Source organism: Lolium perenne, chromosome 1 (assembly GCF_019359855.2).
Source record: "Lolium perenne isolate Kyuss_39 chromosome 1, Kyuss_2.0, whole genome shotgun sequence".
Lineage (NCBI taxonomy): Eukaryota > Viridiplantae > Streptophyta > Magnoliopsida > Poales > Poaceae > Lolium > Lolium perenne.
This window is the reverse complement of record NC_067244.2, coordinates 116,117,058-116,189,146: the sequence shown is the minus strand read 5'-3', so window position 1 is coordinate 116,189,146 and position 72,089 is coordinate 116,117,058. Positions and strand designations below refer to the sequence as shown.

Genomic DNA, 72,089 nt, shown 5'->3' with positions numbered 1-72,089 from the left:
CTATGTACTATAAAATTTCTTTTCTTGAATTATTTTTGGCTCCTCATATTTGGTCACTTGCCTTTTTGTTTCGATCTCATGCCACGTTTGAAACGTTGAGGAACCTGCTGGCTCATGGGACCCGCATGTCATCCTCTATGTGCTATAAAAGTTTATTTTCTTTTATTTTTTTCACCCTCTGATTTTTGGCTATTTCCTTTTTCTTTTGATCCCCTGCCGCCTTGGAAACGTTGGGTAAGCTGCTGAATCATGGGACCCGCATGTCATCCTCTATGTACAATCAACTTTCTTTTTCTTTTGATCTCAAGCTGCATTTGAAACGTTGAGACCGCTGCTGCTAATTGGGACCCGCATGTCATCCTCTATGTAAAATAAAGTTTCTTTTCTTGGATTATTTTTGGCTCCACATATTTGGTCACTTGCCTTTTTCTTTCGTTCTCATGCCGCCTTTGAAACGTTGAGGAAGCTGCTGGCTCATGGGTCCCGCATGTCATTCTCTATGAACAATAAAAGTTTCCTTTCTTGGAGTTATTTTTTACCCCTAATTTATGGCCACTTTCTTTTTCTTTTGATCCCCTGCCGCCTTTGAAACGTTGAAGACTTTGCTGGCTCATGGGACCCACATGTCAGCCTCTATGAACAATAAACATCTCCTTTCTTGGAGTTATTTTTACCCCTAATTTCTAGCTATTTACCTTTTTTTCTTTCGATCCCAGTCGCCTTCGAAACGTAGAGGACGCTGCTGGCTCATGGGTCCCAGATGTCAGCCTCTATGAACATTAAACCTTTCCTTTGTTGGATTTACTTTTCACCCTCTGATTTTTGGCTATTTCCTTTTTTCTTTTGATGCACTGCCGCCTTGGAAACGTTGAGTAAGCTGCTGACACATGGGGCCCGCATGTCATCCTCTTTGTACAATCAACTTGCAAGATCTTGGAGCGAAAGAGCTTGTATTAGTGGGACCCATATGTCATCCTCTATGTACAATAAAAGTTTCTTTTCTTGGATTATTTTTTGCTCCTGATATTTGGTCACTTTCCTTTTTCTTTCGATCTCATGCCCCGTCTCTGAAACGTTGAGGAAGCTGCTGGCTCATGGGTCCTGCATGTCATCCTCTATAAACAATAAAAGTTTCCTTTGTTGGAGTTATTTTTACCCCTAATTTCTGGCTACTTCCTTTTTTATTTTGATCCCCTGTCGCCTTTGAACGTTGAGGACCCTGCTGGCTAATGGGTCCCACATGTCAGCCTCTATGAACGATAAAGCTTTCTTTTCTTGGAGTTATTTTGACCCCTAATTTCTGGCTATTTTGCCTTTTTTTGGATCCTGTGCCGCCTTGGAAACGTTGAGGATTATGCTGCCACATGGGCCTCGCATGTCATCCTCTCAGAACGATAAATGTTTCTTTTCTTCGATTTTTTTACCAACTGATTTTTGATTTATTTTTTCTTTCGATCCCCTGCCGCCTTTAAAACTTTGACGACGATGCTGGCTCATGGGTCCCGATGTCAGCCTCCCCGTACAAGAAACATGTGATATCTTGATTATTTTGCAGACAATAAACAGTGTATTTTGCTCTGAGCTATTGCAAACGGAAAAAATAAATCTTTATTTTTAAATAAACAAACTTATATGTTGAATCTCCTTGTTTTTTGTTTTTGCGAAGCATAGGACTTTCCTGTTTTGGAGTGGGCTGAAATTGTACGAGTCCAAAGGCGTCCAGCAGGATAGTTCGAAGGCCCAGACAGCCATATCGAGCCCAATTGAAATCTTTCTTTTCTTGGATTTTTTGACCCCCTGATTTCTGGCTACTTCCTTTTTTTTGGTCCTGTGCCACCTTGGAAACGTTGAGAACGCTGCTGCTAAATGGGACCCGCATGTCATCCTCTATGTACAATAATTTCTTTTCTTGGATTATTTTTGGCTCCTGATATTTGTCACCTTTTTCTTTCCATCTCATGCCGACTTCGAAACGCTGAGACCGCTGCTGCAAAATGGGACCCGCATGTCATCCTCTATGTACAATAAAAATTACTTTTCTTGGATTATTATTTTGGCTCCTGATATTTGGTCACTTGCCTTTTTCTTTCGATCTCATGCCACGTTTGAAACGTTGAGGAACCTGCTGGCTCATGGGACCCGCATGTCATCCTCTATGTACTATAAAAGTTTCTTTTCTTGGATTTTTTTCACCCTCTGATTTTTGGCTATTTCCTTTTTTCTTTTGATCTCAAGCCGCCTTGGAAACGTTGAGTAAGCTGCGGACTCATAGGACCCACATGTCATACTCTATGTACAGTCAACTTTCTTTTCTTGGAGTTCTTTTTGACCCCCTAATTTCTGGCTACTTTCTTTTTCTTTTGATCTCAAGCCGCATTTGAAACGTTGGGACCGCTGCTGCAAAATGGGACCCGCATGTCATCCTCTATGTACTATAAAAGTTTATTTTTGACGATTTCCTTTTTTTCTTTTGATCCCCTGCTGCCTTGGAAAAGTTGAGTAAGCTGCTGACTCATGGGACCCGCATGTCATCCTCTATGTACAATCAACTTTCTTATTTTGGAGTTTATTTTTGACCCCCTAATTTCTGGCTACTTGCTTTTTCTTTTGATCCCCTGCCGCCTTTGAAACGTTGAGGATGCTACTGCCTCATGGTCACGCATGTCAGCCTCTTAGAATGATAAATGTTTCTTTCATGGATTTTTTTGACCCCATGATTTCTGCCTACTTCCTTTTTCTTTTGGTCCTATGCCTCCTTGGCTACGTCGATACTGCTGCTGCATAATGGGACCCGCATGTCATCCTCTATGCACAATAAAAGTTTCTTTCGTGGATTATTTTTGGCTCCTGATATTTTTCACTTGCCTTTTTCTTTCGATCTCATGCCAACTTTGAAACGTTGAGAACGCTGCTGCAAAATGGGACCCGCATGTCATCCTCTATTTACAATAAACGTTTTTTCTTGGATTATTTTTGGGACCTGATATTTGGCACTTGCCTTTTTCTTTCGGTATCATGCCGTCTCTGAAACGTTGAGGAAGCTGCTGGCTCGTGGGTCCCGCAAGTCATCCTCTATGTAGAATAAAAGTTTCCTTTCTTGGAATTATTTTACCCCTGATTTCTAGCTACTTCCTTTTTCTTTTGATCCCGTGCCGCCTTGGAAACATTGAGACCGCTGCTGCAAAATGGGACCCGCATGTCATCCTCTATGTACAATAAAGTTTCTTTTCTTGGATTATTTTGGGCTACTGATGTTTTGGCACTTGCCTTTTTCTTTCCATCTCATGCCGCCTTTGAAACGTTGAGACCGCTGCTGCAAAATGGGACCCATATGTCATCCTCCATGTACAATAAAAGTTTCTTTTCTTGGATTATTTTTTGTTCCTGATATTTGGTCACTTTCCTTTTTCTTTCGATCTCATGCCTCCTCTGTAACGTTGAGTAAGTAACTGGCTCATGGGACCCGCATGTCATCCTCTATGTGCAATAAAGTTTCTTTTCTTGGATTTTTTTACCCCCTGATTTTTGGTCACTTGCCTTTTTCTTTCGATCCTATGCCGCCTTTGAAATTGAGGAGGCTGCTGGCTCATGGGTCCCACTTGTCAGCCTCTATGAACAATAAACCTTTCCTTTGTTGGATTTATTTTTTACCCCTAATTTCTCGCTATTTGCCTTTTTCTTTTGATCCCCTGCGGCCTTTGAAACGATGAGGACGACGCTGGCAGGTCGGTCCCACATGTCATCTTCTATGAAGAATAAAAGTTTCCTTTGTTGGATTTACTTTTGACCCCTAATTTCTGGCTATTTGCCTTTTTTTTTGATCCTCTGCCGACTTTGAAATGATGAGGATGCTGCTGGCAGATCTGTCCCACATGTTAGCCTCTCTGAACTATAAATGTTTCCTTTCTATGATTTATTTTTTACCCCTATTTTCGGGATACTTGCTCTTTTTTTTGGATATCCTACCGCATTTGAAATTTTGAGGACGCTGCTGGCTCATGGGTCCCACATGGCATCCTCTTTGGACGATAAACCTTCATTTCTTGTTAATGACAGGTTTATCTGTATTATTTTTGCAGACTAATACAAGCTCTTTCGCTCCAAGATCTTGCAAGTTAAAAGAATAAATCATGGAATTATTAGGATATGTTTTAAATTTCAAATCCACTTTATGAATTTTTGAAAATACCGTGATCCATGTGGGTATGGAGCAATCAAGGATTTTCATATTGGCCATGAGCAGTATCAAAAATTGCAACCCAGTAATTCAAAATAAATACAAACAACTTTTATGTAGAATCTCCTTGTTTTTGTTTTTTGCTAATCATAGGATCTGTGGTTCTTTAGAAAAGGGCCAACATTGCATGAGCAGAAAAGCCCATTTGTAGTTATTGGGCTTCGACAGCCGGAGAAAGTAGGCCAATAGCAAATACCTTGTAGATGGCCGTTGGAACCCAAAAGTATTTGTTGCCTAGACTTAGATGCCAAACTCAGCCTTATTGACATGAACCTTGCTATGCACACGACAATTTCAGTCCGATCCGTGTATGAAACACAAGATCCAACCCTTCGTGTGAGGAAGCAGGTGGCAACACACCTCCAGATGCTCAATCGTACATACACATATCATATAGGAGTTGTCGTATGTACATCAGTTCCGTATTGACATGTTTTTTCTTCGGTTCACATGTGGGGTCCGCACAGTCACCTAGGATGCACATCTACTTCCTTGCTCGTAGTTGATGCATGTTTAGTGGACTGCAGCAAGAATCACTGCCCCCAGGGATGTACTTTACCCTTTAGCGGCGAAAAAATAGGAATTGTCCTCTCATGAGTATGATCAACAAGAGGTGGCTATATTATAAAGGACGTACACACATTGTAATTATAGTGCTGAAATAAAGTCAATCCTAAAACAGCCATGCATGGGTTATAATATGAAGTCAACACGAAATACAAAAGCGGGGCAGTGTTCAAATAAACTGATTCAAACTAGTACATAGTAAAAACAGTGTACTACTTCTCAACACTTCAAGCATAATAAAAAAGTGTGTCCGTGTTTTTTTAAAGGTAACACCAAACGGGCAATGTTTAAAGCAGGCTTAAACCACATAGCCGCTTGTCGCACATTATCCCAACCATCTCTGGGAAGGCTGATAACTCCCGCAGTCTCAGCTTCATCTGGCTGGAGGTTGCATCGCAAAATTTGAGGGTATTGATTATGATGAAACTTCCGGTATGTTGTGTAGACGCAGTTTTTCCTCATGAATGGAACCAATGTGCCATCAGGAGCTTTGGATTCACGCTTCTTCAGGTTGGCAATGATCGGGTAATTGAGTCCGAGGAACAGAGAGTGGTCGCCGAGGCTGTTAACCTGCCTCCAAAGAAAGTCCCCTGCACGTGCAGTAGATAAGGGATCCTCCTCAAAGACGTAGGTGGCAACAGGAGGATACAGCCGTAGCTGAAGCCCATTAGCAGCATAGGGAATGTCAAGAGGTACTTCAGCATTGGCAATCCCAATGTTGTTTACTGTAAGGATGATCATCAATCGCTTGCCATCAGCAGATGGAGCGAGGAACCACACGTACTGCTGATCATCCACCACCGGTGGCGGGATTACAAACGGGAGCATCATATTTTCTTTAATATTAGAAATGGGGACGAATAGGGTGTTACTGGCAACCATATTCAAACAGCAGCATTGTTCATCGTTCATGCTCACAGTATAAATACGACTATGTAAGCTAAGGACATTGGTCATTCATGTGTTCAAATCGAGTGTCCAATATATCAGTTATACTGCATCCATCCCACGAAACTAGTCTTAACTTCGCCAAAATTAGACACTAGTTAGTGTATACACAGTTATATACTACCTCTGTCCCACCGAAAGTGTCTGAGATTTGTCCAAATTCAGATGTATCTAGACAGTGAAAGCATATAGATACATTCAAATTTTGACAAATATATATCATCTTAAGTTTAAGTCCTGTGTTGTAGTTAATTCCCTTTGTCTTAAGTGATCTATTAGAGAGCTTCCCTGTGACCACCCGAAGGGTAAGAAATGTTTAACTGTATAAGTGGATTTCCTAGACCTTTCCATCAGTTCGGAATTTTGGTTGCGTTGGCTAGTCCATGAAGCTTGACATGGTGTCAGAGCTAGGGTCTCTAGTTCGAGTCCTGGCTTTCGCAATTTATCCTAAAATTGTTGTTTCCCCCTCGGAGTCCACGTATATGCCTCTTGAGCTATACCTCTGAGTCTTTCCACGTGTTGACTTGTCTCCCATCATACGTGAGGGGGGTGTTGAATTGCATAAGTGGATTGCCGCCCTTGCGATCAATTCGGACTTTTGGTTGTGTTGGTAGCGCATGAAGCTTGACAAGAAAGAAATGCTCTTTGTAGCTAACCCCAAGTCTGGTAACAATTGCAAAATAGGTATCAGATGCAGCTATCCATTCAGTAGAAGAATTTGCATTTTAGAGTTGAAGGTTCATAATCTCTTCTCTACTATTGATAGTAAAGGGTACACATGGTATTTGTTTACCTCATTTTCGTGTTCTAAAAAAGGTACGCTATATGGTTGTGCTAAGTTAAACTGATTAAGTCTGTTCAAGTTTGTCAAAAATTATAATACCAACATCTAAAACATCAATATAGGTTCATATATTACAAAAGATATTTAGATTTTCTTTTCTCGAACACATGCCTAGTCGTGCATCATTATATATTAGAGCATACAGGGTTGTAGCAAGGCTACGAAAAACTGAGAAAGCAAAAAAGAAAGAACTATACAAGGGACTACATGCAGCTAACTTTGTTAGGCCTGCAGGTGCTAAATCTTATATATATATGAGGTTGTAGATATTAGTCGTAAACTTACTCAAACTTAAATAACATTGAATTAGGAAAAAGATAACCTGAGTTATTTTGAATGAGGGGACGTCACAATCACTAATCAAAGATAATTGTGGGAAACTGAAATCTATTCAAGAAAATGGGAGAAATAATGTATCAAAAACAAAATTAATTATACCATTTTGCAGATTGTTCACCGATATAAATAAAGAACTGTTTGATCTGCATGTAGGTACATCCAATCAAGGCTTTTTCCCCGATCTCTAGAAAATATAAGCTACGCATGTAATTACAAACGATTTTCTTCTATTTTTATGTTTCTATGTTAACATTTGAGATACTTGTTAATTACATCTATATTCCGCAGTTGCATAGAGTTACTAATTCAGGAATGCATTCACATACGGAGTATACTATGTTTGCTGATGACTGACTAGTACTAATTCATTGCAAGCAACGGTTCATTCATATTTAGATAAAGGATGTGATCGTTAAGTCATATACTTATGAAAGTCCTTATGCATCTCTCTCGATGCGTATGGCGGGTCTCTCGTCCTCCTTTTGGAGGCAAAATCAATTAGTTATATATGAAACAATGGGTGTAAAAGGTTATCAAAAAGGGTGCCTTCATAGTGCTACGTTATCTTTTGAGATACTGGTTAATTACATCCATATTCTGCAGTGGCGTAGAGTTACTAATTCAGGAATGCAATCACATACTGAGCATACTATGTTTATTGGTGACTAATTCGTACTAATTCATTGCAAGCAACGGTTCATTCATATTCAACAAAAGGGGTGTGATCATTAAATCATTTATGAAAGGTAAAATATAAACAAGGTAGTTCATGAATAACTTCATTGATTAAGGAAGTGTATCATGCAATGCAACATAAGGACAGAAAAAATACCATTTGCGGTGTCCCAGAAGTACGTGGAGCCGTCAGTTTCGTCCACCGCAAAAACGTGACCACCGAGTTCAATGGCATCACAGTACTTTGGATAATTAGATGCAGGTGTAATAAGGGCCTCCAGCGTTCTCCAGTCGCCACCCCCTTCAAGGTAGAAAATCCTTTTGTCGAACAAGGCGATGAGCTTGTAATCTGCGTACCTCCCACCTTTTGTGGGCACTTGGCAGATTACAATCTTCAACAAATTAGTATTTACTGGACCCCAGGAAACATCGTATGCAACAACAGATGGATATGAAACACTAGTATGACAAATCTTCGAAGCAGGTAGGGATGGAAGGGGGATATGTCGCTCGGTGTAGATGTTCACGAGGCACCACCCATGACGATCGGCGACGGCGATCCAGTCGCTGTTCGCGCCAAGCCATTTTCTGTCGTGCATGAACGACAGGGCGACAGAACGATGAGGATGGTCGAGGGGCACCAGGTCGTACACGGTATCATGCAGACGAGATGCTGTCGCCCAATCCCAGTGTTCATCGAACCAATAAGCAGGCGGAGGCATCAGCAGGCAGGGTTCATCCCAATGGTGCATCTTACCTTCATCCTTGCTGATCCGGTCGTAGAGCTCCCTGGAACATGCGGCAAGTCGGACGGTGTAGGTAACGTCCAGATGCGCAGCGATGAGGTAGATGTTGTCGCCGGCGAGAGCCTCCCAGTGGCCTTCCCCGCCGCCCCGGCAAAGCCTAGAATAATTCATCACGTGAAGATGGATTTAGGTGGATGGCGGATGCTACCGCGCTTGGGGATTTCAGAGGAGAGGGCGAGCGCTATGGAAGGAACGATGCGGCGTGGTGGGGATCGAGATCCTGCGCGTGCGCGTGATTCTGGGAGGGTGAAGAAGAAGATGATAGACATGCAAGGGGCAAAAACTAGGTACTAGTACTCTAGGCTGCTGCTGCGACTGGGCGCCGATTTGACTGTTGGTATACTAGCACGCCTCCCATCTATAAATTTGCGACGACGTTTGGTGCAGTGATGTCTCCTCACATCAGGTTGACCAGAGAGGGGTTTTCTTTTACAGTTTCCATTTCGATATATTTTTCGCCAATAATCGTAGTTCTCTACATGCCAGAGACACGTACCTTAACACGTGGGCATCATGCAACCGCGCTGCACCAAAATGAAATGAGAGATGTTTTAGAGCAGAACTTCATTTTCAATGCCTTTCCTAGCTTGGTTTAGAAACCGGACGGAGCTTTAGTGACTTGATGCTTCCAAGTCTCATTGTGACTAGGTGCCACCATCTACCATCCATTCGAGATCGAACGTTCCAAACTATCTCTTATTTTGAAGCTAAAAAAAATATTCAGAAACTTTTGAAAAAAATCCAGTAATATGTAGATGCCTTGTTTTCAAATCTATGAATATTTCATCCCATTCGGACGACTAGCTTGTGATTAAATAGCTTCTTACGTATTCGAGCACTAGTTTAAACTAAATATATATTTGCTCACAAACCTATGATTCAAATCGAATGAAACTCCACCAAAATATAAATCGAAATATGCATGATTTACTGCAATGTTGAGCGGATAATTCAATCCCACGAAAAGACAATATGCTCCAAGACCAGTAATATCTTCCCTAGCTTATCTGAACATAACTGACAGTGTCCTTAGAGAACATCTTGCAGCCTCAGTAAAGCCTCAGGTATGAACAAGAAGCATATTGCCATCTACAGATCACGCTAAGAACCACAACCCATGATCATCCTCATAGCCTATATCATCAAGGTTGCCCTCCAAAATGCTTATGTTTTTGGAAAGTTTTCTTGACGTTAGGGAAGATTCTTAAGGGCTTAGCTTCGCTACAATAGCAACAAATGGAAAAATTTCGCCACTAAAAAGAGTATCCCGCCATTTTAATATACACTTATTAGTAGTTGATCAATTGTGCATTGCAAAACACAAAGTTCGGATCAAATGTGGAACATACCAACAGAAAGTTAACTAGCAGTTTTACGAGCACATGGTGATATTAAGGTGATGAAGCAATATAAACATCAAAAGAAGAGGCAGAACAAGATCTCCTACTCAGGGAAACTCTTGCTGGACGCCGAGATATAGGTCGCTAGCTGTGCACGGAGATCCTCCTTCTCCTTGATAATAGCCTTAAGGACGGCGGTTTGTCCGCGCATTAGCACCCTCGAGATCTGCCTCTTGAGCTTTAATTTCAACCTTTGTTCCATGAGATACTTGATGAGGTTGCTTACAGTATCCATTGATACGTCCAATTTGCATCACTATTTTATATCATAACTTGCTGTTATTCATTGATAAATTTCACATTTGAACATAATACTTATGTTATTTCATCTATTTTGCATGTTTCATGATTATTGGAGGATCGAGCACCGGAGCCAGGATTCTGCTGGAAAAAGCGCCGTCAGAGTGCAATATTTCGGAAGATCAACAGTTGACGGAAATTATATCAAAAATCCTATTTTTCCAGATGACGAAGTGAGCCAGAAGGGGGAGTTGAGGGGACCCGAGGTGGGCCCACCCCATAGGCCGGCGCGGCCCAAGGCCTGGCCGCGCCGCCCTATGAGGAGGGGGCCCACAGCCCCCTCTTGCCTCTTTTTCTTCGCGTATGCCTTCGTCCCGAAAACCTAAGCTCCAGAGGGTACCTCGCGAAGAGTTACAGCCGCCTCTGCGGGGCGGAGAACACCAGAGAGAAAAGAGCTCTCCGGCGGGCTGAGATCCGCCGGGGAAATTCCCTCCCGGAGGGGGAAATCGACGCCATCATCACCGCCATCAAGTTGGACATTGATGACCCACAAGTATAGGGGGTGTATCGTAGTATCTTCGATAAGTAAGAATGTCGATCCCAACGAGGAGCAGAAGGTGTTGACAAGCAGTTTCGATGAAGGATTCACTGTAAATGCTCACAAACAAGTATTCAGGGGGTTTTGATGTAACAGGTGAATAAAGTACGAGTAAGTAAAGTGCGAGAGTAACAATTGCAGCGAGTGGCCCAATCCTTTTTAGCACAAAGGACAAGCCAGGTTGTTTACTTATAATGACCAAACGTTCTCGAGGACACACGGGATTTTAGTCTAGTGCTTTCGCTACATATGGCTAATTAATCTTCATTGTTTTGATAAGTGTTGTGTGGGTGAACCTATGCTAATGAACCGCCCTTCCTAGGACTAATACATACTTGTGATTATACCCCTTGCAAGCATCCGCAACTACAAGAAAGTAATTAAGAATAAATCTAACCACAGCCTTAAACTCTGAGATCCTGCTATCCCTCCTGCATCGATATACCAACGGGGGTTTAGGTTTCTGTCACTCCGGCAACCCCGCATTTGGCAAACGAGTATAAGATGCATTCCCCTAGGCCCATAAAGGTGAAGTGTCATGTAGTCGATGTTCACATGACACCACTAGAAGAATAACACCACAACTTAAATATCATAACATTGAATATTACTCAACCATAATTCACTACTAACATTTAGACTTCACCCATGTCCTCAAGAACTAAACGAACTACTCACGAGACATCATATGGAACATGATCAGAGGTGATATGATGATGAATAACAATCTGAACATAAACCTTGGTCCAACGGTTTCACTCAATAGCATCAACAACAAGTAGAAATCGATACCGGGAGAGTTTCCCCTATCAAACAATCAAGATCAAACCCAAATTGCTACGGCGGTGACGATGTCCAGCGGTGGAGACGGCGGTGATGATGGTGGAGATGATGATGATGGTGATGGAGATGATGTCCAGCTCGATGACGGTGACGATGGCGTCGATTTCCCCCTCCCGGAGGGAATTTCCCCGGCGGATCTCAGCCCGCCGGAGAGCTCTTTTCTCTCTGGTGTTCTCCGCCCCGCAGAGGCGGCTGTAACTCTTCGCGAGGTACCCTCTGTGGCTTAGGTCTTCGGGACGAAGGATTTCGCGAAGAAAAGGAGGCGAGAGGGGCTGTGGGGCCCCCTCCTCACCAGGTGGCGCCGGCCTGTGGTCTGGGCCCACCTTGGGTCCACTTGGCTCCCCCTTCTGGCTTCCTTCGTCATCTGGAAAAATAGGATTTTTGGTATAATTTCCTTCCACAGTTGATCTTCCGAAATATTGCGTTCTGACGGTGCTTTTTCCAGCAGAATCCTGGCTCCGGTGCTTGATCCTCCAATAATGATGAAACATGCAAAATAGATGAAATAACATAAGTATTGTGTCCAAACATGAAATATATCAATGAATAACAGCAAATTATGATACAAAATAGTGATGCAAATTGGACGTATCAACTCCCCCCAAGCTTAGGCTTCGCTTGTCCCCAAGTGAAACTGAACTCAGTAAATAGGACCACATGTTTATGGAGTGAAGAGTCGATAAATAAAATACGGACAAGAAGCATCATATTCATTCACACAAGACATTCTAGTAAACAACTTCCTCATATAACTCAACTTGAAACAAGTATAAGGTAATCACAAATAAAGGTGCATAAGAAATCATAGTTCGTGATGGCAAACTTCGTTCTTGGTCAGAGAACAATTAACAGGTTATACTTATCTATTGAGCAATGCTCTCATGTTAAAGTTTATATTGCACAACTTGCATACTCAATCATAATAGTCTCCTCATGATCATTGATAACTTGCAAAGCTATATTCATTCAGATAAAACTTGTACTAAACAAGGAAGAATAAAAGACATGATGAAGCAAATCACAATATAATGGTGTGATCACAACAACTCAAATGCTTGCTTGAGATGGAAGGAAATAGGTTTACTGACTCAACATAAAGTAAAAGACAGGCCCTTCGCAGAGGGAAGCAGGGATTAAATCATGTGCTAGAGCTTTTTCAGTTTTGAAACCATATAAAGAGAATAAAAGTAATATTTTGAGAGGTGTTTGTTGTTGTCAACGACTGGTAGCGGGTACTCTAACCCCCTTGCCAGACAAACCTTCAAAGAGCGGCTCCCATTTTATTTTCATTTTGCGTGGCACCCCTTCCAACCTTTCTTTCACAAACCATGGCTAACCGAATCCTCGGGTGCCTGCCAACAATCTCATACCATGAAGGAGTGCCTTTTTATTTTAGTTTTATTATGATGACACTCCCCCCAACCTTTGCTTACACAAGCCATGGCTAACCGAATCCTTCGGGTGCCGTCCATCAATCACATACCATGGAGGAGTGTCTATTTAAGTTAATTAGTTTGGGACTAGGAATCCCATTGCTAGCTCTTTTTGCAAAATTATTGGATAAGTGGATGAAGCCACTAGTCCATTGGTGAAAGTTGCCCAACATGATTGAAAGATAAAACACCACATACTTCCTCATGAGCTATAAAACATTGACACAAATAAGAGATAGTAAATTTTGAATTGTTTAAAGGTAGCACATGAAGTATTTACTTGGAATGGCAGAAAATACCATGTAGTAGGTAGATATGGTGGACACAAATGGCATAGGTTTGGGTTAAGGTTTGGATGCACGAGAAGTATTCCCTCTCAGTACAGGTCTTTGGCTAGTAAGGTTAATTAGCAAGCATAAGAGTTGAAGGAAACAAACAAATATACATGTGATAGAAACAATCATGCATCTTCCTTGTAAGCACAAACAATTTTAACTTCAGAATAATAAGCTATTAGCTAACAAGAAATAAAGACAATGAAACAACTACATGTATTCTCTTTTCTACTTAAACCTTAAAGTGTTGTTGCTATTGACCAATGCTAAGTTTGCCAAAACCAAATAGATTTATTCTATGCTCCCAAAGTGATACCAATACTAAGATCAAGATCAATCATATAGTAGAGATTGCAAACTAAAATAAGATGTGCAATATGTAAATGATAAGACTTCTCATTAATATTCCATAACGATAACTCACACCAAGGGATACATAGATAACCAACTAAAGGAGAGATACTTCCAAACTGCAACCCATCTTATATGATAACTTCCCTACTCATGATATGACACTACTTGATAGTAAAAAGTAAAAGGTATGATGATGTGATACCGCGGCACCCCCCCAAGCTTGGAACAAACCAAGGGGATGCCAATACCGATGATGAATTACTCCTTCGGCGATGGTGGTGATGAACTCCCGTCATCAAACTTCCAAGGAAGAGGCTCTCCATCAAGAAACGACATCTTGGTCTCAGGGATCCTGAAACTAGCAGCACGGCTTATGTATTTAAACCTGTTTTCATACTCACAGTTCTGATTCTGAACGTCATAGAGTTGTGCTTGGAGCTTGTTGGTGGTGTCGTGAAGTGAGAGGATGTCGCCCCAAAGCTTTGCAGTTTCCTTCTCGTGTTCAGCAATGAGTTCAGACACAATCTTGTGGAAGATATCCACCTCACGCTCAGCCATCTTCTTGTATTTGAAGACCTCTTGTTCTAGCTTCTCCATCCTGTCTTCCAAGCTTCCTTCTCCTTTAGGACCCTGGACATCCTTGATCTGCAGTTCTCCCTCAACGAGCAGCAACTCCTTGGGGTGCATCCTCAGCTCCTCCATGTACAAGTTGCCAACATCCTTGCAGGAGCTGTCCTTCGGAGTTTCCGACGAAGACATGATGGCTCTAGATCCGAAACAAATCCTGGCAGAAACAGCTCGAAACAAAACACGCCGAGAAAATGATATACGGACCTCCAGGGGTCCGGGGGATTATATAGCAAAAAATTTCACGACAAAAGGAAAGTACCAGATCGAACCAGAGTCGGAAAGGGGCGACGAGGTGGCCAACTCATAGGGCGGCGCGGCCTGGCTGGGGCCCGCGCCGGCCTATGAGGGCACGCCCTCGTGCGTCTCCTCCACTCCGTTTCGATCTCGTAATTTTTCATATTTTCCAAAAACAGCGAAAATATTGTTCGGAAAGTAAATTGCGAACTTTTCATTACCAGTACTGTTACCTATTCAAAGTCGAGTTCTGGCGGATTGTTAATTTGCTCTTTGATGAAAGCCTCCGGTGTTTCCACTCGAATAATATCAACATCAACATTATAGGAATCACCTGAGATATAATGCTTGAGTCTTTGTCCATTCACCACTTGTGTAGTATTGCCTTGGAGAGAGCTAATTTTGATTGCTCCTGAACGATACACCTCCTCAACGACATATGGTCCTTCCCATTTCGAGAGTAATTTCCCTGCAAAGAATCTGAGACGAGACCGATACAATAGGACTTTATCCCCAATATTAAATTCTCTTTTGATAATCCTTCTATCATGCCATTTCTTAACTTTCTCTTTAAAGAGTTTAGTATTTTCATAAGCTTCACTTCTCCATTCATCTAGAGAACTCAATTGCAACAACCTCTTATTACCGGCAAGTTTAGGATCTTTATTTAATTCTCTAATAGCCCAATAAGCTTTGTGCTCTAGTTCTAAAGGTAAATGACAAGCTTTTCCATAAACCATTTTATAAGGTGACATTCCCATGGGATTTTTATAAGCAGTTCTATAAGCCCAAAGTGCATCCTTCAGTTTACTAGCCCAATTCTTTCTAGTTTTATTAACAGTCTTTTGCAAGATAGATTTAATCTCTCTATTTGATAATTCTACTTGCCCACTAGTTTGAGGATGATAAGCGGAAGCAATTATATGATTAATACCATATCTAGCAACAGTTTTTCTAAAACCACCATGAATAAAATGAGAACCTCCATCAGTTATAATATATCTAGGAACTCCAAATCTAGGAAAAATAATATCTAAAAGCATTCCTAAGGAGGTCTCACCATCAGCACTTTTTGTAGGTATGGCTTCCACCCATTTAGTAACATAATCAACAGCAACAAGTATATGAGTGTTACCTTCTGAAGAGGGAAAAGGTCCCATGAAGTCAAATCCCCAACAATCAAACGGTTCAATAACAAGAGTATAATTCATAGGCATTTCATTGCGTCTAGAGATATTACCAACCCTTTGGCATTCATCACAAGATAAAATAAACTTTCTCGCATCCTTGAAGAGAGTTGGCCAATAAAAACCTGATTGTAGAACCTTTTGCGCGGTTCTTTCTCCGGCGTGATGTCCTCCATAAGCACTACCATGACATTTACTCAATATCTCTTGTTGTTCATATTCGGGAACGCATCTTCGCAGAATACCATCCACTCCTTCTATATATAAATGTGGGTCATCCCAAAAATAATGTCTCAAGTCATAAAAGAATTTCCTCCTTTGCTGAGCTGAAAAGGTTGGAGGCAAATACTTGGAAACAATAAAGTTAGCATAATCAGCATACCAAGGACTGTCTCGTGAGCTCACCTTTATTGCAGCCAATTGTTCATTTGGAAAACTATCATTAACAGGAACAGGATCATAAGCAATATTTTCCAATCTAGACAAATTATCAGCAACAGGATTATCAACACCTTTCCTATCTACAATATGTAAATCAAATTCTTGCAACAGAAGTACCCATCTAATAATCCTTGGCTTAGCATCTTTCTTTTGCATAAGGTATCTGATTGCAGCATGATCAGTATGAATAGTAACTTTTGAATCAACAATATAAGATCTAAACTTATCACAAGCAAAGACTACAGCTAACAATTCTTTTTCAGTAGTAGCATAATTTCTTTGAGCATCATCAAGAGTTTTACTAGCATAATGAATAACATTCAATTTTTTGTTTACTCGCTGTCCAAGAACAGCGCCTACAGCAAAATCACTAGCATCACACATAATTTCAAATATTAAGTTCCAATCAGGGGGTTCAACTATAGGAGCAGTTGTTAAGGCTTTCTTTAGAGTTTCAAAAGCTTCCTTACAATCATCATCAAAAACAAAAGGTACATCTTTTTGAGGAAGATTAGTAAGAGGCTTTGAAATCTTGGAGAATCTTTAATAAACCTCCTATAAAACCCATCATGACCAAGAACACTACGAATACCTTTAACATCCATAGGATAGGGCATCTTCTCAATTGCTTCAACTTTAGCTCTATCAACTTCAATACCTCTCTCGGAAATTTTATGTCCCAATACAATTCCTTCATTAACCATAAAGTGGCATTTCTCCCAATTAAGAACAAGGTTAGTTTCTTCACATCTCTGCAAAACTTTATCAAGGTTCCGCAAGCAATTATCAAAAGAATTCCCATAGACAGAAAAATCATCCATGAATACCTCTACAATACTCTCGCAAAAACTGTGAAAAATAGCAGACATGCATCTTTGAAAAGTAGCAGGAGCATTACATAAACCAAAAGGCATACGTCTATAAGCATAAGTTCCATAAGGACAAGTGAAAGTGGTTTTCTCTTGATCCTTAGTTTTAACAGCAATTTGTGAAAATCCAGAATAACCATCAAGAAAGCAAAAATGAGTATTTTTAGATAACCTTTCTAACATTTGATCAATAAAAGGCAAAGGGTAATGATCTTTCTTAGTAACCTTATTAACTTTTCGATAATCAATGCACATTCTATACCCTACAACTACTTTTTGAGGTATGAGCTCATTATTATCATTAGGCACAACAGTCATTCCTCCTTTCTTAGGAACACAATGCACAGGACTAACCCATCTACTATCAGCAATAGGATATATAATACCAGCTTCAAGAAGTCGTAATACCTCATTTCTTACCACATCCTTCATCTTAGGAATTAGACGACGCTGAGGTTCAACAACAGGCTTCGCATCATCTTCCATATTAATGGCATGTTGGCAAATAGAGGGAGAAATCCCCTTCAAGTCATCAAGAGTGTAGCCAATAGCGCCTCGGTGTTTCTTCAATATTTCCAATAACCTTTCTTCTTCAAACTCTGTAAGCTTAGAACTAATAATAACAGGATATATTTTCTTATCATCAATATGAGCATATTTAAGATTATCAGGCAAAGGTTTTAAATCAAAGACAGGATCTTCCTTTGGTGGCGGTGTTGTACCCAGATCTTCCACCGGTAAATCGTGCTTAAGAATAGTTTGGCGAAGAAAAATTTCCTCAAGCTCATCTCTTTCTTTCCTAAAAACTTCACTCTCGCTATTCTCCAAATGTTGCTGCAAAGGATTATTAGGAACAAGAACAATAGATGCACACTGTTCCATTTTAAAATCATTATTAGGCAAATCAGCTTTATAAGGAGTTTTGGTAAATTTAGAGAAGTTAAACTCATAAGATTCACCAGCAAATTTAGTCAAAATTTTCTCTTTCTTGCAATCTATAATAGCTCCACAAGTATTTAGAAAAGGTCTACCAAAAATGATAGGACAATATTCACTAGCAGCAGAACCAAGTATCAAAAAGTCAGCAGGATATTTAATCTTACCACATAGAACTTCCTCATCTCGAACAATACCAATTGGAGAAATAGTTTCTCTATTAGCCAGCTGAATGACCACATCAATATCTTCAAGTTCACAAGAATCAATTTCGTGCATAATCTCCGTGTAAAGCTCATAAGGAATAGCACTAACACTTGCACCAATATCACATAAACCATAATAACAATGATCACCAATTCTAACAGATAGCATAGGAACACTAGCTTGTTTGGGTTTATTAGGATGTGAAACAATATTAGAAGCATCTTCACAGAAAATAATATGACCTTCCTCCAAATTTCCAGTCACAAGATCTTTAACTATTGCAACAGCAGGTTCAACTTTTATTTGTTCTTCAGGTTCTATAGGTTTCTTTTCACTTTTATGAACCGCACTATTAATAACAGAGTACTCCTTCATTTTAGCAGGGAAAGGAGTTTTTTCAATATAAGCTTCAGGAATAACATGATCAACAGTTTCAACTACAACACATTTATTAATAGATGAATCAATTTTATCTTTATACGGTTCATGATACTTATCAAAATTCTTCTTAGGCAATTCATAATGAGAGGCAAAAGCTTTATAAAGATTTGCAGCAACTTGAGAATCAAGACCATAAGTAGCACTCATATTACGAAATTTATCAGTATCCATAAAAGCTTCAATGCATTTATAATCATAATTTATACCTGATTCTCTATCTTTGTCGATCTCCCATCCTTCAGTATTTTCCTGGATCCGATTGAGAAGGTCCCTTTTAAACTCTTCCTTATTGCGCGTGAATGATCCAGAACAAGAAGTATCCAGCAAGGTCTTGTCTTCAAAAGAAAGTCTTGCATAGAAATTATCAATAATAACATTACCAGGAAGCTCATGAATGGGGCATTTGAGCATTAAAGACTTCAATCTCCCCCAAGCTTGGGCAATACTCTCTCCATCATGAGGCCAAAAATTATATATGCGATTCCGATCCTTGTGAATTTCACTTGGAGGATAGAACTTAGAATAAAACCGGGGCACAATATCATTCCATTCAAGAGAATCCCCATTATCCAGTAATTTATACCAATGCGCCGCTTTACCAGACAGCGATATAGAGAATAGTTTCTTCCTCACTTCATCCATAGCAATACCTGCACACTTCATCGAAACTGCTTGTCAACACCTTGTTACATCAAAACCCCCTGAATACAGTGAATCCTTCATCGAAACTGCTTGTCAACACCTTCTGCTCCTCGTTGGGATCGACATTCTTACTTATCGAAGATACTACGATACACCCCCTATACTTGTGGGTCATCAAGACTATTTTCTGGCGCCGTTGCCGGGGAGTGAAGCGCTATTGGTAAGTGGAATTGGTAAGGGAAACTTCTACTGTTTGTGCTGATTTTATTTCTGCCTGCTGCCATAATTCATTATGGAGAGATCATCTCTTGAGTTTTTTTATTTGGAAAATCTGCTACTACTGCAAAGGTAGTGGATGAGGCGCCAGGTGAGAAAGAAATACCATACAAAATACCTATGAAAATTATTGAACGTGTAGTGGATAACCGTTATACAGGTGATGGAACTGTCCACCCTGGAGATCATTTACTGTTCTTACATGAATTATGCGGTTTATTCAAGTGTGCAGGTATTGCTATGGATGAAGTGAGGAAGAAACTATTCTCTATATCGATGTCTGGTAAAGCGGCGCATTGGTATAAATTACTGGATAATGGGGATTCTCTTGAATGGAATGATATTGTGCCCCGGTTTTATTCTAAGTTCTATCCTCCAAGTGAAATTCACAAGGATCGGAACCGCATATATAATTTTTGGCCTCATGATGGAGAGAGTATTGCCCAAGCGTGGGGGAGATTGAAGTCTTTAATGCTCAAATGCCCCATTCATGAGCTTCCTGGTAATGTTATTATTGATAATTTCTATGCAAGACTTTCTTTTGAAGACAAGACCTTGCTGGATACTTCTTGTTCTGGATCATTCACGCGCAACAAGGAAGAGTTTAAAAGGGACCTTCTCAATCGGATCCAGGAAAATACTGAAGGATGGGAGATCGACAAAGATAGAGAATCAGGTATAAATTATGATTATAAATGCATTGAAGCTTTTATGGATACTGATAAATTTCATAATATGAGTGCTACTTATGGTCTTGATTCTCAAGTTGCTGCAAATCTTTATAAAGCTTTTGCCTCTCATTATGAATTGCCTAAGAAGAATTTTGATAAGTATCATGAACCGTATAAAGATAAAATTGATTCATCTATTAATAAATGTGTTGTAGTTGAAACTGTTGATCATGTTATTCCTGAAGCTTATATTGAAAAAACTCCTTTCCTCGCTAAAATGAAGGAGTACTGTTATTAATAGTGCGGTTCATAAAAGTGAAAAGAAACCTATAGAACCTGAAGAACAAATAAAAGTTGAACCTCTTTGTTGCAATAGTTAAAGATCTTGTGACTGAAAATGTGGATGATGGTCATATTATTTTCTGTGAAGATGCTTCTAATATTGTTTCACATCCTAATAAGTCCAAGCAAGCTAGTGTTCCTATGCTATCTGTTAGAATTGGTGATCATTGTTATTATGGTTTATGCGATATTGGTGCAAGTATTAGTGCTATTCCTTATGAGCTTTACACGGAGATTATGCAGGAAATTGGTTCTTGTGAACTTGAAGATATTGATGTGGTTATTCGGCTGGCTAATAGAGAAACTATCTCTCCAATTGGTATTGTTCGAGATATGGAAGTTCTATGCGGTAAGATTAAATATCCTGCTGACTTTTTGGTACTTGGTTCTGCTGCTAGTAAATATTGTCCTATCATTTTTGGTAGACCTTTTCTAAATACTTGTGGAGCTATTATAGATTGCAAGAAAGAGAAAATTTTGACTAAATTTGCTGGTGAATCTTATGAGTTTAACTTTTCTAAATTTACCAAAACTCCTTATAAAGCTGATTTGCCTAATAATGATTTTAAAATTGAACAGTGTGCATCTATTGTTCTTGCTCCTAATAATCCTTTGCAGCAACATTTGGAGAATAGTGAGAGTGAAGTTTTTAGGGAAGAAAGAGATGAGCTTGATGAAATTTTCCTTCGTCAACCTATTCTTAAGCATGATTTACCTATGGGAAGATCTGGGTACAACACCACCACCAAAGGAAGATCCTGTCTTTGATTTAAAACCATTGCCTGATAATCTTAAATATGCTCATATTGATGATAAGAAAATATATCATGTTATTATTAGTTCTAAGCTTTCAGAGTTTGAAGAAGAAAGGTTATTGGAAATATTGAAGAAACACCGAGGTGCTATTGGCTACACTCTTGATGACTTGAAGGGGATTTCTCCTACTATTTGCCAACACGCCATTAATATGGGAGATGATGCGAAGCCTGTTGTTGAACCTCAGTGTCGTCTAATTCCTAAGATGAAGGATGTGGTAAGAAATGAGGTATTAAGACTTCTTGAAGCTGGTATTATATATCCTATTGCTGATAGTAGATGGGTTAGTCCTGTGCATTGTGTTCCTAAGAAAGGAGGAATGACTATTGTGCCTAATGATAATGATGAGCTCATACCTCAAAGAGTGGTTGTAGGGTATATAATGTGCATTGATTATCGAAAAGTTAATAAGGTTACTAAAAAAGATCATTACCCTTTGCCTTTTATTGATCAAATGTTAGAAAGGTTATCTAAGAATACTCACTTTTGTTTTCTTGATGGTTATTCTGGATTTTCACAAATTGCTGTTAAAACTAAGGATCAAGAGAAAACCACTTTCACTTGTCCCTATGGAACTTATGCTTATAGACGTATGCCTTTTGGTTTATGTAATGCTCCTGCTACTTTTCAAAGATGCATGTCTGCTATTTTTCATGGCTTTAAGTAGAGTATTGTAGAGGTATTCATGGATGATTTTTCTGTCTATGGGAATTCTTTTGATAATTTCTTGCGGAACCTTGATAAAGTTTTGCAGAGATGTGAAGAAACTAACCTTGTTCTTAATTGGGAGAAATGCCACTTTATGGTTAATGAAGGAATTGTATTGGGACATAAAATTTCCGAGAGAGGTATTGAAGTTGATAGAGCTAAAGTTGAAGCGATTGAGAAGATGCCCTATCCTAGGGATGTTAAAGGTATTCGTAGTGTTCTTGGTCATGCTGGGTTTTATAGGAGGTTTATTAAAGATTTCTCCAAGATTTCAAAGCCTCTTACTAATCTTCTTCAAAAAGATGTACCTTTTGTTTTTGATGATGATTGTAAGGAAGCTTTTGAAACTCTAAAGAAAGCCTTAACAACTGCTCCTATAGTTGAACCTCCTGATTGGAACTTACCATTTGAAATTATGTGTGATGCTAGTGATTTTGCTGTAGGCGCTGTTCTTGGACAGCGAGTAGATAAAAAATTGAATGTTATTCATTATGCTAGTAAAACCCTTGATGCTGCTCAAAGAAATTATGCTACTACTGAAAAAGAATTGTTAGTTGTAGTATTTGCTTGTGATAAGTTTAGATCTTATATTGTTGATTCAAAAGTTACTATACATACTGATCATGCTGCAATCAGATACCTTATGCAAAAGAAAGATGCTAAGCCAAGGCTTATTAGATGGGTACTTCTGTTGCAAGAATTTGATTTACGTATTGTAGATAGGAAAGGTGCTGATAATCCTGTTGCTGATAATTTGTCTAGATTGGAAAATATTGCTTATGATCCTATTCCGGTTAATGATAGTTTTCCAAACGAACAATTGGCTGTAATAAAGGTGAGCTCGTGAGACAGTCCTTGGTATGCTGATTATGCTAACTTTATTGTTTCCAAGTACTTGCCTCCAACCTTTTCAGCACAGCAAAGGAGGAAATTCTTTTATGACTTGAGGCATTATTTCTGGGATGACCCACACTTATATAAAGAAGGAGTGGATGGTATTCTGCGAAGATGTGTTCCCGAATATGAACAACAGGAGATATTGAGTAAGTGTCATGGTAGTGCTTATGGAGGACATCACGCCAGAGATAGAACCGCGCAAAAGGTTCTACAATCAGGTTTTTATTGGCCGACCCTCTTCAAAGATGCAAGGAAGTTTATCTTATCTTGTGATGAATGTCAAAGGGTTGGTAATATCTCTAGACGCAATGAAATGCCTATGAATTATACTCTTGTTATTGAACCGTTCGATTGTTGGGGATTTGACTTCATGGGACCTTTTCCCTCTTCAGAAGGTAACACTCATATACTTGTTGCTGTTGATTATGTTACTAAATGGGTGGAAGCCATACCTACAAAAAGTGCTAATGGTGAGACCTCTTTAAGAATGCTTTTAGATATTATTTTTCCTAGATTTGGAGTTCCTAGATATATTATGACTGATGGAGGTTCTCATTTTATTCATGGTGGTTTTAGAAAAACTCTTGCTAAATATGGTATTAATCATAGAATTGCTTCCGCTTATCATCCTCAAACTAGCGGACAAGTAGAATTATCAAATAGAGAAATTAAATCTATCTTGGAAAAGACTGTTAATAAAACTAGAAAGAATTGGGCTAGTAAATTGAAGGATGCACTATGGGCTTATAGAACTGCTTATAAAAACCCCATGGGAATGTCACCTTATAAAATGGTTTATGGGAAAGCTTGTCATTTACCTTTAGAACTAGAGCACAAAGCTTATTAGGCAGTTAGAGAATTAAATAAAGATCCTAAACTTGCCGGTAATAAGAGGTTGTTGCAATTGAGTTCTCTATATGAATGGAGAAGTGAAGCTTATGAAAATGCTAAACTCTTTAAAGAGAAAGTTAAAAAATGGCATGATAGAAGGATTATCAAAAGAGAATTTAATATTGGGGATAAAGTCCTATTGTATCGGTCTCGTCTCAGATTCTTTGCAGGGAAATTACTCTCGAAGTGGGAAGGACCATATGTTGTTGAGTAGGTGTATCGTTCAGGAGCAATTAAAATTAGCTCTCTCCAAGGCTATGCCACGCAAGTGGTGAATGGACAAAGACTCAAGCATTATATCTCAGGTGATTCTTATAATGTAGATGTTGATATTATTCGAGTGGAAACACCGGAAGCTTTCATCAAAGGTCAAATTGACAGTCCACCAGAACTCGACTTTGAATAGGTAACAGTACTAGTAATGAAAAGTTCGCAATTTACTTTCCGAACATTGTTTTTGCTGTTTTTCTTTCCGACTCTGGTTCGATCTGGTACTTTCCTTTTGTCGTGAAAATTTCTGCTATATAATCCCCCGGACCCCTGGAGGTCCGTATATCGTTTTCTCGACGTGTTTTGTTTCGAGCTGTTTCTGCCAGGATCTATTTTCAATCTAGGAGCACCATGGCCTCCAACAACAAGGGCAAGGGGTTTTTTGAAGAAGAAGTGAAGAGGATGTCATCAAAACAAGAGCAACAAGCCGTTGGGAGTAAGCAAATCTTGGTGGGATCTGTTGACACTCGACGTTCTTTCTCTCATAACTTGCAGGGATCCTTACCACCCGCTCTTAGCCTCGACTCTTTCCTTGTGTTGGAAGAATCTCTACGGACTACCGATGAGTTTTGTGATCGATATCGGGCTCTAAGAAGAGAAGTGGAGATACTCCAGGAGGAGAATTACCGTCTCCGTAGAATGCTGGAATATTACTCGATTCCCATCACAAGGTCGCCACCGCCAACTTCAGATAATAATGAATCTCTTCGAGTCTTAGTGCAGAATTGCCAAGCTGAGAAACTGACGCTGAAGGAGATCTGTAAGAAGCGCGGGAGGAGTTCATCACCACCATCGCCGAAGGAGTAATTCATCATCGGTATTGGCATCCCCTTGGTTTGTTCCAAGATTGGGGGAGTGCCGCGGTATCACATCATCACTATCTTTTACTTTTTATTGTCAAGTAGTGTCATATCATGAGTAGGGAAGTTATCATATAAGATGGGTTGCAGTTTGGAAGTATCTCTCCTTTAGTTAGTTGTCTATGTATCCCTTGGTGTGAGTTATCGTTATGGAATATTAACGAGAAGTCTTATCATTTACATATTGCACACCTTATTTTAGTTTGCAATCTCTATTATATGATCGATCTTGATTTTAGTATTGGTATCACTTTGGGAGCATTGAATAAATCTATTTGGTTTCGGCAAACTTAGCATTGGTCAATAGCAACAACACTTTGAGGTTTAAGTGGAAAAGAGGAATACATGTAGTTGTTTCATTGTCTTTCTTTCTTGTTAGCTCATAGCTTATTATCCTGAAGTTAAAACTGTTTGTGCTTACAAGGACGATGCATGATTATTTCTATCACATGTATATTTGTTTGTTTCCTTCAACTCTTATGCTTGCTAATTAACCTTGCTAGCCAAAGACCTGTACTGAGAGGGAATACTTCTCGTGCGTCCAAACCTTAACCCAAACTTATGCCATTTGTGTCCACCATATCTACCTACTACATGGTATTTCCTGCCATTCCAAGTAAATACTTCGTGTGCTACCTTTAAACAATTCAAAATTTACTATCTCTTATTTGTGTCAATGTTTTATAGCTCATGAGGAAGTATGTGGTGTTTTATCTTTCAATCTTGTTGGGCAACTTTCACCAATGGACTAGTGGCTTCATCCGCTTATCCAATAATTTTGCAAAAGAGCTGGCAATGGGATTCCCAGTCCCAAATTAATTAAACTAAATAGACACTCCTCCATGGTATGTGATTGATGGATGGCACCCGAAGGATTCGGTTAGCCATGGCTTGTGTAAGCAAAGGTTGGGGGGAGTGTCATCATAATAAAACTAAAATAAAAAGGCACTCCTTCATGGTATGAGATTGTTGGCAGGCACCCGAGGATTCGGTTAGCCATGGTTTGTGAAATAAAGGTTGGAAGGAGTGCCACACACAATAAAAATAAAATTGGAGCCGCTCTTTGAAGGTTTGTCTGGCAAGGGGGTTAGAGTACCCGCTACGAGTCGTTGACAACAACAAACACCTCTCAAAATGTTACTTTTATTCTCTTTATATGATTTCAAAACTGAAAAAGCTCTAGCACATGATTTAATCCCTGCTTCCCTCTGCGAAGGGCCTGTCTTTTACTTTATGTTGAGTCAGTAAACCTATTTCCCTCCGTCTTAAGCAAGCATTTGAGTTGTTGTGATCAAACCATTATATTGTGATTTGTTTCATCATGTCTTTTACTCTTCCTTGTTTAGCACAAGTTTGTCTGGCAAGCATTTGAAGGTTTGTCTGGCAAGTTTTATCTGAATGAATATAGCTTTGCAAGTTATCAGTGATCATGAGGAGACTATTATGAACGAGTATGCAAGTTGTGCCATATAAACTTTAACATGAGAGCGCTGCTCAATAAGATAAGTATAATCTGTTAATTGTTCTCTGACCAAGAACGAAGTTTGCCATCACCAACTATGATTTCTTATGCACCTTTATTTGTGATTACCTTATACTTGTTTCAAGTTGAATTATATGAAGGAGTTGTTTACTAGAATGTCTTGTGTGAATGAATATGATGCTTCTTGTCCGTATTTTATTTATCGACTCTTCGCTCCATAAACATGTGGTCCTGTTTACCGAGTTCAGTTTCGCTTGGGGACAAGCGAAGTCTAACTTGGGGGGAGTTGATACGTCCAATTTGCATCACTATTTTATATCATAACTTGCTGTTATTTCATCTATTTTTGCATGTTTCATGATTATTTGAGGATCGAGCACCGGAGCCAGGATTCTGCTGGAAAAAGCGCCGTCAGAGTGCAATATTTCGGAAGATCAACAGTTGATGGAAATTATATCAAAAATCCTATTTTTCCAGATGACGAAGTGAGCCAGAAGGGGGAGTTGAGGGGACCCGAGGTGGGCCCACCCCATAGGCCGGCGCGGCCCAAGGTGTAACATCCCAAAAATTCAATAAAGAGATAAAGAGAGAGATTCCCAAATACCAAATTTGAGAACCAACAAAAACTTTTTCTCATCATATAGTGCTATGCATATAGATCACTTGCTTATTTACTTGAGTGTGCAATTGACCATGTTATGTGCTTGTGTGATTACACTCATACCTAAACCCTAACTTTGATCTTTAGATCACCCAAATCCAAGAGAAAAGAAATTAGAAAAGAAAAGATAAAATTCATCTCCACACACACATATGGCTTATGCCATTGTTGCAAATACTTAACCTAGATCACTTTGGCTTGCACCATTGGTTGTAAATGGTTACTAAACACTTTTAAACACTTTTGGAAGTGAAGAAACTCAAATCAAACCAAAACCAAATTCAAATTCCAAGTTACATGCAATATGGTCACATGTGACATTTTTAATCTGGTACCTACTTTGAGCCCTGTTATTTGGAGATTTCTCTTCTAGACTTTGCCCAAACTTTGCACCTCATCCAAGACAACATCAAGGAGAACAACTTTACCCAAAACCACTACCCCAAATTCTTTCCCATTTGCAAATGACAAGCTAGCAAAGTTGAGACATTGTCACATATGTAAGATCATATGCATTTTGGATTTTTGCATTTCAACTCCATTTTGACCACCACCACCTCCATTCTACTTCTCTTATTATATCTTTACACTCCACCAAAATTCAATTCAAAATTTGAAAATATTTTTCTTGCGGCCATTTCATCAAACACATGGTGAGCACAAATCTGCCAACTTAAGACCTTGCAATACCCAGCAGTTCATAGCCTAAACCATCACCATTAGGTCATCATTTGTACTCCCCTGACCTCTCTCCACCCTGCCAAGCACACCAGACAAGAAGTGGTACACATTTTCATCACCATTTTGACAAGAACACCCCATGCCGTGGCATGGCATGGCATGATCATGCCATCTCTCTCCCTGCTCACCTCAGCCCTGTACCACCATGTCCTTCACACTCTACACACTTCCCTGCGTCGAATGGACACCGGCCTCGACGATTTGGTGCATCGGACGCGCCAGGATCGTGACGCCCAGACACGCCCAGGACGTGCACATGCACGCCAGAGCGCGCACGGCGAGCGTCGCGGACGCGTCTGGCCACGTCGTCGCCCGAGCGTCTCCGTTGACCCCTCCCTCTCCTCTCTGCGCCAAACGCTCCACGACACCACCCTGCGCCGCCCAGACAATGCCATTGGCCCGCGGGAACACCGTAGCCAACGCCCATCTCGCCGACGTCCGCCGCGGGTACTGCTGCTCCCGTCATGCGTACGCGCTCGTTGCTCCCTCATTTTCAACGCCGTCAAGCGCTGCGTCACCGCCAGGACGTCGCCTGCAAGCCTGCGTCATCGCCCGTCCATCATCGTCGCTGTAGACGCGTCGCCATGATCGCCACCTCCGCAGCACCCTGGCCACCCCTCGCCGCTATAAAAGGAGCGCCCCTCCAGTCGAATTGAGCACACCATCTGCTTCTCCTCTTCACCCTGAGCCACCTAGCCACCTCGCCTTGCTCGATTCACCACCACACCGCCCCAATTGCCAGATCGTCGCCGCCGCCAGTACACGGAGCTCGCCGGAGAAGGACGCCACCCCCGGCGACGCCACTGCTTCCATCTGCTTCCCCTTCATCGACAACGTCACCGCAGCTCGTCGCCGACCCTCGCCGCGCCGCCGGTGAGCCGTTGACCCCCTACCTGCGCCGCCCGTGCCCTCCCTTCTCGTCGGAGACGACGACGAACGTCGTTCGTCCGATCTGCCTCTAATCCTACGGCTCCCCTTCCACGTACCGGTTCGCGGTATTAAACACACTGACGCGTGGCCCCCACGCTGTCAGGCGGCCCGCTGCGCCAGACGCAGTACTGGGCCGGCCCATTTCCTTCCTCCACTGCTTAGCCCGTTAGCGTTTCCCGCCTAAGCCCACTGTTTAAATTTGAATTTTCGAATTTGGTTAATTATTCTCAGATGCTGTTTTCAAAATTAAATAGGGGAAAATCTACCAAACCAAATTTGACAAATTTTATATATTTGGAAACCTTGTTAAATTCTCTACAAAACTACACTGGCCCCAACTCTAGCTTTGTTGTAGAATAAATGTGACAAAAATAACAAGGCAGGGCCTTTTTCCATTTCAAATAATTATTAAAAAATATAGAAAAGTGCTTTTCAGATAATTCCAACTCTCAAAAATCACATGTCACATTATCTACCTGAATATATAAAAATAGGACATAGTTGTTTTACATGATCATGGCCTAGTTTAAAATTGGCTCTATGGCTAGTTTTAGATCATTTAAATTGGGCAAGTTAATTTATTAAAATGTATGAGAGCTTCCCTCTCATTTAAATCTTGTCTCAGCTAATTCAACATGAGTTAGATACCATGGTTAGTTAAATCTCATATTGAATTAGTTGATGATATTAAATCATTACTATGTGTTATTAAAATGCATGAGGTGCACCACCTCATTTAAATTATTTTCCCAAGTAATACTTATGAAGAGGTTGACCTTGGTCAACCTAGGTCATATAATATTATTTGAGGAGATTAAATCTTAACAAGATTCAATGAGAGGAAATTATTTCTCTCAAGAATGGAATAGAAACACTAAGTAATGTTGGTAATGAGAGGAAATTATTTTTCTTAAGAATACACCAAAGCCAACTTATATAATAAGCATGTTGTGATGTTAGCTTAGATTGTGTGACTCATGAGGTGTGCATAGCCTAGTCACTTAAGCTTGTGTGGTGATTGTACTTCGTATTCGTATTTTAGATGCTAGTACGGAAGAGTATCAAGAGGAGGAGGAGGCCTACTCCCAAGGAGAAGAAGACCAATTTGATCAATACCACCACCAAGGCAAGCTAATACACTTGCTAAGTGCAAAGCTCTCAAGAGCAATGCATCACCCCCTTTTACCTTATGCTTAGTGGTCCTATCCCAAGTTTTACTATACAAGTTTTACTGCTTTATTTTCAAAGTACTTTTGATTCATGATTCACTTGGTCTAGAGTAGCATATGAGCACCAAGCTTAAATCTAGAACAAGCAATGCTAAGTTAGCACCCCTCATGATTAGTGCTATTGCTAACAAATAAAATTTGACTACTCTAGATGGGAACTTGGTGAAGTGAAGTTGTTTTTGAATGATTTTTGAAAGGTGATATGACTAAGAGAAGATGGTGATTTTTGATTTAAAACTGATATTGGTTTGGATGCGATACCTTTCCAATTTACAAGTACCCCCACAATACCTGATTATCGGTAGGGCTTAGCTGGAAGTTTGTGTGTCTTAGTATGGGTTCCCTCTGAACAAGCATCATAGGGGTTATGCCGAGGCTGCCTCCGTTGTTGAGAAATGATGTGAATTGAGGTGAATTGTACGGCCAAGCCTCGTGCGCTCCTGTGCTGACGGTTTGTCTTCACTGGGAGGCCAAGCTCATGGGGAGAGGTGCCTATACTAGGATATATAAGTGAAAGGTTAAGGTTGATGATCCGCGTACTGAGTTACGATGATTCGGGAGTATTCCCGACGGATGTAATCAAATGTTGTGGCACAAGTGTGCAACCTCTGCAGAGTGTAAACCTATTCGAATAGCCGTGTCCACGGTTACGGACGGTTGGAAAGGCCATACAGTTTCCGGTATCAAAATTTCTTGAAAAGGTTGAATGGTGAAGGGTGACTTGACTTGAATCACAACAGAGTTGTGGGAATGACACTAATATTCCCACTTGAGTTAGTTAGCAAAGTTTGAGTCTTTTACTAAACTGCTTATGAACTAAAATTGGCTTTATGCAAATCAAACTAGAGCTTAGCACCCTTACTAGAACTGATTAGCACTTACAATAGTTTTAGTTTGCGAGTACTCAACGTACTCACGGCTTTGTCCCTGGCTATTCAAATGGCCAGAGTATGAAGACGAGCAGAACTATCAAGGTGAAGACCAGCAGGACGCCTACGACAACTAGGAGTCTTCTGACGTCAAGCGTTGGCCTGTGGACTAGAGAGTCCTTGTATCTTACGCTTCCGCTATGAACTTGTGTTTGTTCGTTGATCAATGGATCAACTATTCGTGTAATATGGATGATGTGATTCCAATTGTAAGACCTTATGGTTTGTAATGAATGATGACTGTGATACTTAACTATTATGCCTCGCAACAACAATATTCCTGGGATTGCGATGTATGACATAATAGGCACCCGGACTTAAAAATCCGGGTGTTGACAAGTTGGTATCAGAGCCATTGTTTGACCTTAGAAGACCCTAGTTAGAATGGACGTTCGAAAGAAAACTTAACTTTGAAATCAAAATGAAGAGAATATTTGTGAAAATTTACTTACCCTCTTATCTTTGAGACTTTTTCAAACTTGGTGACTCATGTCCCTCCTTATTTGAATCTACTTAAAAGTTTGCCACACTTGTTCACTCTCTAACTTACTCATCTTTTTCGCTTTCAGATGGAGCCAAATGAACCCATCAACACCAAGTTTTACCAGCTTGGAAATGGTGGAAGCTTGATCTTCGAGCATGACCTCGACTCTCTGTCGGATCACCTTGGCCGCCCACACCCCGAGTTTCACGGGATTCAGGTGGACGACCAGCCGGGAGGGGAACTGCAGTGGATTATCACCGCTGACTTGAGGGGCAAGCTGGAGCCTCCCACCTCTGAGAGGATCCTCTTCTCTTTCAGGGAAAGCAACTGGCTCGATGGGCTTGCACGTGCTCTTCAGGAAGCACTTGCTCGCCTGTGCGGACAGAATGTGGAAGCACTTCGGGAGGAACGCTTTGCGCATCTCGCAAGGCGTAACTCTGACGGAAGACCCATGGATGTGCCACTGCACCCCCAGTTGAGGCACCACGTGGATCACTTGGACTTCATGCTCTACCAGACTCAGAGGGACCTCGACGCCTCTCGCGCTTACGCGAACCAGACCCATGCTCACATCACCGAGCAGGGTGAGGCGATCAAGCTACTCAACAACGATCGCAAGAGCCTTCGCCAGCAGCGTGCCAAGAAGGACGCTACGATTCGTCGCCTTCGCGCCCGGATCGCGTCACTTGAGGCCACTGTCCAGGCCCAGGAAAACCAGCTGAATGAGATGGAGGAAGAAGGTGAAGACCTTCAGGGAGGAGATGCCTTCCTGAGTGACGACGACGACTTTGAGGAGGATGAGAACACCGAGGAAGAGGACTACAAGTTTCTGGAGGCCGGAGAGGATGGAATCATCCCTATCGATGTGGATGATGATGAGGAGTAGTTGCACTAGTTCCACTTATAGTAGGTGTGAGTTGTATCCCGTCCTTTGTATCGTAGCACGAGAATGGTTCTTAAAACCATTGGAGTATGTGTGTAGTTTGTACTATGTGTTGCATGAATGAATGAATGTTATGTTTGTCATGAAAAGATTACAAGTTTTTCAAATTGTTTTCAAACTTAACCAAAATGAACCATAGCATGTTCCCTCTTATCTCATAATCTTCTATATATTCAGATGGCCCCTCCAAATCGCACCAACGACGTGATGCTGCAACTGCTGCAAACCCTGCTTGCTGACTGGGAAACCGAAAGAGCTGAACGCCAAGCCAACCTCATCGCCTTGCAGAACATCGCCAACCAAGGCCATGGAAATCATGACCACCCCGGATCCAAGCTCAAGAACTTCCAAAACACCAACCCTCCGGTGTTTAGCAAGACCGAGGAGCCCCTCGACGCCGACGATTGGCTCCAGACTATGGAGAACAATCTGGAGGTAGCCGGAGTAGAAGCCAACGAGAAGGTCTTGTTCGCCACTCACTATCTCGCTGGATCAGCCCGCGCTTGGTGGACAAGCACCCGTGCCATGAACGGAGGTCAATTCATGACTTGGGAGGATTTCAAACTCAAGTTCAGCAAGTACCATGTACCCCCGGGTCTTATCAAGAAGATGAGGGATGAATTCCGTGAACTGAAACAAGGTCGCATGACGGTGGTTGAATACCGCGACAAGTTCCTCACCTTGTCAAGGTATGCCCCTGATGAAACTGACACCGTTGAGAAGAGGAAGGAGAGATTCCTGAACGGACTGCATGATGAGATGCAGACTGTCCTCGTCAACATCCCCTTCGCTGACCTCGAAGCCCTTGTTGACTCCGCCATCCAGATGGAGGGCAAGTTAAACCAAGCCAATGAGAACCGCAAGCGCCGCATGGCAAATCAGAGTGGATCAAGCCACCCCCAAAGGTTTCGCCCTAGCTCAAGCGGAGGTTTCACTCCGAGAAACAACAAGCCACAGATGCAGAACTCTCGCCCCGGTTATCAGAACCGGAGTGGAGGAAACTCCAAGCCAGGAGGCTACAACAACAACTACAACAACAACACCAACTACAACCGCGCTCCACCCCGAGCCCCTAACAACAACAACACCAACTCCGCCCCCAGAACCGGAAGCAATGCCGTTCCCGTTGCGAACAAGCCGGACAAGGCCACTATCACTTGTTATGAGTGTGGTGTAGTGGGGCACTACTCCAACGAGTGTCCCAAGCGTCTTGCCAAGCTCGCCGGCAACACCGCTGCACCTGCTCAGCAGCAACGCCGTGTCTCCACCGGCAAGAAGTTCGCCCCCAACAACCCCAACAACCGCAACGGCCGCCTCTACCACATGAACGCTGAAGAAGCCCAGGAAGCACCCGATGTTGTACTGGGTATGTTTTCTGTCAACCACATCCCTGCCAGAGTGTTGTTTGATTCCGGAGCATCTCATTCCTTTGTCACCGAAGACTTTGCATCAACAAGTAAAATTCAACCTCCCAGTTTGAAGCATGTTATGATAGTTCAAATCCCCGGATCAACCACCAAAGCTAGAAAATTTTGCAAAAATGTGCCAATCAAAATCCATGACGTAGATTTCTTTGCAAATCTAATCATACTTGGAACTAAAGGGTTGGAAGTTGTCTTAGGAATGGACTGGATGTCCAAACACAATGGATTGATAGACTGTGCCAAGAAAGCCATAACCATGACTAGCAGCACCGGTATCGTAGTTGAGCACGTCTCTGAAAAACTACCCAGAAAATTCACCTGCAACTCAAGTGTAGCAAAGCCAACTCTGGATCAAATCAGGGTCGTTTGTCGCTACCCTGATGTGTTTCCGGATGATCTACCCGGTATGCCCCCGGATAGGGATATCGAGTTCATCATCGAGCTAATCCCTGGAACTGGACCTATCGCCCAGAGAGCCTATAGCATGAACCCAGCAGAGCTAGTGGAGTTGAAGAAGCAGATTGACGATATGCTAGCCAAAGGTTTGATTAGCCCGAGTGCATCCCCCTGGAGATCACCAGTTTTATTTGTGGACAAGAAGGATGGTGCCAATCGTTTATGTACGGACTACCGTAAGCTTAACGATGTCACCATCAAAAATAAGTACCCCCTACCAAAGATAGAAGACCTGTTTGACCAGTTGACCGGAGCCAAAGTTTTCTCCAAGATAGATCTTAGAACTGGTTATCATCAGCTGAAGATTCGAGCCACCGATATTCCAAAGACTGCCTTTACCACTAGATATGGGTTGTACGAGTACAACGTCATGTCGTTTGGATTAACCAATGCCCCCGCTTACTTCATGAACCTCATGAATAAGATCTTCATGGAATTTCTGGACAAATTTGTCGTTGTGTTCATCGACGACATTCTTGTCTACTCCAAGTCCGAAGAGGAACATGAACAACACTTGGAAATGGTCCTAGAAACCCTTAGACACCACCAACTATATGCCAAGTTCAGCAAATGTGAGTTTTGGCTGAAGGAAGTTGGATTCCTGGGACACATCTTGTCTGCAGGAGGAATTGCCGTAGATCCCGCCAAGATTAAAACCGTAATGGAATGGCAAGCCCCAACCACTCAAACCGAGGTCCGCGCTTTTCTTGGATTAGCCGGATATTACCGCAGATTTGTAGAAGGCTTTTCGAGCATCGCTCGACCAATGACCCAACTGCTGAAAAAGGACAGAAAGTTTGAGTGGACCGACAAATGTGAAGAGAGCTTTCAACAGCTCAAGGGTAGACTGACAACAGCCCCAATACTGATCATGCCAGATATCGCAAAACCCTTTGACGTATATTGCGACGCCTCCAAGACTGGACTTGGATGCGTGCTTATGCAAGAAGGCAAGGTTGTATCCTACCTTTCAAGACAACTCAAGCAACATGAACAGAACTACCCAACCCATGACCTCGAGCTTGCAGCCGTGGTCTTAGCCTTGAAAGTTTGGCGTCATTACCTCATGGGTAATCGATGCGAGATCTACTCCGACCACAAAAGCCTCAAATGCATATTCACCCAGAAAGAGCTAAACATGAGACAATGCCGATGGATCGAACTGATCAAGGATTACGACATGGAGATTCACTACCACCCCAGCAAGGCCAATGTGGTAGCGGATGCTTTGAGTCGACTGCCGTGCCAGTTGAACTCCATGCTCGCGACCGAACAGCCCAGCTTGCATCAAGAGTTTGAACAGTTCAGACTGGAACTTGTTAGTGAGGGATTCCTAGCCAGCATAGAACTGCAACCCACCTTGGTTGGTCAGATCAAGGAAGCCCAGAAGGACAACGCTAGCATTGACGGAATAAAGAAACAGATAGCCGCAGGAAAAGCCCCCGGATTCACCGTAGACGAAGCCGGAGTGCTTTGGTACAAGGAACGTCTCTGCGTACCATCGGACTCTGACTTGAAACAAGTCATCCTGCAAGAAGCCCATGACACCCTTTATTCAATCCACCCCGGAGGTACCAAGATGTACCAAGACCTAAAAGAACAATTTTGGTGGCACGGAATGAAGAGAGAGATCGGTAGCTATATCGCTAAGTGTGACATCTGTCAGAGAGTCAAAGCAGAACATCAACGACCCGCCGGACTGTTACAACCCCTCCAGATTCCGGAATGGAAATGGGACTCCGTAGGAATGGACTTTATCACCGGACTGCCCAAATCCAGCAAAGGCAATGATTCAATATGGGTCTTGGTCGATAGATTGACCAAAGTCGCCCATTTCATCGCCGTAAAAACCACCTATCAAGGCCCAAAGCTAGCTGAACTTTACATCTCCAGAATAGTCACTCTGCACGGAACCCCCAAATCGATAGTGTCAGATAGAGGATCACAGTTCACCTCAAGGTTCTGGCATAAAGTGCATGAAGGACTAGGCACTCGCCTAAATTTCAGCACGGCCTATCACCCTCAGACTGACGGACAGACCGAGAGAGTCAACCAGATACTGGAAGACATGTTGAGAGCTTGCGTCCTAGAATATGGATCCAAGTGGGAAGACTGCCTGCCTTACGCAGAATTCTCGTACAATAACAGTTACCAAGCCAGTTTGCAAATGGCCCCCTTGGAAGCCCTGTACGGAAGGAAGTGCCGTACCCCCCTGAACTGGTCAGAAGTCGGAGAGAGCCAAGTCTTTGGACCCGATGTCCTCCGAGAAGCCGAAGAGAAGGTGCACAAGATCCGCGAGTACCTCAAGACCGCTCAGTCCAGACAGAAGAGCTACACCGACAAGAGACGTCGAGAGATGACCTTCGAGATTGGAGACTTTGTCTATCTCAAAGTGTCACCCCTCAAAGGAATGCAGAGATTCCAGCTGAAAGGAAAGCTCGCCCCCAGATATGTCAGACCATTCAAAGTTCTGAGCCGCCGAGGAGAAGTTTCATATCAACTTGAACTACCGGAGGAAATGTCGGCGGTACACAATGTGTTTCACATCTCGCTACTCCGGAAGTGCCTTGAAGTCCCCGAGAAGACCGAAGTGTTCAAGAATATCGATCACCGCTCGATGGATATCAACACAGACTTGACATACCGTGAAGTGCCTATTCGCATCCTTGAAGAAGCTTTCAGGACCACCCGCACCAGGAGTATCAAGTTCCTGAAGATTCAGTGGAGCAATCACACTGAAGATGAAGCCACTTGGGAGCGCGAAGAAGACATGAAGAAGGAATACCCAGATCTCTTTAGTACCTAATTTTTTCTTTAGATCTCGGGACGAGATCTTTTGTAAGGGGGAAGGGTTTGTAACATCCCAAAAATTCAATAAAGAGATAAAGAGAGAGATTCCCAAATACCAAATTTGAGAACCAACAAAAACTTTTTCTCATCATATAGTGCTATGCATATAGATCACTTGCTTATTTACTTGAGTGTGCAATTGACCATGTTATGTGCTTGTGTGATTACACTCATACCTAAACCCTAACTTTGATCTTTAGATCACCCAAATCCAAGAGAAAAGAAATTAGAAAAGAAAAGATAAAATTCATCTCCACACACACATATGGCTTATGCCATTGTTGCAAATACTTAACCTAGATCACTTTGGCTTGCACCATTGGTTGTAAATGGTTACTAAACACTTTTAAACACTTTTGGAAGTGAAGAAACTCAAATCAAACCAAAACCAAATTCAAATTCCAAGTTACATGCAATATGGTCACATGTGACATTTTTAATCTGGTACCTACTTTGAGCCCTGTTATTTGGAGATTTCTCTTCTAGACTTTGCCCAAACTTTGCACCTCATCCAAGACAACATCAAGGAGAACAACTTTGCCCAAAACCACTACCCCAAATTCTTTCCCATTTGCAAATGACAAGCTAGCAAAGTTGAGACATTGTCACATATGTAAGATCATATGCATTTTGGATTTTTGCATTTCAACTCCATTTTGACCACCACCACCTCCATTCTACTTCTCTTATTATATCTTTACACTCCACCAAAATTCAATTCAAAATTTGAAAATATTTTTCTTGCGGCCATTTCATCAAACACATGGTGAGCACAAATCTGCCAACTTAAGACCTTGCAATACCCAGCAGTTCATAGCCTAAACCATCACCATTAGGTCATCATTTGTACTCCCCTTACCTCTCTCCACCCTGCCAAGCACACCAGACAAGAAGTGGTACACATTTTCATCACCATTTTGACAAGAACACCCCATGCCGTGGCATGGCATGGCATGATCATGCCATCTCTCTCCCTGCTCACCTCAGCCCTGTACCACCATGTCCTTCACACTCTACACACTTTCCTGTGTCGAATGGACACCGGCCTCGACGATTTGGTGCATCGGACGCGCCAGGATCGTGACGCCCAGACACGCCCAGGACGTGCACATGCACGCCAGAGCGCGCACGGCGAGCGTCGCGGACGCGTCTGGCCACGTCGTCGCCCGAGCGTCTCCGTTGACCCCTCCCTCTCCTCTCTGCGCCAAACGCTCCACGACACCACCCTGCGCCGCCCAGACAACGCCATTGGCCCGCGGGAACGCCGTAGCCAACGCCCATCTCGCCGACGTCCGCCGCGGGTACTGCCGCTCCCGTCATGCGTACGCGCTCGTTGCTCCCTCATTTTCAACGCCGTCAAGCGCTGCGTCACCGCAAGGACGTCGCCTGCAAGCCTGCGTCATCGCCCGTCCATCATCGTCGCTGTAGACGCGTCACCATGATCGCCACCTCCGCAGCACCCTGGCCACCCCTCGCCGCTATAAAAGGAGCGCCCCTCCAGTCGAATTGAGCACACCATCTGCTTCTCCTCTTCACCCTGAGCCGCCTAGCCACCTAGCCTTGCTCGATTCACCACCACACCGCCCCAATTGCCAGATCGTCGCCGCCGCCAGTACACGGAGCTCGCCGGAGAAGGACGCCACCCCCGGCGACGCCACTGCTTCCATTTGCTTCCCCTTCATCGACATCGTCGCCGCAGCTCGTCGCCGACCCTCGCCGCACCGCCGGTGAGCCGTCGACCCCCTACCTGCGCCGCCCGTGCCCTCCCTTCTCGTCGGAGACGACGACGAACGTCGTTCGTCCGATCTGCCTCTAATCCTACGGCTCCCCTTCCACGTACCGGTTCGCGGTATTAAACACACTGACGCGTGGCCCCCACGCTGTCAGGCGGCCCGCTGCGCCAGACGCAGTACTGGGCCGGCCCATTTCCTTCCTCCACTGCTTAGCCCGTTAGCGTTTCCCGCCTAAGCCCACTGTTTAAATTTGAATTTTCGAATTTGGTTAATTATTCTCAGATGCTGTTTTCAAAATTAAATAGGGGAAAATCTACCAAACCAAATTTGACAAATTTTATATATTTGGAAACCTTGTTAAATTCTCTACAAAACTACACTGGCCCCAACTCTAGCTTTGTTGTAGAATAAATGTGACAAAAATAACAAGGCAGGGCCTTTTTCCATTTCAAATAATTATTAAAAAATATAGAAAAGTGCTTTTCAGATAATTCCAACTCTCAAAAATCACATGTCACATTATCTACCTGAATATATAAAAATAGGACATAGTTGTTTTACATGATCATGGCCTAGTTTAAAATGGGCTCTATGGCTAGTTTTAGATCATTTAAATTGGGCAAGTTAATTTATTAAAATGTATGAGAGCTTCCCTCTCATTTAAATCTTGTCTCAGCTAATTCAACATGAGTTAGATACCATGGTTAGTTAAATCTCATATTGAATTAGTTGATGATATTAAATCATTACTATGTGTTATTAAAATGCATGAGGTGCACCACCTCATTTAAATTATTTTCCCAAGTAATACTTATGAAGAGGTTGACCTTGGTCAACCTAGGTCATATAATATTATTTGAGGAGATTAAATCTTAACAAGATTCAATGAGAGGAAATTATTTCTCTCAAGAATGGAATAGAAACACTAAGTAATGTTGGTAATGAGAGGAAATTATTTTTCTTAAGAATACACCAAAGCCAACTTATATAATAAGCATGTTGTGATGTTAGCTTAGATTGTGTGACTCATGAGGTGTGCATAGCCTAGTTACTTAAGCTTGTGTGGTGATTGTACTTCGTATTCGTATTTTAGACGCTAGTACGGAAGAGTATCAAGAGGAGGAGGAGGCCTACTCCCAAGGAGAAGAAGACCAATTTGATCAATACCACCACCAAGGCAAGCTAATACACTTGCTAAGTGCAAAGCTCTCAAGAGCAATGCATCACCCCCTTTTACCTTATGCTTAGTGGTCCTATCCCAAGTTTTACTATACAAGTTTTACTGCTTTATTTTCAAAGTACTTTTGATTCATGATTCACTTGGTCTAGAGTAGCATATGAGCACCAAGCTTAAATCTAGAACAAGCAATGCTAAGTTAGCACCCCTCATGATTAGTGCTATTGCTAACAAATAAAATTTGACTACTCTAGATGGGAACTTGGTGAAGTGAAGTTGTTTTTGAATGATTTTTGAAAGGTGATATGACTAAGAGAAGATGGTGATTTTTGATTTAAAACTGATATTGGTTTGGATGCGATACCTTTCCAATTTACAAGTACCCCCACAATACCTGATTATGGGTAGGGCTTAGCTGGAAGTTTGTGTGTCTTAGTATGGGTTCCCTCTGAACAAGCATCATAGGGGTTATGCCGAGGCTGCCTCCGTTGTTGAGAAATGATGTGAATTGAGGTGAATTGTACGGCCAAGCCCTGTGCAGTTTCCAGGCTGACAGTTTGTCTTCACTGGGAGGCCAAGCTCATGGGGAGAGGTGCCTATACTAGGATATATAAGTGAAAGGTTAAGGTTGATGATCCGCGTACTGAGTTACGATGATTCGGGAGTATTCCCGACGGATGTAATCAAATGTTGTGGCACAAGTGTGCAACCTCTGCAGAGTGTAAACCTATTCGAATAGCCGTGTCCACGGTTACGGACGGTTGGAAAGGCCATACAGTTTCCGGTATCAAAATTTCTTGAAAAGGTTGAATGGTGAAGGGTGACTTGACTTGAATCACAACAGAGTTGTGGGAATGACACTAATGTTCCCACTTGAGTTAGTTAGCAAAGTTTGAGTCTTTTACTAAACTGCTTATGAACTAAAATTGGCTTTATGCAAATCAAACTAGAGCTTAGCACCCTTACTAGAACTGATTAGCACTTACAATAGTTTTAGTTTGCGAGTACTCAACGTACTCACGGCTTTGTCCCTGGCTATTCAAATGGCCAGAGTATGAAGACGAGCAGAACTATCAAGGTGAAGACCAGCAGGACGCCTACGACAACTAGGAGTCTTCTGACGTCAAGCGTTGGCCTGTGGACTAGAGAGTCCTTGTATCTTACGCTTCCGCTATGAACTTGTGTTTGTTCGTTGATCAATAGATCAACTATTCGTGTAATATGGATGATGTGATTCCAATTGTAAGACCTTATGGTTTGTAATGAATGATGACTGTCATACTTAACTATTATGCCTCGCAACAACAATATTCCTGGGATTGCGATGTATGACATAATAGGCATCCGGACTTAAAAATCCGGGTGTTGACACAAGGCCTGGCCGCGCCGCCCTATGAGGAGGGGGCCCACAGCCCCCTCTCGCCTCTTTTTCTTCGCGTATGCCTTCGTCCCGAAAACCTAAGCTCTAGAGGGTACCTCGCGAAGAGTTACAGCCGCCTCTGCGGGGCGGAGAACACCAGAGAGAAAAGAGCTCTTCGGCGGGCTGAGATCCGCCGGGGAAATTCCCTCCCGGAGGGGGAAATCGACGCCATCGTCACCGCCATCTAGTTGGACATCATCTCCATCACCATCATCATCATCTTCATCATCATCACCGCCGTCTCCACCGCTGCACATCGTCACCGCTGTAGCAATTTGGGTTTGATCTTGATTGTTTGATAGGGGAAACTCTCCCGGTATTGATTTCTACTTGTTATTGATGCTATTGAGTGAAACCGTTGAACCAAGGTTTATGTTCAGATTGTTATTCATCATCATATCACCTCTGATCATGTTCCATATGATGTCTCGTGAGTAGGTCGTTTAGTTCTTGAGGACATGGGTGAAGTCTAAATGTTAGTAGTGAAGTATGGTTGAGTAATATTCAGTGTTATGATATTTAAGTTGTGGTGTTATTCTTCTAGTGGTGTCGTGTGAATGTCGACTACACGACACCTCACCTTTATGGGCCTAGGGGAATGCATCTTGTACTCGTTTGCCAATTGCGGGGTTGCCGGAGTGACAGAAACCTAAGCCCCCGTTGGTATATCGATGGAGGAGGGATAGCAGGATCTCAGAGTTTAAGGCTGTGGTTAGATTTATCTTAATTACTTTCTTGTAGTTGCGGATGCTTGCAAGGGGTATAATCACAAGTATGTATTAGTCCTAGGAAGGGCGGTACATTAGCACAGGTTCACCCACACAACACTTATCAAAACAATGAAGATTAATTAGCCGTATGTAGCGAAAGCACTAGACTAAAATCCCGTGTGTCCTCGAGAACGTTTGGTCATTATAAGTAAACAAACCGGCTTGTCCTTTGTGCTAAAAAGGATTGGGCCACTCGCTGCAATTGTTACTCTCGCACTTTACTTACTCGTACTTTATTCATCTGCTACATCAAAACCCCCTGAATACTTGTCTGTGAGCATTTACAGTGAATCCTTCATCGAAACTGCTTGTCAACACCTTCTGCTCCTCGTTGGGATTGACATTCTTACTTATCGAAGATACTACGATACACCCCTTATACTTGTGGGTCATCATCCATCCATGTGACGCTCTTGTTGTTCAGTTCCACCCAGTAGGCGTTCTGCTGCTTAAGCATGTCGACGCATCGCGCAAGATGAAAGGAGATTTCCTTCTCCAACGCCAAAACTCTGTGAAGACGATAACACTCCAGGGTGAGGGAGTGTTCATTCTCCAGCTGGCTGCCTATGTGGGCCTTGTTCTCCTCCTTTTGCTACAACAATCATTGTATGAAAAAAAAAGAAATCAACCCATTCATATATGAGTATTAATTACCCACAAACAATAGGAGTACTAATTTCTAGCATGGATATTGATAAAGGAATGGACAACACTCGGGCGCTCCAAAAATACCACAGGGTTCATCAACACATAAATAATCGGAAAGCAGTGAATACATAAACTATAAAAAAACAAGTGGACAGAGGCATACAGCCTACCTGGCTTGGCCGGGAAACGGGGCCGAACTTAGCTTCGGACGGCCGAACTTGGGGCGCCACCGTTGTTGTGGTTACCGAGGAGACATTTGAACCGCCGGCCCTGTGAGATGTAAATAAATGTAAAAACGGTTAGAAAATAAGAATCAACTGAAGGACACCCTGCTAGAAACTTACCCGGACGAATCCTCGCCCTTGATGGTGGTGTTTGCATCATCATCATTCATCAATGTGACGCTCTGGTTATGCAGTTCCACACAAACACGGTTCTGCTCATTAAGCCTGTCAAGCTCAGCAGTAAAGGTATTGATGCCTTGCTGAAGATAAAGGCAGATCTTGTTCTCGGACGCGAAATCTACGTGAACAGGCTCAAACTCCGGGGTGAGGGAGAGTTCATTCCCCAGCTGGCTGCCTATGTGGGTGATGTCTACGTTCCCCCTCCTTTCCTGTAGACAGTGTTGGGCCTCCAAGAGCAGAGGTTTGTAGAACAGCAGCAAGTTTTCCCTTAAGTGGATCACCCAAGGTTTATCGAACTCAGGGAGGAAGAGGTCAAAGATATCCCTCTCATGCAACCCTGCAACCACAAAGCAAGAAGTCTCTTGTGTCCCCAACACACCTAATAGGTGCACTAGTTCGGCGAAGAGATAGTGAAATACAGGTGGTATGAATAAGTATGAGCAGTAGCAACGGTGCCAGAAAATAGCTTGCTGGCGTGTAGTTGATGGTGGTAGTATTGCAGCAGTAGTAACACAGCAGTAGTAAACAAGTAGCGATAGCAGTATTTAGGAACAAGGCCTAGGGATTACACTTTCACTAGTGGACACTCTCAACATTGATCACATAACAGAATAGATAAATGCATACTCTACACTTTTGTTGGATGATGAACGCATTGCGTAGGATTACACGAACCCTCAATGCCGGAGTTAACAAGCTCCACAATTTGTTCATATTTAAGTAACCTTATAGTGTAAGATAGATCAATACAACTAAACCAAGTACTAACATAGCATGCACACTGTCACCTTCATGCATATGTAGGAGGAATAGATCACATCAATATTATCATAGCAATAGTTAACTTCATAATCTACAGGAGATCATGATCATAGCATAAACCAAGTACTAACACGGTGCACACACTGTCACCTTTACACACGTGCAGGAGGAATAGAACTACTTTAATAACTTTGCTAGAGTAGCACATAGATAAATTGTGATACAAACTCATATGAATCTCAATCATGTAAAGCAGCTCATGAGATCATTGTATTGAGGTACATGGGAGAGAGATGAACCACATAGCTACCGGTACAGCCCCGAGCCTCGATGGAGAACTACTCCCTCCTCATGGGAGCAGCAGCGGTGATGAAGATGGCGGTGGAGATGGCAGCGGTGTCGATGGAGAAGCCTTCCGGGGGCACTTCCCCGCTCCGGCAGCGTGCCGGAACAGAGACTCCTGTCCCCCAGATCTTGGCCTCGCGATGGCGGCGGCTCTGGAAGGTTTCTGTGGTTTTCGTCGAACGTATCAGGGTTTTCGATCCAGGGGCTTTATATAGGCGAAGAGGCGGCGCAGGAGGGTCGAAGGGGCGACGACACCATAGGGCGGCGCGGCCAGGGCCTGGGCCGCGCCGGCCTATGGTCTGGGGGCCCAGTGCCCCCCTCTGGTCCTTCCCGGGTGTTCTGGATGCTTCCGGTGAAAATAGGAACTTGGGCGTTGATTTCGTCCGATTCCGAGAATATTTCGTTACTAGGATTTCTGAAACCAAAAACAGCAGAAAACAGGAACTGGCCTTTCGGCATCTTGTTAATAGGTTAGTTCCAGAAAATGCACGAATATGACATAAAGTGTGCATAAAACATGTAGATAACATCAATAATGTGGCATGGAACATAAGAAATTATCGATACGTCGGAGACGTATCAGCATCCCCAAGCTTAGTTCTACTCGTCCCGAGCAGGTAAAACGACAACACAGATAATTTCTGGAGTGACATGCCATCATAACTTTGATCATACTATTTGTAAAGCATATGTAATGAATGCAGCGATCAAAACAATGTATATGACATGAGTAAACAAGTGAATCATAAAGCAAAGACTTTTCATGAATAGCACTTCAAGACAAGCATCAATAAGTCTTGCATAAGAGTTAACTCATAAAGCAATAATTCAAAGTAAAGGCATTGAAGCAACACAAAAGAAGATTAAGTTTCAGCGGTTGCTTTCAACTTGTAACATGTATATCTCATGGATATTGTCAATATAGAGTAATATAATAAGTGCAATAAGCAAGTATGTAGGAATCAATGCACAGTTCACACAAGTGTTTGCTTCTTGAGGTGGAAAGAAATAGGTGAACTGACTCAACATTGAAAGTAAAAGAATTGTCCTCCATAGAGGAAAAGCATCGATTGCTATATTTGTGCTAGAGCTTTGATTTTGAAAACATGAAACAATTTTGTCAACGGTAGTAATAAGGCATATGTATCCTGTAAATTATATCTTACAAGTTGCAAGCCTCATGCATAGTATACTAATAGTGCCCGCACCTTGTCCTAATTAGCTTGGACTACCGGATCATCACAATGCACATGTTTTAACCAAGTGTCACAAAGGGGTACCTCTATGCCGCCTGTACAAAGGTCTAAGGAGAAAGCTCGCATTTGGATTTCTCGCTATTGATTATTCTCAACTTAGACATCCATACCGGGACAACATAGACAACAGATAATGGACTCCTCTTTTATGCATAAGCATGTAACAACAATTAATAATTTTCTCATTTGAGATTGAGGATATATGTCCAAAACTGAAACTTCCACCATGGATCATGGCTTTAGTTAGCGGCCCAATGTTCTTCTCTAACAATATGCATGCTTAACCATAAGGTGGTAGATCTCTCTTACTTCAGACAAGACGAACATGCATAGCCACTCACATGAAATTCAACAATGAATAATTGATGGCGTCCCCAGTGAACATGGTTATCGCACAACAAGCAACTTAATAAGAGATAAAGTGCATAATTACATATTCAATACCACAATAGTTTTTAAGCTATTTGTCCCATGAGCTATATATTGCAAAGGTGAATGATGGAATTTTAAAGGTAGCACTCAAGCAATTTACTTTGGAATGGCGGAAAATACCATGTAGTAGGTAGGTATAGTGGACACAAATGGCATAGTGGTTGGCTCAAGTATTTTGGATGCATGAGAAGTATTCCCTCTCGATACAAGGTTTAGGCTAGCAAGGCTTATTTGAAACAAACACAAGGATGAACCGGTGCAGCAAAACTCACATAAAAGACATATTGAAAACATTATAAGACTCTACACCGTCTTCCTTGTTGTTCAAACTCAATACTAGAAATTATCTAGACCTTAGAGAAACCAAATATGCAAACCAAATTTTAGCATGCTCTATGTATTTCTTCATTAATGGGTGCAAAGTATATGATGCAAGAGCTTAAACATGAGCACAACAATTGCCAAGTATCACATTACCCAAGACATTAATAGCAATTACTACATGTATCATTTTCCAATTCCAACCATATAACAATTTAACGAAGAAGAAAACTTCGCCATGAATACTAAAAGCTAAGAACACATGTGTTCATATGCAACAGCGGAGCGTGTCTCTCTCCCACACAAGCATGATGTAATCCAATTTATTCAAGCACAAACAAAAATAAAAGCATACAGACGCTCCAAGTAAAGCACATAAGATGTGACCGAATAAAAATATAGTTTCAAGAGAAGGAACCTGATAATTTGTCGATGAAGAAGGGGATGCCTTGGGCATCCCCAAGCTTAGACGCTTGAGTCTTCTTAATATATGCAGGGGTGAACTACCGGGGCATCCCCAAGCTTAGAGCTTTCACTCTTCTTGATCATGTTGCATCATACTCCTCTCTTGATCCTTGAAAACTTCCTCCACACCAAACTCGAAACAACTCATTAGAGGGTTAGTGCACAATAAAAATTAACATATTCAGAGGTGACACAATCATTCTTAACACTTCTGGACATTGCATAAAGCTACTGGACATTAGTGGATCAAAGAAATTCATCCAACATAGCAAAAGAGGCAATGCGAAATAAAAGGCAGAATCTGTCAAAACAGAACAGTTCATATTGACGAATTTTAAAATGGCACCAGACTTGCTCAAATGAAAATGCTCAAATTGAATGAAAGTTGCGTACATATCTGAGGATCATGCACGTAAATTGGCTTAATTTTCTGAGCTACCTACAGGGAGGTAGACCCAGATTCGTGACAGCAAAGAAATCTGGAACTGTGCAGTAATCCAAATCTAGTACTTACTTTTCTATCAACGGCTTTACTTGGCACAACAAAACACTAAACTAAGATAAGGAGAGGTTGCTACAGTAGTAAACAACTTCCAAGACACAAATATAAAACAAAGTACTGTAGCAAAATAACACATGGGTTATCTCCCAAGAAGTTCTTTTCTTTATAGCCATTAAGATGGGCTCAGCAGTTTTAATGATGCACTCGCAAGAAATAGTATTTGAAGAAAAAGAGAGCATCAAGAGGCAAATACAAAACACATTTAAGCCTAACATGCTTCCTATGCAAAGGAATCTTGTAAATAAACAAGTTCATGAAGAGCAAAGTAACAAGCATAGGAAGATAAAACAAGTGTAGCTTGAAAAATTTCAGCACATAGAGAGGCATTTTAGTAACATGAAAATTTCTACAACCATATTTTCCTCTCTCATAATAACTTTCAGTAGCAACATGAGCAAACTCAACAATATAACCATCACATAAAGCATTCTTATCATGAGTCTCATGCATAAAATTATTACTCTCCACATAGGCATAATCAATTTTATTAGTTGTAGTGGGAGCAAATTCAACAAAGTAGCTATCATTATTATTCTCATCAAGTGTAGGAGGCATAGTATAATCACAACAAAATTTACTCTCCATAGTAGGTGGCACCAAAAGACCACTATCATTATAATCATCATAAATAGGAGGCAAAGTATCATCAAAGAAAATTTTCTCCTCAATGCTTGGGGGACTAAAAATGTCATGCTCATCAAAGCCAGCTTCCCCAAGCTTAGAATTTTCCATATCATTAGCAACAATGGTGTTCAAAGTGTTCATACTAATATCATTGCTACTAGCATGCAAATAAGGTTCCATAGGTTTTTTAATTTTCGCATTAAACCATTCATGTCTTGACTCAGGAACTAGTACAAAGAGCTCACAGATGTTTTCCATTATGCCTTACTAGTGTATAACAAGAAACAAAAAGATGCAATTGCAGGATCTAAAGGAAATAGCTTCGAGTACTTACAACGCCGGAAAATAGCTTGGTAGCCGAGGTCCGGAGTGTGAGTACCTTTTACCTTTCCTCCCCGGCAACGGCGCCAGAAAAGTGCTTGATGTCTACGTTCCCCCTCCTTTCCTGTAGACAGTGTTGGGCCTCCAAGAGCAGAGGTTTGTAGAACAGCAGCAAGTTTTCCCTTAAGTGGATCACCCAAGGTTTATCGAACTCAGGGAGGAAGAGGTCAAAGATATCCCTCTCATGCAACCCTGCAACCACAAAGCAAGAAGTCTCTTGTGTCCCCAACACACCTAATAGGTGCACTAGTTCGGCGAAGAGATAGTGAAATACAGGTGGTATGAATAAGTATGAGCAGTAGCAACGGTGCCAGAAAATAGCTTGCTGGCGTGTAGTTGATGGTGGTTGTATTGCAGCATGAGGACCACAGCAGTAGTAAACAAGTAGCGATAGCAGTATTTAGGAACAAGGCCTAGGGATTACACTTTCACTAGTGGACACTCTCAACATTGATCACATAACAGAATAGATAAATGCATACTCTACACTTTTGTTGGATGATGAACGCATTGCGTAGGATTACACGAACCCTCAATGCCGGAGTTAACAAGCTCCACAATTTGTTCATATTTAAGTAACCTTATAGTGTAAGATAGATCAATACAACTAAACCAAGTACTAACATAGCATGCACACTGTCACCTTCATGCATATGTAGGAGGAATAGATCACATCAATATTATCATAGCAATAGTTAACTTCATAATCTACAGGAGATCATGATCATAGCATAAACCAAGTACTAACACGGTGCACACACTGTCACCTTTACACACGTGCAGGAGGAATAGAACTACTTTAATAACTTTGCTAGAGTAGCACATAGATAAATTGTGATACAAACTCATATGAATCTCAATCATGTAAAGCAGCTCATGAGATCATTGTATTGAGGTACATGGGAGAGAGATGAACCACATAGCTACCGGTACAGCCCCGAGCCTCGATGGAGAACTACTCCTCCTCATGGGAGCAGCAGCGGTGATGAAGATGGCGGTGGAGATGGCAGCGGTGTCGATGGAGAAGCCTTCCGGGGCACTTCCCCGCTCCGGCAGCGTGCGGAACAGAGACTCCTGTCCCCCGGATCTTGGCCTCGCGATGGCGGCGGCTCCGGGAAGGTTTCTGTGGTTTTCGTCGAACGTATCAGGGTTTTCGATCCAGGGGCTTTATATAGGCGAAGAGGCAGCGCAGAGGGTCGAAGGGCGACGACACCATAGGCGGCGCGGCCAGGGCCTCGGGCCGCGCCGGCCTATGGTCTGGGGCCCGGTGCCCCCTCTGGTCCTTCCCGGGTGTTCTGGATGCTTCCGGTGAAAATAGGAACTTGGGCGTTGATTTCGTCCGATTCCGAGAATATTTCGTTACTAGGATTTCTGAAACCAAAAACAGCAGAAAACAGGAACTGGCCTTTCGGCATCTTGTTAATAGGTTAGTTCCAGAAAATGCACGAATATGACATAAAGTGTGCATAAAACATGTAGATAACATCAATAATGTGGCATGGAACATAAGAAATTATCGATACGTCGGAGACGTATCAGTGGGCCATGTTCACCTCCATTTGCTGGCACGATCATTGTATGGAAAAAAAGAATCCAACCAATTCATATATGAGTAATTGCACGCAAAAAATAGGAGTACTACTAATTCATATATGGATTGGAGGGAGTATAAAAAAAACAAGCTGGGAGTATACATCCTACCTGGCTTGGCCGCGAAACGGGGCCGAACTCAGCTTCCGACGACCGGACTTGGGGCGCCACCGTCGTGGTGGTTACCGGGGAGACGTTTGAACCGCCGGCCCTGTGAGATGTAAATAAATGGAAAAAAAAACAGTTAGAAAATAAGAATGAACTGGAGGACACGCCGCTAGAAACCTACCCGGACGAACCCTCGCCCACTGGCTCGCTCTCCATCGAATAGTGGATAGACTGATCTACGAGAATGCTCAGGCGATCATAAGTGGCCATACAACGATGCGCTAGCTGGCTAGATGTGAAGTTTTTCTCGGCGGTCCTAGTCCTCATCGTCTTCCCTAGGATATCCTGCCGCCGGGCCTCCCGGCTCAATGGAGCCATGGCTTGCGAGGTACTTTACTAGTAGTTAGGGTGGAGGGCTGGTGAAGGCTAGTTACTAGCTACCAGGAGAACAGAAAGAGAAGAAGGGTGGAAGGCTGGTCAATGCTAAATCTTACATACACCCAGAAAAGACCATCATGCCCTTGCGGGGCTTCTGAGCAATTAGGCAAGATAGGGTACCTTCCCGAATAAGCATCTAGCACCCAAGCCGATGGACTGCGCGTTGAACAATGGTTACAATATGTGTAAAAAGAAAAAAGATAACAAGGGAAATGCCTGGCAGGGTCCAGAGGTGCATTTAATCGGACATGGGATTCCATATTTTACACCATAGACTCATAGAGTATGTGAACATAAACACAGAATACAATCAAGCGCTTAGTGTTTACATAAAGGGCCCTAACGGAAGATAGGAAACGCAAGCAAGTCCCTCTCCGCCAAATAAGATCATATATCGTCGTTAGGGCCGCCCTGGTGAAATCCTCTGAATGAAAAAAGCCCATAGTTGGCAACCTAAACCCGCCATTCTAGTCCGAATAGGAACTTCCGTCCGACGAGAACCTTTTGACAACAAAAATTAATTAATATCGTACTGCATAGTCCGCAATTTCAATTAGATAAACACGAAGATTAAGATAGGCGCATGTATCACCTGTCGATGCGAACCCAGATAGTTGGCTCCATGCATGGTTGAAACCATCTCGACGACCACTGTAGTTCCGATGCTTTGGCGGCGCCCGGCGTCGTCGTGCTGTTCGCCCGAATAGTGGCCGTATGGTTGGGGCCCATGAAACCGATCTCAGAGCGATTAGGTGATGGCTTGCCGTGCGACGACATACTCACCTTGTACTCCGGCCACACGCACGCCGCCGACCTAACGCACTCAACGGATAGGCTGGCCAGCACGCATCCATTCTTCGGATGGACTTGCGTATATGTGTGCAAGACGGACACGGTACCATCGTTCCCGTAGAAGATGACCAGACGTCTTGGCTCTGGCGGTCCCAGCACCTGGATGATGAACGCCATCGTGGTGCCGTAGGGGATCATGTCCACACAAATCGAATGGATTTCTCTGAGGTGGGCGATGAGCGCTGCTGGCGAGGCGGCGAAGTCGCAGCCGGCCTCTGTGCAGTCGCATGGGCCGTGCGGGCACACGAGCTCGTGGTCGTGGAGCCCGTTGTAGGCGACCACGCTCCCGCACCCGTCGTGGACGCACTCCATCCTCTTTAATCTGCTTTGAAGAGCATATTGATGGGAGGGGAGGGGAGGGGAGAGTGGAGGAGAACGATGGTGGTGGCTTTATTAATTCGGGCCTCACCATCCCACCAGTTTGGCTAAAAAAGGTGACGCTGAATGTTTCACTGTCTATGTTTTAACACGCAGTACACCTTATATGATGGCCAAAAATGGGATATGAAGATTTTCTCGAATTATCAAAAAAATAGATTTATGTTTGACATATGTGTATGTTACTCAAAATTGAACTACATATTACGAATGGATGGTCGGCAATTTTGAGGGAAGAAAATGAATTTTAAATATTGAAATACTTTGAGTGTCTCTGTGTGAAGCCTTGCACTAAGATCATAGAAATTTCCATTACCCTTATACGGATTGTGGGTCCTAAAAGTTGAAGTAATTTGACTCCAACAAAAAGAACTTCAATGAAAATAAAAATGTGGACTAGCTTGTGTCGTCATATGAGATATAGATGCTATAAAAATAACAAACTACAATCCTAAGGGTGATTTATATAAATCAAGTTTGATTTCTTGCTTTCATGTATGAGTTAATTTATTAACATGGCTTTCTACCCCCACCCCCCACCCCACCCCACCCACACACACACTCTCTCTCTCAAATGGGGGTGAGAGGAGAAGAAGGATGTTCGTAACTCACGCCTCACCATCCTACCAGACTTTGGTCGATGCCCAAGATATCCATGACATAAAAGCCGACGTTGATTGTTTCATAGTCTACATTTTCACAAGCATTATACCATATATATTGGCCAAAATGTGATGTGTAGATTTTCTCGAATTGTACCGTATTTGGATTCATGTTTGACGTATGAGCGGTTTTACTCAAAATTCAACTACATGTTCAAATTACCAGGTCGGAAAATTTGAGTGAAGAAAATATAGTTTAAATATTGAAATAAGTGTGCATATATATACATATATATATATATGTGTGTGTGTGTGTGTGTGTGTTTTGTGCACTACGATACGTAAAATTGTCATTACCATTTTACGAATGTGGTGGGTCCTAGACACTACAAGAAAAGTTCTGATAGGCAACGTCTCAAAATCGTCCGCTAAGGGGTGTTTTTCGTCGCCTATGGGCCTAACCCGACGATATGGGTTCTGTTGTCGAAACTGCATCAAGCAAAGTCCTACCACGTTTTTTTCGGTCCGTCGCGCTTGGGTGCCCTTCCGCCACGGAAAATCGGACCATTGCAGAAGTGTTTCCGGGAGCCCGTTGACTGCTGACGTCATGCAAACTGACACGTGGCAGACGCCGTTAATCGGGCAAGCTAACGGCGTTAACCGCTGAAACCCCGTGGTAGATGGTAGGCCCACACGAGGCCTGCCACGTCTTAAGCGGGCCAGCCCATTAAGTTTGCGGGCCGGGCCAGCTGACTTAGTTTGACCGGTCAACTATATAGCTGGGCTGGTCCATTAGTTACGTGGGCCGGGCCTAACCTCTAAGGTTGACTAGTCAAAAGATTAATGGGCCGGCCCACTAAGCATGTGGGCCGGGCCGAATGCACTCGTTTGACCGGTCAACAGGCAAAAGGGCCGGCCCACAAAACATGTGGGACCCACTTTCATGTTATCGGGTCGGCCCATTTACCATGTGGGGTCCACCTTAAAGCAAGTGGGCCGGCCCAAGAATTTATTGGGCCGGTCCAATTAGCATGTGGGTCCCACTTTCCTGATATCGGGCCGGCCCATTTAGTACGTGGGGTCCACATTAGATCAAATGGGCCGGCCCACCAAGCTAGTGGGCCGGGCCAAAAGCACAGGTGGGTCCCACTTTCCTGTTAATGGTCCAGCCCATTTAGTATGTGGGGTCCACCATATAGCAAGTGGGCCGGCCCAACAAGATAGTGGGCCGGGCCAAAAACACAGGTGGGTCCCACTTTCCAGTTAAAGGGCCGACCCATTTAGTATGTGGGGTCCACCATATAGCAAGTGGGCCGGCCCAACACGCTAGTGGGCCGGGCCAAAATCTCAGGTGGGACCCACTTTCCTGTTATCGGGCCGGCCCATTTAGTATGTGGGGTCCACCATGTAGCAAGTGGGCCGGCCCAACAAGATAGTGGGCCGGGCCAAAAGCACAGGTGGGTCCCACTTTCCTGTTAAAGGGCCGGCCCATTTAGTATGTAGGGTCCACCTTATAGCAAGTGGGCCGGCCCAACAAGATAGTGGGCCGGGCCAAAAACACAGGTGGGTCCCACTTTCCTCTTAAAGGGCCGGCCCATTTAGTATGTGGGGTCCACCATGTAGCAAGTGGGCCGGCCCAACAAGATAGTGGGCCGGCCCAGTAGTGGGTGGGGTCCACCTTAAAGCAAGTGGGCCGGCCCAATTAGGGTGTGGGGTCCACCGTAAATCAAGTGGGCTGGCCCAATAAGTAAGTGGGCCAGCCCGTTTAGTTGCTGTTTATATGCCGGCATAATAGGCGCTTTAGGATTTTGCGGGCCGGCACATATGTGATTTCAGTTAATTGGGCCGTTTAAGGGATGGGAATTCGTGTTTTAGATACTGAGAATATTTACGCAAAGCAATGATTTCTCGGATAGCCTCACTTACCACAAGCAACAAAGAAAATGCGCGAAAGAACTATAAAAACTAACTAAATATTACATCAGCCGCACGGCTTTGAAAAAATATTACGTAACCCGTAGAAATTGAATGGTAATTAAACCTAGCAATACAATGAAGCGATCCGGCAATCTTTTAAGTTGTCCATGCAGCACCTATATCTGAAACAAAGACATTACAAGTTAAGACAGCAACAATGGAAAGGCAAAGACACTACAATATTATTTGCCAAAGATATTTTGAACTCATCATTTCGTCATTATAACAAGATCATTGTAATGCGCACAATAAGCAAACAAAGAGTGCATGCCGCATACCAATAGCCAATATAACAGAGCATAGAATGAAACAAATAGACTTACTAATTGAGTCCCATGCAAACCAACATGTTCAGGGAGTACAAAATTGGCATGAACAACATAGTAGCAGGCTATAAATTTTGTAACAACGACTGAGCAAGATGAAGTTATGATGGCTACATCTACAGAGCAGGGAATGTAAACCAAAAATAGAAGTTACGATGGCAAAAGCTAAAGAGGAGGGAATGTGAACCAACATGTGCCAAGTGCAATTACTTCATTTTGGCCGTGAACTAAATAATACTCCTGAACTTATAGTGAAGGGGATGCAAATCAAGATGTTTCGGGATATAAACTTGTAATGAGTAACACATAGAGGATAGTTAATGCTGGAGCTTAGGATGGACCAGATACAGAATATAGTGGGATCACCTGTGAACTTGTATAAGAGGGAATGCAAACCAATATGTTCAGCATTCCATATGTGAGCGTCATGCCAAGTCAGAGAAACAAGTCAATAATGCAGCTTTTGAAGAACAAGATGGCACACAAAATTATTATCTAGTAGTATGACAAGTTTATTTGTACTACAAAGTTAGATAGCAGAGTGATAGCATGCCAAACTAAGTCCTTACTTTGTTAGCTTACAATGAACTAGATACAAAACAATGGCATCACCTGTAGTACAGGGAATGCAAGCCAACATGTTCATGGAGTAAAAAATTGGCGCAAACAACATAGTAGCAGGCCATAATTTTTTTAACAACGACTGAGCAAGATAAAGTTATGATGGCTAGATCTACAGAGCAGGTAATGTAAACCAAATATAGAAGTTACGATGCCAAAAGCTATAGAGCAGGGATTGCGAACCAACATGTGCAATTACTTAAAATTGGCCATGAACTAAATAATAGCAGGATGTTACTATAATACCTATAATTTTTGTAACAACGACTGAGCAAGATAGAAGTTATGATGGCTACATCTACAGAGCAGGGAATGCAAACCAAAATGTTCAATCGCTTAAAGTTAGCAATGAACTAGAAAATAGCAAGGTGTTACGGTCATAGCTAGGAATGAACTAAAAGAGCTTCAGACAAACAAGCATCTCGAACCCGTAACATGGCGCTAAAACAAGGGACTTACATTAGGAGAAGCACTCTGTGGGAGTCACAGCAGATCTTCCTGGGGTTGATAGATCCGGTGATGAAGTACGCAACATGTGCTACTTGGGGTTGGAGAGACGGCCATTACACTTCATGGTTACTCATCTCATCTGCAAAAACGTAACGGCGCGTCGTTAGCACAAACAGGTTCCCCCAAGATTAAACATGAACTTGCAGGCAAGCAATAGAAAAGCGACAGTAGAAGAGTTTAGATCATGCACGGCGCCGGTGAAGCAGATCCGGTTCATGCACAGCGGTGTCGGTGAGCAAGATCCAATGCGGTGGACGACGGATCCGGCGAAGCAGCTCCGGTGGGGTGGATGATACCGCAGCTGAATCGACTGCGGTAGACTGCTGGATGAGCATATGGTTTCGAGGTTCGGCGGGGATGATCCGGTCCGGTTGATGACAGCGTCGATGAAGCAGCTCCGGAAGGCAGCCGGATGACGAGGATCGCGAGGCCTCGGGTAGGCCAGGGAAGTCCGTCCGGCGGGGATGTTCCGGTGCGGTGGTCGTGGAGGTGGGAGAGAGGGACTTGGGAAATTCCGGTGGGTGATCTGAGGGAAATGAATTTTTTGGGGAGGGTTTCCGGGCTAGGGAGGTGGTGATCCAAAAAATGACGGGCAGACCCCCCCCCACCAACCGACTTTGCTGTCATCTCCACAGGGGTAGAATGGGAATTTGGAAGCGTGTGAATTTTTGGTATTTTGTGGGCGGGAAGTTTTGCCGCTATGAGATTTTGAATTTGGCTAAGGTCCAAGTATAATGATAAAAAATTGTGAGACCGTACTAGTACCTCTGTTCAAGGCCGAGTGCAAAATCAAATCATCATCACCTTGAATATCGGTCAGTACCATGATCATGATCTATCTCTGAAATTAGTGTATCCGCTAGATCTTGCAAAGTGTAATGATAAAAAGAATTGTGAGACCGTACTAGTACTTCTCTTCTAGGCCGAGTACAACATCAAATCATCATCACGTTGAAAATTTGTTACCAACTTACCATGATCATGATCTACCTCTGAAAATGGGCGCATCCGCTAAAACTTGCAAAGTATAATGATACAAATTTGTGAGACCGTACTAGTACTTATGTTCAAGGTCGAGTGCAACATCAAATCATCATTACATTGAAAATTGTGTTACCATGATCATGATATTTCTCTGAATTTGGCGCATCCGCTAAATCTCGCAAAGGATAATGATAAAAAAAATTGTGAGATTGTACTAGTTCTTATGTTCAAGGCCGAGTACAAGATCAAATCATCATCACGTTGAAATTTGTTACAATGATCATGACATATCTCTAAAATTGGTGCATCCGCTAAATCTTGCACGTGGCGCATCTCGGTGCGGAGCAACAGGTCGGTGCTATCAAGGTTGAGGCGTCGGTAGCGTCATCGGGCTCTCCTCTCTTGATAGATCTTCTACATGGCGCGGCGCACCACCCGCTGATAAGCAGTCACATGTGAGACCGAGGTGGAGACGTCCCCGGCATCCTCGAGGCGCATCCAAAAAAATTAGTATAGCTTTTATTTCTGTTGCTTGCATTATTTTTAGTAAATGGCTACTCCTGAGAATACTAAGTTGTGTGATTTTATTAGCACCAACAACAATGATTTTATTTGCACACCCATTGCGGCCGCCCTTCTACGAGCCAGCGTCGACTCAAGGTATGAATCCATGTGGTTTCGCGCCCCTTCTGCCGATGAAGTGGGTGCCTTAGATTTATTGTTCTTCTCTTATGATTATTTCGAGCCGAACATGTGTGCTCTTTCTATGAAAATATTGCTTGAAAATCTTACCAAGTTACTTAAATTCACTTCGTTCTTAATCTTGCGAGCTAATATCGTTATTTTTAATGAATGGTGGTGCACGCAGGGAGAATTATTTGTGGGTGTGTTGAGCTGTTAGGCATAAGTCGAAATCCTCATCTAAACGAGTCCTCAGCTTAACACATAAAAAAGGAGTTCAATCTCGCCCACAATACCCTCTTCTTTCATCTCCCTTTATTGGAACTTGTTTTGCAAACAAGGAAAGTGGCACGTGTAATGTGAGTAAAACCCTCTTAGCCAAAATCATCTACGAGCAAGATTTTCTATACTGTAGATGCCCCAATTGACTCTCATCCCCAAAGTAGTTTTTTATGTCAGTATAGACTTCTTTACTTGATGTATACTATTGTACATGGCATGCATTTGCCTAATGAGCAGCATTGTATTGCTATTCTAGCCAACCTGATCGATATGTCAAGCTTCATGCACGAGATGCCATGTTTAATTTACTCCCTCGCTCTGATCCATATTTCTTGGTGTGAAATGAATGTGAATCGGAGGGAGTACTTTTCTTAGATAGTACTATATCATTTCAAAAAAAGTACTACTACATCACAAATGCATCAAAAGAGTACTACATCACAAGACCACCACGGTTGTACTAGTAGAGTTTAATGCTGAACTTCCAAAGGGATTAAGATTACACATATGAACTTTAAACATGACCAGGGGCATGAGGGCCAGCAGCAGGGGTGTTGACGTGGAATAAGCTAGGCAAGACGTAATTCTGGAGGAAGAGGCCATATGATGCATGCTTGGCCTTGGTTGCAGGGCGGTGCTTCCCCCGATGTACTTAGGCCTACACCCATCGCATGTTGGATCAGGCTGCGGATGTCCTTCTGGAGAATTTTGCCACATAATGGGCGCAATCGCTCCCCGCGCATGCAGACACGATTTGCACCCCCCTTCGGCCGCTTGAGACCATAGCGGCTTTTCCGGTCCCTGCGCACCTTGTTGTTGTCCATGTCATCAGAATACTCCTATGAATTATTAAGTACTACATAATCAGGTTTTTTATGACAGATCGAATAAATACTCCACTAACATAATCAAACCTTAGAAACCCTAAAATTAAATGTGTAGAACAAGTAAATGGCAGAAGAAATCGTAATAAATCATGAGAAACCCTATGAACAACCATGAACATAAGCCACAACAATTGCATGTCCACTAAGTATGAACACATAAATTGATTATATGACTACATGGCAGATTAGTCGAAATTAAACTAGAATCTGATCTTACGAATCGTAGAATCAATTACATCTACAAGAACAAGGTAGGATATCAAATCAATCAAGAACCAGGCTCGTGCAAACCATGTGAACAGCAATATGACCTAAAGAGGATTGGGACAGTTTCGATAAAAGAGTAGTACCTCCTCGTCATCACCCTCAACATCCTCCTGGAACTGAACGTTTGGGCCGAAATCGTCGAAGGGGTCGAGGTTCGCGTCCAGCACCAGGCCTAGGAAGACCTCGCCGTGGTGACCTGCAACGCCGTGCACATCTTCGGTGGGATCAACAACGTTGGTATCCACCTTCTGCTCGACGGCCAGGACGCCCGTTTCGACCGAGGTCGAAGAATCAGACAAGCAGAGGAGATGAGCGGCATGGGTGCCCGGTGAAGCTTCATCCGTCGTGACGGCCAGGACGTCCATTTCGACCGAGGTCGGAGAATCAGACAAGCAGAGGAGACGAGCGGCCTGGGTGCCCGGTGAAGCCTCACCCACCGCGACGGCCACTACCGTAGAGGCATCCTCTGCGCGGGCGGCCGCCGATTGCTCCGCCTCGTATGCAATACCTGTCTTCATGCTGCTGCGGTTGGAAACGGGGAAGTCGATGTATCAGAGGTGCGGTGAGTGGATGGGGTTTTTTCACAGTGTGGGGGAGGCAAGTTGGCGGAGTGGAGAGGACGAGCTCGCGAGAGATGATGAGGCCGATTATTTTATAGCCTCTGACTCTCTGTATCCAGTAGTGGACGCGTGAAGTCGTGCATGTACTCGACTTTCCACTTTCTGGGAAACGTGTACGAAACTTTTTTTTTGGACCATTTAACTTCATGTGGGGCTCATGTACACCAATACTTCCAAACGTCATAAGTAATTCAAAATCATTCATAATAATATGAGACCTTAACATTTTTTTGTGTCAGATATTGTCTATGAAAAATAACATCCTTCAAAAAATAAATCCCCTATGCCAATCCGATCATGCCCGTCTACTCCAACTAGCTTCCTCAAGTAATTTGGCACCTTATATTCTTAAAATGATCCAAAAATCGGCACAGGGGTGCATCATCACATGGAAAATGATGATACCATTCTGTCTTCCCATTTTTGTTTGAATTTTTCAAAATTGTCATGCCCTAACGGAAAAAATGTACTCCTTCTAAGAAGCATGTATCAGAATGGCATTACCAAAACCTAGGGGTGGGGTGGGGGTGGGGGGGGCACATGGTGGTGTGATGATACATCACATTTGGACCACACAACACCATTTGGACCAACCAAAAAAAACCACCCTACACAAACCCTGGTCAAAACTAGTTTGACCAATATTACAAAAGTTGTACGGAGTACATAATTCAGAAACCGTCAGAAAGATACGAAGCATTCAGGAGTCCCCCAAGTCAGTGACTTTGAGTCACCTACAACTGTGGTCCACATATCTTTTTTTTTTAGAGAGAATGGTCCACATATCAGTCACCCAAAGTCATGGCAAAGTCAGCTTGGCAAAGTCACCGACAGACAAAGCAAGCAAAGGAATGCACAACTCCGTAGCACTGAAAAGACATCTCACTGAAAAGGCTAGTACTACCTTTTCTTCCCGGATAAGCAAAACTAGCTGATCGATACTGACGAAATGCACCAGGTCCGCAATGTACTCCAGCTATAAGTGAAGCATGCCTACCACTGAAGAGGAAATTCAAGATTCCACCAGATCCCCATATCACTCTTTTGCATAAAAAACGGACATATCTTTTGCACAATTCACCACTTGTTGGTCTAATCTATCGCAGCTTCCATCAGTTGGTCATCTAATTAACGATTTAACGGATTAGAAAAATAAGCGGTGGAATTAGAAGTACTAGTAGCGAAATGTGCAAAATATACTGTCCTTCCCGAGGGGGTTTGTCCAGAAGAGGGCCGGATGACAATGTCCCGGGTGCATCCAGAAAGGAGAGGGGTAGTTTCTAATACATGTAAGAAATTATTTTACAAAAAGGTACATACTAAGTAGTACAACTATTAGTGCAGTACTACTATTTCGAGGGAAAATGCCATGTCGTGCGACCTCTAATCAATGAGTAGAAGTTGTAGGTGCGCATAACATGCATTGCTGAAAGCTGGTTCCGCTGGAATTTGAGCTCAGCCGGGGCGGATTCTGCGAAGATCGCCCGACGTCACTCATGTATCCCACCAAACTGCTCATTTCTTTCAATGTCTCTTCTCTTTCACTGCAGCTCTCCAACATCAGGTGCATCAACTTATCTTGTGCCTTCTGCTTATCGAGAAGGGCAAGGATGGCGATGTCAGCATATTCAAGGATCAACTTTTGGAGCTCTACTTTATCCTGAAGAAGGATTTTGTACTCTATATCAGATTTGTCTCTCCCGAGGCACACAGTCTTGAGTATGCTGCTGGCTTCCTCCGCTGATGCAATGTTCCTCTCTTTCTGCTTAATCAGCTCGTTCTTCAACATGTCGCGCTCATTGCGAAGGCTGCAAATGAGCTCCACAAGAGTTTTCGAATTCTTCTTCTTGGCAGCCAAATCGTCTCGGAGGAGATCACACTCTAAGCTGAGCTCCTCGTTTTTTTCCATCAAGATGGCGACAGTGGTGTCGATAGTCGGCGCCGCTTCCTTCAGGGCGAAATCATCGGTAGCAAGTAAGCGCAAAGGAAGAAGAAGAAGAAGAAGAAGAAGATAACTACACAGTGCTTGGTGCTACCTCATTTCACCGGGGTAGGGCCGGGTTGAAATCATCGGACGACGATGATTCCTTGGTCGTGGAAGTTGGTGCAGTACGGGCGTCGTTGGAACTTCCAACCCTTTAAGATGTATAACCATAGAGACTCTTAAAGAGCTTGAGCCCGGGAAGAAGAAACAAAAGTACATGGCGAAGGAAACTAACCCGGTGAGCACAGCACGGACGCGTTTCGGCGGCGGCGGCGGCGACGGCGAGCCCACTTGGTTTCTGGAAGCGTCTCTCGAAATTTCGAGCCGGCGTTTTTTCTCCGCGTACTTGACCGCCGATGACCTGAATTTTGAAGACATTGCTGGAGGAGAGAGCGACGAACAAATGTTTTTTAGGTGGAGAGAGGAAGAAAGTGAATGGAACGAGAGAGTTTAGCATTTTGCCCTTATAGTCATAGTCGCTAACCGTGATGCGGGAAGGTTGGTTGTCGGCGTTTAATGGTCTCCCACGTGGAAACCGAGGCGGCCACGAGGCAGCGGCTGGCCACGCGGCGTCCAGTCGCCTACGCCGCCGTAAATAAGGGTAGTTGCCTACCACCACCAGGTGACATGCACGTTTTGCATGTCAACGTGTGACATGCGGCCTAAATTCAAATGTTTTGACCGCCGATGAAGAGTTCCGTGCCATGCACTCTGGCACTCTGCGCCGTCTTGGATCAGAAAATGAGCGAAGAACGAGGACGAGGCACTAGTTCAAATTTAGGATGAAGTTTAAGTTTTATTTTGGTTTAAATTAGATTAGAGGGAGTAGTACTCTTACTTTATTATATTACTCGTACTTGTGTTGATGTAGTAGTATTATTATGGTGGTGTACTTGCGTTCATGTACTTGTTTCAGCTGTTTTGGTGAAGGAGACATGCATCACCTTTTTTGGTGATGTATCTAGTCGTCCTGTAGCCCTTGTCAAATTCCTCTGATATACTGATGGGAGGGCTTGTTCACCCCATACTGATGGGAGCCCTTGTCAAATCGTAATCATAGTTTTAAGTTTCGAAACTAATGAAAAATATCCTGCTACGTGCAAAATCTCAATGTGAAAATCTTAGTATATATTGTAGACTGCACAAAAATTAAGAAAATATGGCAGGTAAAATTATACTCCGTATTGGAATTGTGAACTACTCCCTCCGTCTCACTACTTACGGCACATTTTTTCCCGATATTACTCGATGCTTAAGGCGCGGGTGGTTGTGGTTCAGTTATCTCCCTAATTTGCACCTGCTTTCCCGTTTCCACTAGTCGAAAGTCGAAACCTGGCCACATTAACCCAAGATCCTGAAAAACTGTTGGTCTATCCCGAGAAACGAGGAGGTTTAAGGAAACGAGGAGTCCAGCGCGTGCGGAAGGTGCTTTAATCGTGCGAGCATGCAGGGGCAAAATGAGGAAACTAGCGATTACTTTCTCTCCTGCCAGTCTTATACCTTAATAAATGGGCAAACTGAGCATGTTGTAGCTAATCCTTTTATTAATTAAGCAGCTATATTTGTCAATAAGATTGCCTTATGTTTTTCCTCAGTTTTCGCCAAGCCCTTATTTGCAACCCGCAGAAGGAGCTCAGACGGGAGGATTCCAGTTTAGTTGACCGTTCCGTGCTGACGTGTGGGGCTAGTAGAAAGGGACCGCGTGGGACAGGACGAGACCGCGTTTGGTTGTACATGAGCAGGAGCTGGGTTCTGTCTCTCTCGGCGCGAATTGGCATTTTTAAGAGCACCTTTTCCCCTCTCTCTCAAAAAAAAGAGCACCTTTTCCCCCTATGTCTCTTTGTCTTTTTCAACCAAATTAGTATCAAATCTAGAGAAGCTTGCATTTCTGTCTTTCTTCAATTATTTGTGCCTTTTGGCCCTCGTTGTTTGCCCAATATGGCAGCAAATCTAGTACTCCCTCTGGTCCATATGTATGTAGTTAAATCTAGAAGCAAATCTCCAGGGTAATGAACGACAAATTCACAGTCATATTAAATCGAGAAAACAAAGTAGGGCTAACAAAATATAGTAGAATAGGGATAGATAATAGGGATCCCTCCCTAGATAATAAGCTGCATACACAGCAGCCAACATAGTAACAGGTTCGAGGTTCTTCACAACACCATCATACTAACAACATAACAACAAGGGATCCCTAGCTAACAACAAAATAGAAGCTGCTTTGCAGCAGCAGCACACGTCCAGGACTCTGCCTACCCCATCTGCCTCTGCCTCCACTTGTTGCTCCCCTTGGGAGCCTTGGGCTTGAGTAGAGGCATGCGCCCGGCGGAGATCTCCACCTGCTGGACGCTGCGGAGGTGCATGCCGAGCGCCATGTGCTTGGCGCGGAAGGAGTGGGGGTTCACCGACGCGCCGACCTTGGGGTTGGTGTTGCCGATGTTCTCGGCATGCGTGAGGAGGCAGTTGAAGTCAGTGCCGCCGAGTCTCCTAGTGCAGAAGGGGCACCTGTAGACACCCTTGGCGACGTCGAGGTAGGAGACGTACTGGCCGACCTGCAGCCTCCGCAGCACCTGGCGAGTCTTGGTGTCATGGTCCTCGTCGTCGCTGCCGACGTCGCTGCCAGACACCTGATCCATATCAAACTGGAACTTGAGTGCAGGAGTTGCAATGATGTCTAACGTGCATGATAACAAAGTAAGGAAAAATAGAGCCAGCCTTAGTTAGAGTGGAGACGATTATATGTCTACAGGGATGGTGTTAGCGAACCAAAGCTCATGCACAACAGATTTGTACACAGCAATGGTTCGCTGAACCCACTCTGTAAAAATTTGTGCCCAACGATTCATCATAGGCAAAGAAACAGATTCCAGATCTGAATTTGAACAGATTCCAGATTATTTGCAAAATTAAACGGTTGATATCTTTTGATTCGTGCATAAAATAACTGATTGAGATCCCATGATTACTTGCATAAATTAACTGATTGAGATCTCATTATTACTTGCATAAATTAACCGAACGGCCGAACTCCAAATCTTCGACGAAATCAAGAAGGGGTCAAAGCAAAATGGAATAAAATCGGCGCAAATATCAACCCAATACTCATCCATCTACAGATCGGCACTAATAGTTACTAGGGAACCAGCAAAAATAGGGTTCAAAGAGGAATGGGGAACAAAAAAAAGGGAGCAAACCATAGTTACCTCGTTCCATGGGTCGTCCATGCAGGTGTCGTAGGGGTTCGGAGGCGGGATGTACGGCACCTCCTCATAGGGGTCCCATCCCGGCGGGATCCGACCGCCACCGGCGGCGGCGACGGCCGTTGAGGGGACGGCATCGAAGAGGGAGGCGCCGCGCTTGGAGCCGACGGTGTCATGGACGATGGGATTCGCATTCTCCTTGCACATCTCGCCGGCAGAGAGGGAGAGGGTTTTTCTCTTTGGAGAAGATGATGATGGGACGTGAGAGGAGGCGTTGCATGAGCTAGTGAGAGAGACAGAGAGAGTGCGAGGAGGCGTCTATAAAGGCGAGGGGTGGTTAATGCAACCCGCGTCCTACGCGTCCATGATACGTCTCCGACGTATCGATAATTTCTTATGTTCCATGCCACATTATTGATGATATCTACATGTTTTATGCACACTTTATGTCATATTCGTGCATTTTCTGGAACTAACCTATTAACAAGATGCCGAAGTGCCGATTCTTTGTTTTCTGCTGTTTTTGGTTTCAGAAATCCTAGTAACGAAATATTCTCGGAATCGGACGAAATCAACACCCAGGTTCCTATTTTGCCCGGAAGCATCCAGAACACACGAGAACCACCAGAGAGGGGGCACTGGGCCCCCAGACCATAGGCCGGCGCGGCCCAGGCCCTGGCCACGCCGCCCTATAGTGTCGTCGCCCCTTCGACCTCCTGACGCCGCCTCTTCGCCTATATAAAGCCCCTGGACCTAAAACCTCGAGACGAAAAAGCCACGGTACGAGAAACCTTCCAGAGCCGCCGCCATCGTGAAGCCAAGATCTGGGGGACAGGAGTCTCTGTTCCGGCACGCCGCCGGGACGGGGAAGTGCCCCCGGAAGGCTCCTCCATCGACACCACCGCCATCTCCATCACCGCTGCTGTCTCCCATGAGGAGGGAGTAGTTCTCCATCGAGGCTCGGGGCTGTACCGGTAGCTATGTGGTTCATCTCTCTCTTATGTACTTCAATACAATAATCTCATGAGCTGGCTTACATGATTGAGATTCATATGATGATGCTTGTAATCTAGATGTCATTATGCTAGTCAAGTGAATTTTACTTATGTGATCTCCGGAGACTCCTTGTCCCACGTGTGTAAAGGTGACAGTGTGTGCACCGTGTGGGTCTCTTAGGCTATATTTCACAGAATACTTATTCACTGTTATGAATGGCATAGTGAAGTGCTTATTTATATCTCTTTATGATTGCAAAGTGTTTTGCATGACAATTTATCTATGTGCTACTCTAGTGATGTTATTAAAGTAGTTTTATTCCTCCTGCACGGTGTAATGGTGACAGTGTGTGCATCCGTGTTAGTACTTGGCGTAGGCTATGATTATGATCTCTTGTAGATTATGAAGTTAACTATTGCTATGATGGTATTGATGTGATCTATTCCTCCTACATAGTGTGAAGGTGACAGTGTGCATGCTATGTTAGTACTTGGTTTAGTCGTATTGATCTTTCATGCACTCTAAGGTTATTTAAATATGAACATTGAATTGTGGAGCTTGTTAACTCCGGCATTGAGGGTTCGTGTAATCCTACGCAATGGTGTTCATCATCCAACAAGAGTGTAGAGTATGCATTTATCTATTCTGTTATGTGATCAAAGTTGAGAGTGTCCACTAGTGAAAGTCTGATCCCTAGGCCTTGTTCCTAAATACTGCTATCGCTGCTTGTTTACTGTTTTACTGTGTTACTACTGCTGCGTTACTACTGCTTGTTTACTGTCCTGGGCAAAGCACTTTTCTGGTGCCGTTGCTACTTATTCATACCACCTGTATTTCACAATCTCTTCGCCGAACTAGTGCACCTATTAGGTGTGTTGGGGACACAAGAGACTTCTTGCTTTGTGGTTGCAGGGTTGCTTGAGAGGGATATCTTTGACCTCTTCCTCCCTGAGTTCGATAAACCTTGGGTGATCCACTTAAGGGAAAACTTGCTGCTGTTCTACAAACCTCTGCTCTTGGAGGCCCAACACTGTCTACAGGAAAAGGAGGGGGCGTAGACATCAAGCTATTTTCTGGCGCCGTTACCGGGGAGGAAAGGTAAAAGGCACTCATACTTCGGTTCCAGGTAACAGTACTTTTCTGGCGCCATTGTGTTTGTGCTCGAAGCTATCTCCTTTAGATTCTGCAATTGCATCTTTTTGTTTCTTATTTTTATTTTCACTAGTTAGGCATAATGGAAAACAACAAAAAAATTGGTGAGCTTTTTAATCTTTTTCCTGATTTAGAATTGTTTGATGCAAAAATTAAAAAACCTATGGAACCTTATTTGCATGCTAATAGCGATGTTATTAGTATGAATGCAATTACTGCTAATGCTATGGAGAAGTCTAAGCTTGGGGAAGCTAGTTTTTGTGATCTTTTTAGCTTCCCATCTTTAGGGGAGAAAATTTGCTCTGATAATACTTTATCTCCCATATGCAATAACTCTAATGATGCTTGTGATATTTTAAATGCACCTACTGAAAGTATTCCGTATAAAATACCTGTGAAAATTATTGAACGTGTTATGGATAACCGCTATGAAGGGGATGGAACTGTCCATCCTAAAGATCATTTACAGTTTTTGCATGAATTATGCGGGTTATTCAAGTGTGCAGGTATCTCTATGGATGAAGTGAAGAAGAAGCTATTATCTTTCTCGCTGTCTGGTAAAGCGGCGCATTGGTATAAATTGTTGGAGAATACACATTCTCTTGGTTGGGAGGAAATTGCATCTCTCTTTTATTCTAAATTTTATCCTCCGCATGAAGTGCATATTGATAGGAATTATATTTATAACTTTTATCCTCGTGATGGAGAGAGTATTTCTCAAGCGTGGGGGAGATTGAAATCACTAATGCTCAAATGTCCCATTCATGAGCTCCCCCGTAATGTTATTGTTAATAATTTTTATGCGAGGCTTTCATGACAACACAAGGACTATCTGGACGCGTGTTCGGAGGGATCTTTCACAAGCAAGGAGGTTGAAGCTAGGTGGGATCTTCTTGATCGGATTGAGGACAACGCTGAAGGATGGGTGAACGACAAAGGTAAAGAGTCAGGTATAAATTATGATTATGAATGCATTGAAGCTTTTATGGATACCGATAAATTTCGAAATATGAGTGCTACTTATGGTCTTGACTCTCAAGTTGCTGCAAATCTTTATAAAGCCTTTGCTTCTCATTTTGAATTGCCTAAAAAGAATTTTGATAAGTATCATGAACCTTTTAAAGAGGCTTGCATGAAGAATGAAATTGTTGTTAATTATTGCAATAAGCATGCTCAAACTCCTAAGAATGCTATTTCCTATAAGCATGTTAATTTTTGTGGAATACATAGACCTTGTGGAATTAATCAAATCAAAGATGAATATTGTATCCATCATGCTAATGAAAAAACTAGAAAGTGGTTTAGGGCTCTAGATGATCTTGGTAAAAAAGTTTGTGCCCTCTATCCTTTTATTTGTGAAGTTTGCCATGAAGTGGGTCATTTTAATTTTCAATGCTCCTCCAATGATAATTTGAACCCAAAGAGTGCTGCAAATTTGTATTGTGATGATGAAATTACTCCTAATCAGCATGATGAACTTACTCTATTCTTGGGGTGTGAAGAACTGTCGAGAAAAATCTCTTTGTTACATATGAGTGATCTTGATGTTGATGATGTCCTGCATGGGTGTTTTTCTTATTGCATTGATAATAGCCATACAAATACTTACATACAAAATATTTTATAAGATGACACCTTGCCAAAATATGATAGGACCGCTGTGTGTTTTCAACTAATTAATGAAAAGGAGGGATCCTCCCAAGTTTCTTCTATTGTTTCTGAAAGTAAATCAGGTTATGCGGACGAGCCACCCTTCAAGCCTCTTCCTCCTAAAGAAGGGAACGAGGAGAAGGAAGAGAAGAAGAAGAAAAAGGGAACGAAGAAGAAGAAAAAGAAGGAGAATAAAAAGAAAGAGGTAACAGCGTATCCCCGCGTGAATGAGATAACGCTAGGTAACCGTAAGTATGTTGCTCCTAATGATTATTGTGATAATGAATCTGAATATGATGATCTTCCTATGCCCTTTACATACATTAGTGATCATGATTTGAATGAGCACCCTACTTTTGATATTGCAAATCTCTGGGAAACTAATTCTAAAAATGATGATGATAATAATTGCCATAGTGTCAGTGCTATCCACGCTTCCTCCCATAATGATATAGAAAGCTCTAAGCTTGGGGAAGAGGTGTTTGAAAATCCTTTTGCTACTGATCATTATGTTCTTGATACATCTCCTTCTAATAACAATGATGGTATAGTCATAGATAAACCGACTGTGAAAGATAACTATTCTATTTCTTATGATGACACTGTGCCTCCGATCTTTGATGATTATTATAAAGAATGCTATGATATAGGTTATAACTATCCTTATGAAACTTGTCATAGCCATGATTGGATTACCAAAAACAATTCCCTTAATATGCAACTTGTTTACCATGTTCAAATTCTTGATAATAATCTTGCTCCAATTACTATTAATGAGAATAACTCTTCTTATGCCAAATTTAATGATACTTCTATGCATATGAACCATGATAAGAATGTTTTAAGTGATGGATATATTGTGGATTTCATCAATGATGCTACTGAAAGTTGTTATGAGAGAGGGAAATATGGTTATATGCATCTTAATAATATTAAGTTTCCCCTCTTTATGTTGAGAATCTTGAAGTTACTCGTGTTTTATCCTCTTATACTTGTCACTTTGTTCTTCATGAATTCATTTGTGTACAAGATTCCTCTTCATAGGAAGCATGTTAGACTTAAATTTGTTTTGAATTTGCCTCTTGAAGCTCTCCTTTTGCTTCAAATACTATTTCCTGCGAGTGGATCATTAAAACTGCTGAGCCCATCTTAATGGCTATAAAGAAAGAACTTCTTGGGAGATAACCCATGTGTTATTTTGCTACAGTACTTTGTTTTATATTTGTGTCTTGGAAGTTGTTTACTACTGTAGCAACCTCTCCTTATCTTAGTTTTGTGTTTTGTTGTGCCAAGTAAAGTCTTTGATAGCAAGGTTGATACTAGATTTGGATTACTGCGCAGAAACAGATTTCTTTGCTGTCACGAATCTGGGAAAAATTCTCTGTAGATAACTCAGAAAATTATGCCAATTTACGTGAGTGATCCTCAGATATGTACGCAACTTTCATTCAATTTGAGCATTTTCATTTGAGCAAGTCTGGTGCCTCGATAAAATTCGTCTTTACGGACTGTTCTGTTTTGACAGATTCTGCCTTTTATTTCGCATTGCCTCTTTTGCTATGTTGGATGGATTTCTTTGTTCCATTAACTTTCAGAAGCTTTGGGAAATGTCCAGAAGTGTTAAGAATGATTGTGTCACCTCTGAACATATCAATTTTTGATTATGCACTAACCCTCTAATGAGTTTGCTTCGAGTTTGGTGTGGAGGAAGTTTTCAAGGGTCAAGAGAGGAGGATGATATACTATGATCAAGAAGAGTGAAAGCTCTAAGCTTGGGGATGCCCCGGAGGTTCACCCCTGCATATATCAAGAAGACTCAAGCGTCTAAGCTTGGGGATGCCCAAGGCATCCCCTTCTTCATCGACAAATTATCAGGTTCCTTCTCTTGAAACTATATTTTTATTCGGCCACATCTTATGTACTTTACTTGGAGCGTCTGTTTTTTTTTATATTTGTTTTTGTTTGAATAAATGATTGCTTGGGAGAGAGACACGCTCCGCTGGTTCGTATGAACACATGTGTTTTTAGCTTTTAATTTTCATGGCAAAGGTTGAAACTGCTTCGTTAATTGTTATATGGTTGGAAACGGAAAATGCTACATGTAGTAATTGGTATGATGTCTTGAATAACTTGATATTTGGCAATTGTTGTGCTCTTGTTTAAGCTCTTGCATCATATACTTTGCACCTATTAGTGAAGAAATACATAGAGCTTGTTAAAATTTGGTTTGCATGAGTGGTTTCTCTAGAGTCTAGATATTTTCTAGTGAGGTGTTTGAACAACAAGGAAGACGATGTATAGTCTTATAATGCTTGTAATATGTCTTTTATGTAAGTTTTGATGTACTAGTTTATGCTTGTATTTGCTTCAAACAACCTTGCTAGCCTAAGCCTTGTATCGAGAGGGAATACTTCTCATGCATCCAAAATACTTGAGCCAACCACTATGCCATTTGTGTCCACCATACCTACCTACTACATGGTATTTCTCCGCCATTCCAAAGTAAATTGCTTGAGGTGCTACCTTTAAATTTCTATCCTCTACCTTTGCAATATATAGCTCATGGGACAAATAGCTTAAAAACTATTGTGGTATTGAATATGTACTTATGCACTTTATCTCTTATTAAGTTGCTTGTTGTGCGATAACCATGTTCACTGGGGACGCCATCAACTACTCTTTGTTGAATATCATGTGAGTTGCTATGCATGTTCGTCTTGTCTGAAGTAAGAGCGATCTACCACCTTATGGTTAGAGCATGCATATTGTTAGAGAAGAACATTGGACCGCTAACTAAAGCCATGATCCATGGTGGAAGTTTCAGTTTTGGACAATATCCTCAATCTCAAATGAGATAATTAATTGTCGTTACATGCTTATGCATAAAAGAGGAGTCCATTATCTGTTGTCTATGTTGTCCCGGTATGGATGTCTAAGTTGAGAATAATCAATAGCGATAAATCCAATGCGAGCTTTCTCCTTAGACCTTTGTACACGCGGCATAGATGTACCCCATTGCGACACTTGGTTAAAACATGTGCATTGCAATGATCCCGGTAGTCCAAGCTAATTAGGACAAGGTGCGGGCACTATTAGTATACTATGCATGAGGCTTGCAACTTGTAAGATATAATTTACATGATACATATGCTTTATTACTACCGTTGACAAAATTGTTTCTTGTTTTCAAAATCAAAGCTCTAGCACAAATATAGCAATCGATGCTTTCCTCTTTGAAGGACCTTTCTTTTACTTTTATGTTGAGTCAGTTCACCTATTTCTCTCCATCTCAAGAAGCGAACACTTGTGTTAACTGTGCATTGATTCTTACATACTTGCTAATTGCACTTGTTATATTTTTTTGCATTGACAACTATCCATAAGATATACATGTTACAAGTTGAAAGCAACCGCTGAAACTTAATCTTCCATTGTGTTGCTTCAATGTCTCTACTATGAATTTATTGCTTTATGAGTTAACCCTTATGCAAGACTTATTGATACTTGTCTTGAAAGTACTATTCATGAAAAGTCTTTGCTATATGATTCAACTGTTTACTCATTGCATTTACATTGTTTCGAATCGCTGCATTCACTACATATGCTTTACAAAT

At 42.5% G+C, this 72,089-nt stretch overlaps 1 protein-coding gene across 1 annotated transcript; it reads right to left on the bottom strand.

Moving 5' to 3' along the window:
* Positions 1-51,091: 51,091 nt before the first annotated feature.
* On the bottom strand, positions 51,092-51,667 carry LOC127332823 (uncharacterized). Its single transcript, XM_051359166.1, has one exon. The coding sequence runs from the start codon at positions 51,665-51,667 to the stop codon at positions 51,092-51,094; it is 576 nt and encodes a 191-aa protein (XP_051215126.1).
* Positions 51,668-72,089: the final 20,422 nt, after the last annotated feature.

Coding starts and splice junctions, on each gene's coding strand:
- LOC127332823 (XM_051359166.1), bottom strand. CDS start 51,667: ATGGAGTGCGTCCACGACGGGTGCGGGAGCGTGGTCGCCTACAACGGG.